The sequence below is a fragment of the Lathamus discolor genome, chromosome 4 (genome assembly GCF_037157495.1).
Source record: "Lathamus discolor isolate bLatDis1 chromosome 4, bLatDis1.hap1, whole genome shotgun sequence".
Classification (NCBI taxonomy): Eukaryota; Metazoa; Chordata; class Aves; order Psittaciformes; family Psittacidae; genus Lathamus; species Lathamus discolor.
The window spans coordinates 82616444-82687985 of NC_088887.1; the positions used below are offsets into that span (position 1 = coordinate 82616444).

Below are 71542 nucleotides of genomic sequence, written 5' to 3' on the forward strand. Positions count from 1 at the left end.
CAGAGGCTGTATTTTCAAAACAGTGTGTTGGAAGAACGACAAATGGCTATTTACCATTTTAACCCTAATAAACACTAAAACAAGATTTCCTTCTATTTTCCTTTGCTACTAGAAGACATATTCCCACTCAAATGCATGGTATTTCATGTGGATTTTATCCATTCATCATGGATTTTACAGCTGTACTCAAGGTGAAAGGACTTCGGTACTAAACCAGTACCCAAACTGAAAAATTCCACCCTCCTACCTGAACGAGTTCAGGACATACCATCCATCAACGAGTCATAGATGTCTTAAGCAAATGTAACTTGGATAGAGAAGATTTGTGTAACCACAAACCCACATGCAAGCAGAATCAAAATGGCCGTGGAAAGCTAACAGATCAGAAGACAGCTGCCTCAGGCTCAAAGGACACTGGCGTGGGAGAGACCCAGATAGGCTGACCCCAGAAGGGGAAGTTTCAATGCAGTCACCATCTTCCTCCTCCCATACTACTCCCCAGTAACCCACCCAGATGGGTTTTCTTTATGTAATTAATAAAAACAAGCCTATTAATTTAAAAATACTTTTCACGTGCCTTTGTGTGTGTGTGCTTAAATATGTATTTTTGTATTCTCAAATATCTGTCTTAATCTCCTTTGCCTTCTTTATTCAAGCCACCTAGAAGGAACAAGAACATGTTTAGCTCAGTAATTGCTCTTGAAGGATACATACAGTAGCAAGTTAAAGAGTTCGATTTGTTGTCTGAGAGTGGAAGTCATTACTTACACTGGGTGGACTTGGGAGAGACCCTGTCTGTCTGGCACATGAATGAGATAACTCTTTAAGTCTGCCAGCCAAGTGGAGCTTAATTGAAGACACTGGAGAATTTAAAATGAGGAGAAAATGAAAACAAAATAAAATACATATTGGAACTCCTGGGCCAAGATTAAACAATGTACAGAATATTCCACGTGGATGTAAGAGAAAGAAGGAATCACAGCCAAAACCTATCTAGACAGACTTGAACAATATCCCCTCACAATGGAACTGAAGAATGTGACTCTCCAGAAAGAAGAGGCTTTGGGAGTCCAAGGCACTAATCCTTAGGAGAAGCTTTTATGGAGTGCAGCTTTGGATACAAACACCTAAACTGTTTCTCTGCATTTTATCATGTGTAATAGGACATCACAGTCAACTTGAACAAATAAATCCCACTTCTTACCACAGAATGAGCTGGAAGCTTTGTCAGTATCACTGTGGCTGAGTTAGGTATATAACCTTGTTATCATGTACTTCTGTGTTCTTACAAGAATTAATATAGGTCTGGGAAGAATTCCTTCTGTTTTCTTGCTTGTATTAACTACTAAAAAGATTTGTGCTAACTTCTTACTGTTGCAAAGCCACAGCTCTCCCAGTAACTCAAACATTCCCTAGTGCACTCCCTGGCACCATGGTCAGCCTGCACCGCACAGCCCAGATGAGTGCAATTAAACCCAAACTCTCCTATTGCTCTCTGCAACAGTGTGGCCTTATCCAAGCTGCTCACTGGGAAGCAGCAGTGCCCTTCAAAAACCCCCAGATCATCCCCAGGAGAACCTTGGGAAAGCATTACTCAACATGAGCCAAAACCATAGGCATAAAGATTTCCCATGCTATTCACCAATACAGATGAGGCATGAACATATTTTGCTTGTATTTGAAATAAATTTAACGGAAATTTTTCAGGTTAGTGAGACCACCATAAACGCATAAAAATAGTTACCATCCTGCAGAGCTACGGTAAGCAGTTCAAAAAGAGTAGTCTATAACTGGGTTACAGATGTCTGTGAAACATGCATATTTTACTTGCTGTTTCAATCACCTAAAAATAAATAATGTTTGATATATGTCATTGTGACATAAAAAAAACCCAACAATGACTTTTCACAAAGTGTAACAGGAGTATTTTCTAGCTTAAGAAAACGTGGTTGGTTTATGTCTGAAATAATTTTATGAATCCAACAGAGAAAAAACACATAATTTGGACTTACCTAAACCTGCATTTTCCTTCTACTAGATGTACTCATTGATATTAGGCATGGCAGTAAGTACTGGTTAATAAGCAATACAAGTAGGACAGCAGGCCAGAATCATTAGCAACAAAAAACCACTGCCAAGCAGAAAATGTATTTGAACAAGTGTACCTCTTCTATAATCTCTGAATTTCACAATTATATGATTCCATGGTTTTATCTTGATGGTAGGAATATAAATAGGATTTTTTTTTTAATTGATTTTCCCTTACTTTCTTCACCCAATGGGATGAAAGAGACAAAAGAGACTGGTCTAAACCTTTAGCTTTTTACCTTAGGTATCTGGTTTTGCATGGGATGCACTCTGGAAGTTCTTATCTCTCTGCAGAGAAGAGTCTAGTCAGCTAGCCAATTAGACAGCCAAAGTTAGGTAAAACAAATGGCCTGTTTCTGTTACTTCAAGTTGATTTGGAAAATCCCTTTAGGCATGAGATGTGCCAAGTGCCTTTAAAAATCCAGCTCCAGATCTCTGCAAAATCCCAACCACCTGTGTTATGTGCTCAGTTTGCAAGTACTTTCCTGTGCTTTCCAAACTCCCTTGGCTCATGTCAGCAGAAAATATTTGCCACCAACCCAAACCATTCCAACTGCAGATGCTGCTGAGAAGCTGGCTCACCCCGGCAGGAGGAGGTCAGGAGTCAGCACAATACTGCAGGCACTGACAAAAGCAGAAACAAAGGAAGACACATATGTATGAAGCCAAAAGTTACCCAAAAGGCCTGTGATGGAAGGAACCTGCCGCTCAAACCTCCTATACGCATGGGATTGAAAGCCACAGCTCTGATGCTGAAGAAGTTCATGGTGGGTGTCTGCCTAAAGAAAGCATTCACCCAAACAGAGAGACAAGATGAAAATAAGCATTTCTGAAAGTGGGAGTAAGTATTTCTACTCCCCACTAAGTGAGAAAGAACTGGGGATGTTAGTTTTCTCACTGCAATGGGCCTTCAGCACCTAAGCTCAGACAAGCAACATAACTGTCCAACAAATACGGTTACTACTCTGGAGATAGGCAGCTTCCCACATTTCCTTAGAAAGGAAGTAATTGACAAGTACTTGTCAAATAACTACATATTCATCATGGAAAGATAGAAGCTCTGTTCCCTATCTTATTTTGGACAGAGATGAGGACCAACCACTGAGTGCTTCACAGATTAAAATATATATATATGATTAATGTCTTCAGTCTCTGCATTATCAAATAATCTCCTGTTCTCTCACAAACCTTTGGATGATTCTGAAAACCCTCCAAACCTCTGTTATAACACTTATCCCAGAGCCTGAGGACTACTCGTCCATCAAAGGAGTATTTGCTGAACACAACATTCAGTGACATGAATAGGAAAATAGCATTCATGATTTGCTATGAAGGAACCATTGAAACCCTGACTGCAAAAAACCCCAAAGTGTTTTCCTATGAAAACACAGAGATTTCAAATAATTGAAAAAGAGAATGTCTTATAAAAGAAAATTGTAAAGCAACATCTGAAATACTGAATACAACATAAAGTGGGTGGACCGATTTTCATGGTATGTCACACCTCTGTTAAGGGTATGAAATAAAGGGAGAAAGAGGGAAGAGTAAAAACTGTCAGACTACTGTTCACTGAAAGTCTGATCCAAAACCCAACAGAATAATTGTATTTTAATGAGTTTTGATTCAGTTCTGACAATTTATTTTGTGTGTGAACATGAGTTTTGGAAGCAAACAGTATCACTTATAATGTCATGAGGAAAAATGTCTATAAATGGTCAAACTGGATTTTTCTAAAAGTCTTCTGAGGCATGATAAACAATAGAATGGGCTTCAAAATTAATAAATGGGCTTAAAGTTCTTCTTTTCCCGTTGGAATGTTAGTGATACAACCTTTAAAAAAACCCTCCACAAAATGGAAAATAAGTATAAATTGCTAGGAAAAGCTGACATAGCAGAGACACTCAAAAGATGCAGAGATTTTTGTTTGGAAAAACAAGGGAACTTAGGAGTATTGAAGAAAAGCAGGATTACAATGCTAATGACTAAGTGAAAAGATAGTGTCAGGAGTCTTTTCAGTTTCTGAATTGTCTTGTGTCAGTTAATTTTATTATCTCTCCTTCTCTAGGCTTCCTAGTGCTGTCACCATGTTAGGCTCAATCCACCTCCTATTCAAGAAAGAGATCACTGCACTGTGACCAAGCTGGTTACAAAAAGAAAACTGACATCAGTTTTGGCAAGCTGTTAACATAGATGCAAGTCTCTACAGAGGCTCATCTCTGCTTTCCGCTTCCAGACTCTCCCCTCTCTGAATCCCCAGCTCCCAGTGGAAGTGAAAGGGACAGTGACAGGGCAGGTCATTTTTCTTCTTAGTTGCTTTCCTTGACATCCACTTACAAACATAAAAGCATATTTATTCACTATTTGTTTTGCTATCATAACTAAAGCCTTCCATCAGGCACAAGAACCTTACTTCAAAATACACCAGAAGATTACCTCTGTCTCAGAAAACTCTCAGGGGCAGGTCTAATTTACTTCTGTAGAGTGAGGGCAAGGAGGGAATATATAGATATTTCTATCTATAGTGATAGAAATGTCATTCACTGGAGGGCCAAAACTAATAACACTGCACAGAAATAAAAATCTACATCTCCCCAAACAGAAAACACGAGAATGCAACTCATACAACCATAATTCAAACAGAAAATTCTCAGATTTGGAAGGGGGACTGTGAGGGGGAAACTTACTTCCTTGTCTGAGAGATACAACTAGAACAGTGGCTTCTCCTAGGCAAGTCATTTAAAAAAAAACCCAAAACTTCTAGTGCACAGAAGGATGATACAAACATCTGAAATCACAGAAGCCATGAACTCAAACACAGGCTGTTCTCTTGGTGGACATAACAGTGCTCCTACAGCGGAGCAAAGGTTAAGGAATCATGGCTACAGAGTCACATTCAGAAAGAGTCTCAGGCAACAAACCATGGGACAACCTAGACAGAATTTAAAATCTGTGATAAAAGGCCCATTTATTCAGGAGTCCAAAATTCAAAGCCTAGACCTAATGGCTGAAGCACCAGTTTCAAAATACGTGTGAAGTTCTGCTACTGGAAAAATGCCAGATCTGAAAGAGAGCCAGTGGGATTCATGAACTACATGAGAAAGTGTAAGTGCTGTGTGGCTTTCAATTTCAATTTCCATGCTTGAGAACTCCTTACAAAGCAGTGTGCAAAGACAGCAAGTAGCATAAGGGAGTTGGTGTCACAGAAAATAGCATGCTCAGTATCAACAGTAGCATTACATATTATTAAGGTCCAGGGATGTATTCTGGCCATATCTCAGCTACACACTGGCAGCACCAGGCCACTGCATGCGGCAGCCTCATACATTTTATGCTGCTATTATTACTTTGAGCTCAATACAGGGAAACCCAGACTGCTGCATGGGCAGGCTGCAGTTGGATGCAAAATAAAATCATAGAATCACAGAACCATTTATGTTGGAAAAGACCATCAACGATCATCAAGTCCAACTGCGAACGCTGCCAAGTCCACCATTAAACCATGTTCTTAACTGCCACATTTACGCGTCTTAAATACCTCCAGGGATGGGGACTCAACCACTTCCTTGGGCAGCCTGTTCCAGTGCTTGACAACCATTTCAGTGAAGAAATTTTATCTGATATCCAATCTAAACATCCCCTAGTGCAACTTGAGGCCATTTCCTCTTGTCTTACCACTTGTTACAGACACCCACCTCACTACAACCTCCTTTCAGTTAGTTGTAAAGAGCAGTACCATCTCCCCTTGGCCGCCTTTTCTCCAGGCTAAATAACACCAGTTCCATCAGCTGCTCCTCATCCACCACAGCTTCACCAGTGCCAAGTAAAGGGGGATGATCACTTCCCTGGTTCTGCTGGCCAGACTATTTCTGATACAGGCCAGGATGCTCTTGGCCTTATCAACTGCCTGGGCACAAGCTGGCTCATGTTCAGCAGCAGTCAATCAGGTCCTTTCCGCTAAGCAGGTTTTCAGCCACTCTTCCCCAAGCCTGTAGTGTTCAAAGGGGTGGTTGTGGACCAAATGCAGGACTGAGCACTTTGCCTTGTTGAACCTCATACCACTGGCCATAGCCCATCAATCCTTTAGCTGATCAACACTCTCACCCAACCTGGTGTCATCGGCAAAGTTATTGAGACATTATCCACTTGTCCAGAGACTGACAAAGATCTTAAACAGAATTGGGTCCTACACTGAGCCCTGAACACCACTTGTGACTGACCACCAGCTGGATTTAGCTCCATTCACAACTCTTTGCACTCAGCCATCCAGCCAGTTTTTTACTCAGTAAACAGTACACCCGTCTAAGCCATAAGCAGCCAGTTTCTCCAGGAGAACGCTGTGGGAAACGGTGTCGAAAGCTTTACTAAAGTCTAGGTAGACTACATCCACAGCCTTTCCCCCATCCATTAAGTGGGTCACCTTGTCATACAAGCAGATCAGGTTAGTCGAGCAGGACCTGCCCTTGCTACCGTGCCATGCCCTGCTCGCCCACCATGTTCCTGGTGCTCCCTAAGGTCTGCTATTACACCTGGAGGGGACTGGCCATCATGGCTCCTCTCCCCCAGGTCTCATCAGCCATGTTAAAGTGCTCTGCTAGACTGCTCCCTAATCTGCATGATCAGGAGATGAAATTTCCTACATACACTGAGGTGATGCTGGTAAGAGAGCTCCAAGTCCTATGTACAACAATACTAAGAGGCCAAGGCTCATGTCATATCCTTCCCACCCCTCCACATGTTTGGGTTTTTTTTTTTTTTTGAAAAGAAGTTTCTGGACCAGACATGTCACGTAAGGGAAACTTGCCACTGCAACTCTTCCTTCTCTCCTTATCCATCTTCTTATTCTTCTTTAACATCTGGTCATCCCCTCTCTTGGCTTGAGAAGAATCATCAGCATTTTCAGGTTTTTCCTGGGACAGATATTTGTGAGTGGGTAAGTAACGATGCCACTGTCATGCTGAGCAGGAATGTATGCACTCTAATGGCCTATGAAAATTCCTGCAGTTATTTTTTCTATGCATCCATATGTTCACATTCTTTATTGAACACAAGGGACCGTGGAGTATCTGCTTTCCTTAAAGACTTGTTTGGGGATTAAAAAAAACAAACAAACAAACAAAAAATTTTCTTTTCCAACAGATTTGTGTTCCATGCACTTCAGTGTCATGAATAATCAATAAATGCAACAAATCTAAATAGATAATAAAAGTTGTAAGTATTGCTGTGAGAATGATGCCAGCAGCTGCGATACAAGGTTGGTTATATATAGAATCATAGAATCATAGAATAGTTCAGAGATTACACGTTAGCTCAGCATATAGCATTTTAAGATCCCAGATACAACAGCAGCAACAACAAAAGCCCCACAACATGACTGCACTACTTATTCAATATGGTCAATATGCTGCATTTGCAATAAAGATTACCTTACACTGAGTATACAAATTTATAGACAGAAGAGGTAGATGAGGTGTGTTGGAATATCTCTCCCATCTCCCTGCCAACACAGCATCATTTCTTGATGGGTATTTTTAGTTCTTTGCCCAGTCTGGATTAAAATGGAACTCAGTAGTTTGACTTCTTTCGGGAACTCTTCCTGATAGATCTCAGTGTTATCTGATATTAGATATCTATTTTTTCATCTTTCCACTGTACCAAATTACCCTTAGCTCCTTTTTTGATTTTTTCCAGAAAACTTCAGGCATTAGATATCCTAAGGTTGTGACCTAGCAAGACATCAGCTTGATTATATTCTTCACACTTCTTTTCCTAGTCATGAGCAAGAGATATTTGTATACCCTATGTTACATATATGGCATAATTAACTTGCACAACCATCTGATAACTAGGTTTTTCTGAATATTTGTATTCAACCAATAGCCATATGACTAAGTGTAACTTTCCAAATAGGCAATAGTCAGTCATGTCAAATTTGCCTTTAAAAAAATTTGTTCTCACCAGAAGTGGAGTTCTACCCACAAATGCAAATGTCCATGAGTCAAGTGTGCAAAATTCATCTTAAAGTGGTAACTTTTTTTGTACATAAAAATGTTAGGTCTCTAAGCATCATTTGCCAATGTGCTTGGATATTTTAAGAGCAGAACCTTGGCTTTCCGAGGGAACATTTCACATGTTTTTCACCCTGCAGTGTGATAAGGTAACATACTTCAAAAACACACATGACATATATTCATAGAAGAGCTATCCAAAGTGGCTTCAAAAAGTTTCAGACAAGTTTCAGACATACTGCAAGTAACATTGCTTACACTCTCTAAGACAGTGAATTCCCTTAAAAGATCTTAACTTAAACTCTTTTCATGGCTGCTTGGTATGGTCCAAACCTGTCATTGGAATTCATTTGCAGATGACCTCTATAGCTTATTTGAGGTTTCGCTACCTGCTGTTCTCTGCACCTATACTAAACACATGCTAATAAAACTCCCCAGCAGAACATCCTGCAGTTTGTATAGACAAGGGCTGACACAAGAACTTCCTTCAGAACAGGTGTAGTAGTTGGTTTCCTCATCTGTGACACATTTGCTCACCATCAACAGCTTTTCACTCTGTAATGACGCATTATTTCAACTGTTCACTCCAGTTAAAGAAAAATGGAACATCAGCAATGAACGGATGCTTTAAGCCTTGAGCACTGCTCTCTAAAATAGATATATTGAGGCACTAAAAGGTTCCAAACATGATAGCCAGCCTACATGAATGGCATCAGTTGCTACTTAAATACTGACTGGATTATTTATCCAGAGAAAGTTATTGGTTTTCTTTTTTCTGAATATCACCTTCTAAAAAACACCTGAGTGCAGCATACTACTTGCTCCTAAGAAAAAAAAAAAACCAAACTAGTCTCAGTTATACCCAATGAATTTCAGGCTTTTGTCTGTAGTTTCTAAGGTCTCAGCAGAAATGTTTCAAGTAATACACATGACATCTGCATCACAGACCTGAGCCCCAAGCTAAACACTAATTTTTCTGCCTTAAGATCATCGTGAAAACAAGTTAATGGGCCTTTCCTGACTGAAGTGCTATAGAAATAGTATAATCATGTCTGTATTCTTCAGACTAAGCATCTCCTGGCCCCATATAACTCATTGTAATTGTAACCTATTTGTAAGGGGAAATTTTAGCATTTGATTATTTTTTTCAAATTATTTCCCCGTTACAATGATAATGAAAAAAATCCTCTAATTACAAAGGTCAGTACATATGTTGAAAAATATGACGATATGAAATATAAGCTGTGAAAAACTTGAAAACTGAAGTTTTGCACCTTCAGTGGAACAGTCAGTCAGCCAAACTTGGGATTGCTGTCTCAGCTCACCAACCCATACAGATTGTCATATCCAAATGACTCTGGAAACACAGCCAACTCTAAACATTTCAAAGTACTTGGGTATATCCAGCTGTGCACACACAATCTTAAAAGCATGTTAATTTTAAAATATTTAAATTAGAAATAACACATAGATACATAGAATCATAGAATGGTTTGGGTTGGAAGGGAACATAAAGATCATGTAGTTCCAACACCCCTGCCACTGGCAGAGACACCTTCCACTTGACCACGTTGCTCAATGCCCCATCCAGCCTGGCCTTGAACACTGCCAAGGATGGGGCAGCTACAATTAACATATTTCTATTCAGGTTTACACCACTATTTTTGATGAGCACTGCATGTATTTCACATCCAAGTGACATAAATAAGACAAAATAATTTTACAGCAGTTTCCCAATTTAATCAATCTATATTAGGTTCCAATATAGATATAAAGACAAGATTTGTTACTTTGATTGCTATCTCTGAAACACAATTAAAGCCTCATCTATTGAAAAGCACTTTAAGATACACATACAATCCAGGATCTAATGGGCATGCAGTTAAATAAATTAGTCTTTCAGAATAGTAGAATAAGTCCAAATATTAAGTAATGTATTTAACATAAAAACAACCTTTCAGAAAAAAAAAATAAAACAATGTGCAGTTTGGAAAACGATGATTTTCAAACTCAGAAAGAACATTTAATTTACAATGTAACAGTATTGTATGTACTATGGCATATCATGGTACCTGTATCCCATGGTAGATAGGTAAGTAGATATGGAAAGGCATTTCAAAAAATAGGTATGGTCTTATAACATGACTGTTAATATATGGTAACCTTGGAAGCAGAAGTGGTCATTTAATGAAGCTTATTGTAGGCTATGCATGTAACTTATCTTTTAACTTTTGTAAACAGCACCTAGTTGCTATGGCTTGAGGCTCTGTATAAATCATTAAACAAATATATTCAACAACTTATATGAAGCCAAGAAGCAGGAAATCTCCATTTCCATATTTAAATATGCCTGCATGTACATCATTATTTTATTAACTTGCCAATGTATGCACCCCATCTGCATATTGTATTGAAGACAGTTGGCTTTTTTGTAACCCATACTTACAGATTTTTTTATGGAGATGTAGAAAAATAAGTTGTAGTGATGGTTTGCAACCTTTCTTTAAGTACCCAAGTCAAGAGAGGTCCATAGTCAGATTAATAAAATTGTTACTCATAAAGAAATGAGCTATGGCTGCAAATTACAATCAAAAAAAATTGGGACTTACAGAAGCGATCACAGTGATCTCTTCCAAGACCATATCAGGACTATTCCAGAAACTGAAAAAGCCAGTCCTACAAAGGCTCAAACACAGGCTTTAAACTAATGTGAGTAATCACATTAGCATCAGTTGAACTTCTCTTCTGCTTAAACACATGTGTAAGCCTTTGTAGGATTAGCACCTAAATTCATATGGTTAGACTTTTATAGAATACAGAAAGTGCAAAGCGCATAACTCCAAGAAAAAACGTACTTTCATTGTCGATTTTACTTTCCCGAGTAGTTCAGAGTTCTAATAAAAGGCACACAGGATAATAGCTTAAAATTATTCTTATCCCTTATTCTCAGTAGCATCAGTCAATGAGAAGAAAAGGCTATAGCCTATCCATATTTAATTATAAAGAAGGTTTCTCTCTGATTAATTGAATCATTATACATGCACAGATACATTTAATGGTATTAAATATTAGTTACCTTCCAGTATATTAAGAAGTAAAAATCAGAGTGGATTAAATGGGAAGAATTATTCTTAGTGTACATCTTGCCGTGCATACAACCCCACACTTGTTTCCCAGGAAACGAAAAGGAAGCACAGACATTCAACACAGAAAGAAAATGTGCATCAGCTGCAGAACAACTGGCAAAAAATTTTGGCCTCTCTTTAATTTATTTATGTTTTTAGCTACTCTGCCGTTTATTCTAGTCTTTACAAAAGAACAATTTCAGAACTACTCATATTCTGATACTGGCAGTTGGTGTTTCTATTAAAAATACAATAAAAACACTACTTCAGGCATTAGGAGATCTGGAAAAACATGACCAACCAACATATCTGCACGTATGTTCATAATAAGGAAAGATTTATCAAAACAGTTTTATTTGAGAATCGCTGTATTTTAAGCAGCAAGTAACTGCATTAGTAAATGCTGTGCCTCAGTTCACAGCTTTTTATATCCATATACACACAATTTACATCCCAATTACTCATTTCTATCCAATAACTTCATTAAAAGAGAGTATAATTGGGAAAATTAAAAAAAAAAAAAAAGAAAAAAAAGGAAAAAAAAAAGGAAATCATATGTCACTCAAAGAAATGACAAGGCTGACAGACTAGTTTGGAGAGGAGGTTTTAAGCTGCCATGCTGTGCTTTTCACAGCTGCATACACTTCATGTCATTAATAACCAGTAAATAAGATCTGCAGGTGGGCATATAGGGCACCCTGAGCCAAGAAGCTGTAGCTAGGGCTTCTGTCTCTAAGATGGGTGGCCAGGCTCATTTGCACAAGGCTGCTTATGTTTCCACACAGAAGTGTAACCCTACTTAGCATAGCTTCAGGGAAGCTGCTACAATACAGAGAATGCTAATTACTGTAACCAACTGGCAATGATGCATCCAAAATTAAATGGTCTGTGACTGAGCAGATGAACAATTTTTATAGCCCTAAGTTCAGGGAACATGGATATCCTGTCAAATTAACAGACAGTCTATTTGGTCTAATATGTAAACTGAAGTCTTAAAAGACATTTAGATGTGCTATTAAGTTATCAGTGTGAATACAGATCTCCTTCCTGTTTAAAGGTCCCCAGTTTGAAACTAAAATACCTGTAGCCTATTACAGGAGGAGGAAAAAGACCCCACACAACATACAAACAAACAAACAAACAAACAAAAAAAAATATAACAACAAAACAGCATCTTCAGGTGAAGCTGCAACATGGCCTCTGCTCCTACTCTAGGTTCCTGTTCAACTTTTTCTACGCAGGCAAAATGGCCAGTGAAGTCAGCAGCAGATCTGAGCACAGAGACCTACACGCACAGACACTGCAGGCTGCCTCCTCGGTCTTCAGTGAAATTTGGGGTTTGTTGAGGAGAACATAGTAAGAAAAAAATTTTTACTTGACTTTCTACGAGGACTTTTAACAAGTAAATCAAAGCCAAGGCCAGACATATATTGATTTTCCTGGTACGAATTACCCATATATTTCAGCACGGATGATAACAGAAGTCCAGCTTTCCTACAACTGCTCTCAACAAATATACATATTCATAAACTGACTTTAGTTACCAAAACTCTCTTTCTGATTAACAGAAAATACCTGAGAAGATTAAAAAAAAAAAAAAAAAGGTAAATAAATTGTGTAGAAAAAAGTTCCAAATGACAAATTTCATTGCTAGAGTGCAATTTTTTTCAAAGGATGTTTTGTAGCAAGTGAGACTCGCACAGAAAGCTATTGGAGCAATATATCTGGCAGAATGGTTCATTTATAGATTTATCAGCAAGCAAGACTCTTGCTGTTTTCAGGGAAAACAGAGCTATAAGCAATCTGGCTAAGTGTCCCCCCAGATGATAAACAGCTGGATCTAAAACCCACTGCACTTACAATATGGTTGCAGAAATGTGACTAAAATCAAGGTCCTTAGTTGCTGGTCAGAGTTCCCTTTTTTGCTGACCACATTGAATTGAAACGCAAATGTTTCTTCGTCCCAGCTTTCCCATACAAAATATGGGATTGACCCCAGCAGTTTTTAAAGCACATCTGCAATGTCTGTTCTACTCACACTGGAGTCCCTTTATAGGCATTGGAGAAAAACTAGGCACTTCTAGAAACAATTCATCAAACTTATTTAGGATGTTCATCTGAAGATATGATGCATCATATCCTAGAAAGCTCTGCTTGTCTGCAGTGACTTCCAGATGTGTTTGGTGAGATTTGCTCGTATATAGATACTACATCTTTTGGTTGGGTGAGGGGGAATCAGCAAAAAAATTCTCACTGTTTTTTCAGACACCCAAGATGAAAGCTGCATACCCTGCACGCCCCTCAAAGGGATCTTTATGGGTTTCTTGAAGAGTCCATGCACACTGGGAGAAGCCCTTTTCATGGCCACAAGGACTCATGCAGGGCCTCCTTCTCCCACATGAATGTAGAGGGGTGGGGAGAGCTGCAGAGACAAGCTCACCGAGGAGCAAAGCTGGCAGAACAGCTGCAGCCACCGTTCAAGCCAGAATTGATGGACATTGATAACATCATCAGAATATCCCTGCAGTTTTCACACTGGCCCCTCTCTCCACTTATTGACTGTTTGCTCCAATTGTTTCTGTCTGTGCTTTCCCGTTTCTCCTTTTCCCTTCCTAACATAACCCCCTCTGGATAGATTAAAAAAACAATAACACAAAGCTTATAAAACTCCAGCAGTTCCTGGATATATGTTACATCCTTCCCTCCCTCCCTCTCTTGTCGATTTAAGATCTATGTACAGCAGTCTATTTCTTAACTGTTTTTTTTTTTTTTCTGAAACTAGCCTGAGAGGCTAAGTCTACATTCATCCAAGCTGCGGTGTCCCAGGAGCACTCCGAAGTCTCTGAAGTCATGTCTGACAAGCTAGCATCAGCTATTAAAAATCAGGTGGGGTGTTTCTGTTTTAATTCAGCAACACAAAACAAGAAAAATTATTTAAATACTGATTACAATAACCCTTGCTAAACGTTATTGTAATGAAAAGACAGAGAAACCAGGACTACAGATTTCAGAGGAGAATCAAGAACAAAAGACCTGGGACTAATTTGGATCTGCAACATCTTATATATCTTGCTGGTGAATGCCTGGTCTTGCAAGGAGCTGTACATAATACCGTGGTTACCACTGTACTCCAGAGGTCTCTGATTTTGAGCCAAGGGTAAACATATGCATTAATAAAATGCAAAACAATGCTTTATTACATTTTTAACAAGAAATCCATTAGAAAGCCTTTCAAAGATCAGCTGATCTTATTAAATCAACTCAGTCCAATTAATGCAAAATTTAGAGAGATAAAGTACCGCATAAACTCACGGGAAAGGCATTTTTCTCTTACATTATTATGAAGTTAAGACAATTTCATTACAATACACAGCTTTGCATATTCTGAACTAAAAGAACTCTGCGTGTTCAGGGAGAGATTGAATTTATTTTTTAAAAAAGAAAGATGCATTTCCATAAACTAGTAGCTCATATTCAGCTATCGGATCCATTCTCAGACATGCTGAAGTTGTTGAGCAGTGAGTTAGTGGCACAATACTTCAGTAGAAAAACTCCAATTGGGCCATTTTGCAGGTGTCTGCAGCAAAAAGCCAGGAAGAGATGGGGCACTGTTATAGACATCTCTCTCTATTGCTTTGCAGCTTTTGCTTTTCTTCTTTTCTGCCAAGAGAGATCGTCCAGGATTACCAAGCTCAGTGCAAAACTTAACACGCTGCTCACATTCACACTAGCATCTGTCAAATCACTGGATAAACAGACAGCTGGTTCCTACTGCCACACCATTGCAAAGAAATGCTCAGAGGGTGATATATTTACCATTCTCCTTAGCATCCCTCCCATTTGAAGATGTCAGCTGCAACTGGACTCAGAATCCACTTCTAATTACACAACATACAGCAGACAGACATCTTTTTAAGGATATAACTGGAGTAACTTAACACATCCCTCATTATGCACACATGCTAGCACTTCTCTGATGGAAATGACTGTCCCTGTAGCAGACAATATCCTTCTTGATTTGCCACAGTACAAAACAAACAAATTATGTCCAGCACCTTGACAGCCCATGGACAATGAAAGCAAAAAATGAGTTTCACTTTGTAGCAAACAGATAAGAACAGGAGTAGCAAACAGCTCAGAGGCAGTAAGATCTTGAACCACCACAGCTATTTGTAAAACAAATGGGTTATTTGGGTGCCCTCTGCACAGGTTGCCTCTGACATGATCCTTAAAGGATGACTTTTCTGAAAGGGCAGAGAAGCACTGTGTATGACTGAGATTTAAAGGAAGGGGTCTGAGAACTTGCTGTAGTGTGATTTCACTTTTACAGGAAAAATAGTGCTGTGGATACGCCAAATGTATGTGATCGTGTTACATTTCAGCAGAATATATGCTAAATGAGTAGTATACAGTGATTGGGGAATAGGACTCTGAAAATTAAAACTTTTTGTTCAATCTTAGATATATGGATAATCATAAAAACAATCCATTCTCCGTATTATACGCATCCAAAGTCAGCAAAATAAGGAATGCTGACAAGGGTTTGCATGACTCCATAGTGATGCTGAGGAGCACACCAGGATGCCCTGTCGCCCATGACTTGAAACTGTATTTCAGAGTCTCTCAGAAAAGCTGGGACAGAATACACATGGTTTTAGAATGTCAACAGTGGAAAAACAGGTTTGATTTCAGATGTTAAAGATGAGGCACGGGATTTTTCAGAGACGTAAAAGATAACGGCTTCTAAATGATGCCAGTATGATTTTAGGGAACAGTGACTTATCTTAACATGCTTTTTTACCAGAGAATTGGACAAAGAACTCAAACGTACTGCAGAAGCTGTAGCAAGTCTGATATTCAAATCTTCCTGGCCCGAAGAAATTCATCATTTTCAGTGTAAAACACATCATTCAAAGTAAAACACAAAGTACAGGGTGGGGAAGGATTCATCCCTCTCACTGAATGCTTCAGGTCACTCTTCAGCTGCGTGCTCATACCCCTGATATGTCTGTATCTCTGTTTCTTAAAATGTAACAGCATGCATAAACCCCCCAAAAAAGAGATGTAATGTTCAAGATGGAGATTATTACCGGGAACTGGACCAGGAATGTTAATAAACATTGCTTGTGTTATTTCAGTACTGCTTCAGATACGAGGAACATGCTATCAGGACTGTGTCCTAAACCAGATGCTTTAGACCAAAGAGCTCAGGTCTTTCCCTACAGCATCTCTCGCTACAAATCCTTAGAGTTTCTGTTTACAAATCCAACTCCTGAGAAAGCAAGTACTGGGTTTACTCCCAGGCATGAGAGATGCAGTAGCAGGCCCTGCAAGAGCACTCCCCAGTACCCTGACTGTCCTGAGATGAGTCATCACCTCATGTATGACCTTCATGACAGGGACTACAGCAGGGCTGGGGACATTCAACATATGTACCTACAAACACACCCCTTCACACGGCTTGTCTGATGCTTGGGAGAGGCCAAAGAACAGCCAGAGCACTATACAGCCATCAGGAAGGCACATTATCTGTGATAGACTACCAGGAATCAAGACACGGCTGCAGAAGGTCAGATGGGTAAGACCAGGGCCCTCTTTTCCCCCCTCAAAAAATCCACCCCTACTCCAAATTACTCCTTCTGCCTGGGATGACAGTGGCTTGCAGCTTCCAGCCTAACAGGTTTTATAGGTGATAGATGCCAATCAGCGAGCCCTGCGTTGTGAGCTGTGGGAGCTCAGGACCTTTCAGGGGGAGGTGATAAACCTGCCAAAAGGTGGCACAATGTGCAATGGCTGCACTGTTGTCTGGCTGCTCCAATTAAATTTTCATAGAACTCTTAAAAATAATTTCAGTGTAAACCACAATGTATGTGAGGGAGCCTAAATTAATAAAAACTATCTTTCAAGAATGAAGAATAAATGTAATCTGAGATCAATATTTATGAAGCTGTGATTAATTGACTGATGACCAAATGATTACAAACTTCTGTCTGAGGCAGCTACTCAAACGTATTAGCTTTGACAAAAAAAATTAAAAAAAAATACAAACTGGGTCAATGAAAAAATGCATTCCTAATCAATTTTTAATAGCACTTAAGATTTTATGATTTTTTAAACTTTCCTTTTAATAATTAATAAGAAAAATGAATCTAATTTAAACAAGGTGGTATAAGGTGTTCTGTATCTGTTTGATGGTGTTCTTAATGATGAAATTCAATTAGGGCTGACTTTTCATTATAAATCTCTGCTTTTAAGGTATGCCCTGATTGGCTGGTAAACATTTGAGGCTGGGAGAATAACGGAGGTGAACTGCAATGCTCAGCACAATTTACTCATTAAGATTTTACACTGTTCATCCCAGCCTCCCCTCAGTTCCAACAAGAAAAAAAAAGGAAGGAAAAAATATTCCAAGATATCTGTAATCTCTGTGACTTTTTCACACTTTTCCGGTGTGTAGCAGCACTTTGGCTTGTTCGTTGCTACATCTCAGGGGACAGATCCTCAGCTGGTGGCAAGCACCATGATGTGTACTGAAAGGGTGTCATAATTACAGCTTAAATCAAGGCCTGTTGCACCCATGTGTATATTTTGTCAGTAACATGCTCCATGGTTCAAACTCTGGTGTAAGGAAGAACATTAGAGGTTAAACAGCAGCCAAAACTTGCAGAATAATGGCCCAGACTGAAAGATGTTGTCTGCAAGGCTACATAGTATTACCATTCTCCTGAAGTCAGTTAGATTTTGGAAGATGGAAGGTTTAGAGAGAGATCTACTCTTAAAAACTAGCTAAAATGGACCACCCCCTTTCTGTTACATTGCCTGTTTCACAAAGGTTCTCTATATACTAGCCAATAAGCACAGAATACAAAGCACAGCCTGTTTATCCATACCTCTTGATGGTTAGGACACCACCGGGTACATCTGTGACTCATTGCAACCAGTCTTTCCTCAGTCTCTTGCAAAGCTCATGGCCAGATGCTGAGGCTGAGACAATAACAATATAGGTGGGTTAGAATAGGCCTGTACAGCATAATACTTCTGGAGCTTCTTCCTGCCCGCAGATGTTGTTCTTGGATAATTCCATTTGTTTGGATAAAATATTCATCTAGAAAAGGGTTTGGCAGGAAATCAACCTCTTGCATGTCCCTCAAAAAGAAAAAGGGGTGTAGCCTAACATCCTGGGTACATGCAAGCTGCACTGACTTCAGATGTAACCCAGCATTTCTACTTACTTGTTTGGCTCCTTGCTGACATATAGCAAGAAAAATTGAAAGGCAAGATCTTGAAGGGCAAGATCAACAAAATTTTTAAAAGGCCATAAAAAATTGGGGTTTTTCTCACTGAACTTTGGACACTTAAAAGTAAGATGTCTAGGTCTGAGGTAGTCACTTTGAATTCCTTTGTGGCTCATGGAGCCTGAGAGCAGGTATATTCTACTTTAGAAGGAGATAAAGTTATAGCAGTTTAACTCAAATGGGAAACTTTGTCTCTAAAAGCGATTTGTCATTGTTTACTATTTTGTGTGAAGACTAATTGCACCAAGCTTACACAAGACTGTCAATCTCAAACAATTAATAGCCAAGGCTATGCTCTTCTCTGCCCCCAGTTCACCTGTCCTTCAGCCAGAAATTTACCTTCTGCCCTACAGCATTCATTTTATCTCGTTTCTGGTGGTACAACATTTTTTCCACAGCCAAAAGCCAAATCACTGTTTTAAAGAGAGAGATGAAATTCACTTTTGTTTTAAAATGAAAGCCACATGGGAAGTCCCAAAGAGCAAGTAGCAAGAGTAGCCTACAAGATGTTCAGGCAATATAGACAGGGGGTACCTGAGAGCTGTGTATTTTCACTGAATGGCCTCTGAAGGGCATCAAGAAGAAGGGATTAGGCAGTCAGTGAATCCTTGAGCCGGCAGCTCACAACAGGAGCCAGCAAGGTCATCACTCTGCAGGGCTCATCAACAGTAAAATCCTGAGCAGGGGAGACCTCCTTTTCACCTTTCCTGAAAGCAGCATGTTTTAAGACCATGGCTTTGAAGTTAGTCACCCAGAATCCCACACTTCTTTACTCTCAGTTTTAAGCAACTTTCACTCTGTATTCTCTCTGTATTAAATCATGTAAAATCACCTGGGAAATCCTTCTTAAAGTAAAGATCCAGCCTTGTTTCTCAAAGAGGAAAGTCTTCAAGGCAAACCAGAACAGACTCCACTGCTGCAGAAGTGGATGCTGAGAGTGGATAGTCTGGCCTGGCACCACCTAGCAGCTTCCACTCATTTCTACCTCAGCAGACTAAGAAAAGGAAAAACAAAACAAAACAGTGATTTATATCTATTTGTGCAGGTGTAAACAATGACTTTCAAGTCAGGTTTTAATGGCACAAACCCACACATCCAAGCACACCCAAACTGTTAGAAACAATTCAACTGCATTAGTTATTTATCTCTCATCAGCTGGGCTAATCAGCCAAAACATGGATTTCACTGTTCACACCCTCACCTGCTCCTTGCTTTTCCTGCACAAGGTGCTGCTGTGAAATGCACACAGATCCAAAATAAAGGCAACTTATGCGCTTTAAGCCAAAAATACAGTAATTTTATTCAGCTCTATGAATCAATGTAAATCTCATGTTGAAAAACTTAATTCGCTCAGTTTAGTACTACTACCAGCTTATGTCTTACAACAGTTCCTGTCAAGATTTCACCAAAGAACTGCTTATTTTTATGATCAATATTTTATATTTTTACTATTAATCATGTCAAGGTTTCTAGGATTTCAAGAACAGGTAGTGAAGTGGCTGAAGCATTTCGCAAATAAACCCCTAATCCTAGGATTTCATTGATGGTTAGGTTCTTGACTTCTAACCCATCATTTTAACCACCCTTTCTCTGTACATTTACTAACAGCAGTGGCCAGACACCATCTCCTGCCTGCTGCTTGATCCTTACGTCTCAATGCCTCTGCAGAGGCATGCCAGGCATTCCAGGAAGATTTTTATCTGTTTCATCCTGGCTCCAGCCTTTCTGCAAAAGCAGCCTCCATCCTACAGAGACTACTGTATTAGATAGCTTGGACCTTTTAAAAATCTGTTACCTTCTGCAGTCACATTTTATTTCTCAGCTCGCTGCAGCAGACTGTTAGCCCTCCAGACCCCTTCTCCTCACTCTCTGCAGTCTCAGTCTCTCTCGCTTCCCCTTCTCAGCACTATGGTATTAAACATTCTCCATGCCTGAAGAGTTTGCAACATCATCCCATACATTTCAACTAAAGCTCAGGCACTACTAGATTACGAATAATTTTTGAAGTATTTGTTCACTGACTTAGGCATCCAACTTCAACAGAAATCTGCTAAACAAATAAGTTTAACCTTCTTACACAGAAAACATATTCCTTTTAGCAGGTTATTCAGGAAAATAAGCTCCTTCGTAAGTTATTTTTGGTTGAGAGAAAATATATTCATCCCAACAGAGCTTGTTCTCTAACAGGTCACTTTCCAGTTACATACACTTTTTTGAAGCAGTGGAAGTCATGCCTTTGAAAGGGTTCCGGCTTTATCTCAGATTCATTTAAAAGAGTTTCACATGTCAACTGTTAGATGCATTTTCTTGCTTTTGATTTCTCTTTCATGCATTTACCCTTTATGCTTTTTGTATTGTCTATTCACATTTTCTCAATAAAAATCAATATAAAGCTAAGAAAGATAAATAACAGGGATTCACTGCATTCCTGTGCAGTTCGCTGGCTGCACGATAAACTCGCTCAATGAATTTCAGGCTCCAGCGGTTCTCTTTAAAGCTCAAAACCCAATAATCTTATAGCGCTCATGTGAAAATTCTCTAAGCACCCTCCTACCTAAGAAGCAGGTCGATCGTGCCAGAGCTAAAAGCATCTGCTGGCAGTGGATGCCCACTCACTCCAGCTTGTCATAATTAACGGTATGTCCATTATGTTGCTAATTGGTTCTTTTTTTAATTTGACATTAAATCATTTTTTCTAAAGCTTACTAAAAAGTGTCATGTTTTAACATGTGACTACTCCATCTTTATCAAGTGCACCTTATTAAAACCTGTCCTCTCCCACCTAAGGATATGTTACCATTGAAGCCACCAGGCCTTGTCTCCACTGGAATGTCACCATGGATTAGTTTGCTCGCTTTATTTGCAGAGACTTATCTATATCAAATTTAAATGCACCCCTGCAACTCTGCTGTGTCGGCCTAAGACACTTTCCTTGTTAATCATTGCATCCACAACTTTACGCTTGTTTGAATTAGCTGCTCAGCATTCTGAGCATTTATCATGCAGAGCAATGTTAAATCACTCAGGTCTGTAATTTTCAGCATGCTGTGGCACGTTTACAAGAAACTACAGGAATCCTGAGACTCGGGTCAAGTGAGCAGATTCCTGGGAGCCTCCCGTCCCATCAGTACCGCTTCCCAGCTGCTCTCTGGCAGCCCCATAAAGCGCAGCACCGAGGCTCCACAATTTGGAGAGTTGCTGGTGCAAGTCAGGCACCAGGCACACGCTTTCATCTGTGGATTTGACCTCTCAGTTTCCATGCACCAGGACAAGATCTCCCATCAGGCATCACTAGGCAAGTGCCCCCACACATGGCACTCAAAGGGCTTGGGGGCTTATCACAGTCCTTTTTCCCTTGTCACCCTCAAAGCTACAGCCATATGGGCTGTTAACATCCCACCTGATCCAACAGGCAATACCTTGGGCCAGAAGTGAGGCACCTGCACAGCAGGAGGACAGCATGGGAGCCAAGGGGCAATGCCAGACACCAGGCCACTGCTGAGTACCTGCTGCAGCAGCCTGATGGACTCGAGGCAGTGGGCAAGGGGGGCAGGAGTTTTCTCTGGAACACGCTTCCATTTGTTATATTCTGGAGTACAACGCAAAAAGGGACATGGGGAAGAGCACAGAGGAAGGCTCAGAAGAACTAACAGGACTAAACCGGCTGCTTTATTTAATTCAGCACAGCGAAGCCTGAAAAAGGGATAGGTTTATAAGAGGAAATGAGAGCCCTTGCACTCACGTCAGCCCCCTCCTGCAAGGGCACCGTGTTTCCCCTCAGGAAGGCCGTGCGGAAGGCAAAACTTCCGCGAGACCCCCAGGCCTCCCGGCCTTACCCATGGCCAGGCCTTTGGCAGCGGCCGCCGGCAGAGCCGTGAAGGTGCCGCGGCTCCCGCCCGCCCTCCAGGGGAGCGCCGCAAAAGCGCGCACCGCCTACCCCGTGCCGGGAGGCGGCTTGGCCTCGCCGGCTTGCCGTAGCGGGGCTAGCGGAGGGCCGCTGCTGCCGCCGCCGCCGCTGCTGCCGCTGCCTGCGGTACTTCCGTGCTGGCGGGGCCGGGCCGCCGCGATGGCACAGCACGGGCCGAGTGTCACGCTGTCCCTCACGCTGCCCATCACCTGCCACATCTGCCTGGGGAAGGTAACGGCGGCGCCGCTGCCCTTCCCCCTCCGCCCCAGCCTCCGGGCTTCCCGGTGGTGCGTAAGGGGGGGGGGAGGGTGTACGGCCGGCGGCTGCTCGGGGCACCTTTCCGTGGGGTGCGCAGCCCTGACCCCACTGGGCTTATCTGCAGCTCCGTGTTGGGAAGAGTTGGGGTGTGGAGTCCCAGGGTCCCAGCCTCGGGAGGGAGGGAATCTGGCTTCCCGGGGGGGCCGTTCCTGGCTGCGGGCGAGGTTTATTGCCAGCGCTGGGATAGTTGGAAGCGCGTCCCCCCTCTCCTAGCGGCTGTTAGAAGGGGCTGGGGGCCCCGAAGTCCTGTCCACCCTGAAATGTGGGTTCGTGGCTCCAGGGTGGAGGTTTTGGGCTTGTTTTTTTTCGGTTCCGGTATCAGCAGGATAATCTCTTCACATACTAGGTGGGTCTGTATTTAAGCGTGGGGCCGTGTGGCAGAGGACAAGTGGAACAAAGAGAAGATGTGTGACCAAGGGGATTTAAAAAGTATTGAACAAAACTGCAAGACTCTGGAGAAACAAGTTTCCATTTCCTCTTTCTGACCCTTTCTCGGCCCCTTTCTCTTCTCCCTTGGGAAGTGGAGGGCTCTTATTAGTCTGTTAGTCTCTAAAAGCCCCAGAGCTAATTTCATAGCTGTCACTAATTGCTACTCAAATTCTTTGCTCATTCCCCAGTACATGGGGGTTTTTTTTTTTGTTCTTTTTTTTTTTTTTTTCCTTGCTCTCCAGAACAAAATAAACTTTTAAAACCACCACAATGATTACAAGGGAAGAAATAGCCTTTTACGTTTATACTCTGGCATTTACTGTCCAGTTAGTTTCTACCTCATGTGGCCTTTACTCCCACACCTTTTCTACTTTAGATAACAAAAGAATGGACACATTTGCTATAGAAGGTATGTGTAGTGCTGGTAGTGAAAGTAATTGGACATCTTTTTGTCAACTATCTTAACTCTGAGAAAGAGTTACCATATTTACTCATTTTGTGGCTTTTCTGTGGGAGCTGAGCAAGACTTCCTGGATGTGGTCCTGTTATCTCTCCTATTTATCTGTTTAATGAAAAAGGGAGTAGAACACAAATTTACTGTATCAAGAGTGGATACTCTTGAAAAAGAGGAGAGCAAAATCTTACTGACAATGCATTTGCTATTTGAATCTGATCCTAGTAACTTTCTAATCTAAACACTTGGCAGATTCGTTAGGTATTCACTCATATTTGGCTATAAAGCCACTGGGTTATTTCAAGCCACTGTTTCACACTTCCACTTATCTTCTGGAGTTGGCCAGGAATAGATGTTCCTGAATTTGTACTGGAAGAGATTTCCATGCTCTACTCGCTTGACATCTTGTACTAAGGTAATATATTATGTAAGTGAATCTGCCAGTGATATCTATGATAAAGTATTTGAATACTTTCCTTTTTAGATGGATTATGTTGTTTAAATTTTGCCAAATTTGACAGCTCTGGCTGTCTGGGTTTTTTTAATATGTATCTTTGTCTCGAGGTTGGAACTTCTCTGAAAAACTTTATCAGAGAAAGCTCTTCTCAAGAGTAAGGTTAGAGGAAAAATATTATTTTTTTATTTAAAGAGTTAAGGGAAAAATCCTGCTGGTTTTGCCCTGTCATGTAGGGGCAGCAGAAAGCGTTGTGAAGGGTTGACAGGTTCTAATATTTGTGTGGTTTGTAGCAGAGGCTTCAAATTGAGTAGGAGGCCCACCCTAGGGTCAGAATCATAAAATATTTAGGGTTGGAAAGGTTGGGCAGGGACGTCTCACACTAGACCATGTTGCCCAAGACTACAACCAACCTGGCCTTGAAACCCACCAGGGTTGGAGCATTTACCACTTCTTTGGGCAGCCTGTTCCAGTGCCTCACCACCCTCACAGTAAAGAACTTCTTCATTATATCTAACCTGAACTTTCCCTGTTTAAGTTTAAAACCCATTCTCCCTTGTCCTATTGCTACAGTCCCTGATGAAGAGTCAAAAGGTACTTCTTGCTATCTTTGCAAAAATTTGCAAAGGACTGACTGCAAAATAGGAAGTATTCACTGTTCTTAATGGTAAGGGAATAAAAAGAGAGATTGAAGAGAAACTGATTCAATAATGACAACCACTCGTTTTTAATGAAGCAGAAATCTTGGGGGGAGGGGGGGAGGGAGGAGTATTAGCCCATTTTGTTAGTGTGAGCAGTGTTGTGAAGTATATTGCCAAGATGTGCAAATAACCATTTATAATCAGAGTTAATCGCCTGGATAAATTTCATGTTTCTTACCTGAATATTCTTTTAACACAGTCTATGTTTATAATATCTGTATTCGTAATTAGCAATCAGATCACCACCTGCATCAGGCTTGTTAGGTTCACTTGTCCTAGGGTGGCTGAAGGTCTCTTCTGTAGGTTTTGGTATTGACAGTTTGCTTGGGCTTCAGCACACAATTTTGTGTGAATGCAGATGCCAGCTTGAACATGCGCCTGCTTCTCCATTAATGCTGCTGGAAGATCCAGAAGTGCCTTCAAAGCAGCATAGATGTGTATAGGATTTGATTTTGATCTGTGTAGGAATTGAGTGGTGGAGGGGGGGAATTAGGAAATAGCTCAGAACCAGCTAGCTGATCAAGCCTTCTCAAGTAAGCTGTAGTCTTTCTAGACGTTATGGTTGATAAAGGAGCTCAAACTGTGCTGTAATTCAAGTGAAATGCTTTTTAGGAATGAGTATGTCCCGATCCTCCACCCCCGGGGCTTGTCACAGTCGGTGGCTCAGGGACTGAGTGAAGGGCAGCAGTACCCCCAGACATTGTGTGACCTTTCAGTAGGAGTTTCTGCTGTTGTGCGATTTGCTTTGTGTGGGTCCCGAGAAAACAAAAGTATAAACCTCAGCCCTGAAATGAAACTTGTAAAGGTGTGTAAATCAGAAGCACTATACCCTGGAGAGTAATAAATGTGACTTACTGTTTTGCTAGAGCTACGGAGTAATCATTCACTTTCAAGAAGTGTGCTTCCGTGTCAGTTTTGGGGTAACTGAGGGTCTCTTGCTCCCCAGGGGGCAGACCTGCACTCCTGAAATGTCTTTTCCTGTTTGGATTATTTTACATTATTCTGCTCTGTGTCTTGTCATCACCATCCATATAACTCTGGGGCTGCCTCTGAGTCAGAAAGAAGTTTAGCTAGAGAAAAAGTTGGGTTTTTTTTTCCCTCTAGCTACTGGTGGGAAAGCTAGAGAATGCTCTTTTCTGGCAAAGAAAAGCAGTAAATAGCAAGATTTTATATATGTAATTGAAATTGTAATACTTAATGCTTAAGTAAGTAATACTTAAACTTTCCCAAAGCATCGGTGTGCTAATGCTTGCAAAAAAAAAAAAAAAAAAGCCTCCTTAATTAGAGGTGAAATTGTGCAGAGGCTTGGAGAAATTGTTTAGTCTCTCTCTATTCACACCTTTGGTAACTTGAGTTTCTGTTTGTGTATAGGTAAATCCTTTGGCTCCCAGGACTGTTGTATGAGAGGTTTTAAAAACACTGTGAATCTTCTTATGAGACAGAGGCATAAATAGTAAATTGGAGAACAGGCTGGTAGATCTGGGCCTTCATTCAGATACACGTGTATTTCAGTGGTAAAATGATTGGGTTTTAACTTGTGCAGCCTGGGTATGATTACTACAGGACGCATCTAATCTGTTTTCCCGAGCGGTTATTGGCTGTCCTTGCCAGTTGCTTGCTTCTTCCTGCTAATATTTTATTTTTCCTTTTTAGTTTGACTGCATTACTAATAGAATGAAAGGGGAAGATCTTGGATATGATGAGGACTTCATTTAAAGTTGAAAGGATTCTCTTCAACTTGGGCTTTAAGTGTAACACAGTAGAATCTGAAGTACTAAAAACTGATATTTCTGTGTCTCAAAACACATTTCTTAGGCACGTTTCTTAGGGGTGGAGGAAAACCAAATAATTATTTCTAAGACCCTGAACATAGATACTAATGTTAAGTCTTAAGAGATTTGAGAGTGCGTATTACAGTAAGCTGTAACAGAAGCTGCAGCAAAGCCTAGATAGAGAGGAAAGTCGTTTTATCTCTGTATCATATTTAGTCCCTGTATGCATACTTACTTTCAAACAGGGCTTATAGTTAAATGACAAGAGAGAATAATGCATTGTCATTAATATTTTCTAAAAGTTTGTTTACCCTTCTGGTTTGGAAGGGAAGGGGAGGGAAAGCTTCTTGAAAGGATCTGTGTCTGATTGGAATATTTAATCCTTCAGTTAGCTGCCCTGTTCTCGGGTAATGACTTATTTAGTAGCAATGCATATCTAGCAGGAGGCTTGAATTAGTGATTGCTGGTTCATGTTTCTGCTCTGTGGTTTTGGCCCTTACCCTCTTTAAAGCTGATTTCCATGAAGCTGATTATGTGCAGGCTAATCTGTAACACTATCTGTTTCAGTGACACCTCTTCCAAGGCAAAGCGCTGGTTGTTGCCAGGAGCAATCCCTCTTTGCCTCACTTTTGGAAATTGGTTAATGGACGTCTTTTGGTCTCCTTCAACCTGGGAGGCAAATACATTTCACTAAAGTGGCTGCATTTCCTGGAGGTTGTGGAGGGAAGCATGGGTGCCTGCCATACTGTGTATTAATCAGCTCTTGGAATCATGACCTTAGTTTTGCAGAAACTGTTATACCTTTGGTACCTTCAATAGTAGGGAGGTTTGGTGTTGTGAGTCAGGAAGTCACACCTAGCTAGCCCTGTGAAACAAGTGTCTTTTTCCTACAAGACCAGACTTTCACTGAATGATGGAGTAGGTATATTTTCATATTCTGTTACCTGAAAGAGTTTTGAAGTATTCATAGTGTCTTTCTGTTTGTTTTCATTTTTTCCCCCTTAATACTAAAAGGTACGTCACCCCGTCATCTGTGTCAACAGCCATGTATTCTGTTCTATTTGTATTGAAGTGTGGCTGAAGAACAATAATCAGTGCCCAGCTTGCAGGATTCCCATCACACCTGAAAATCCTTGCAAGGAAATTATAGGTAAGGATGACTCTAGGCTTTGAAATAACTTTCTGGTATTTACTGCCGGAGGAAATTCTTTTGAGTCCAAAGATATCTGGGCATTTTTTTCTTCTGTGTGTTTTTTACCAGCATCTACTGGCTTGAAATCTTTCCAGAAGCATACATAATAGCTACAAGGTAAAAATTCCAAAGATGACGTGTATATTAATGGCTAGATTATTCAAAGGCAGCAAGTGCACCATGGCTTTGATGATTGCTTTTTAAATCTTGGTTGGACAGTAAAAAAAAACTCCACGCCTCATGCTGTAGTACTCTACATATGCTTTGCAACCTGTCTACCTAAGAGGGTAATGTTTAGCTGAGAAATAGCATATTAAAATCCAGAATCTTGAGTATATGGTCTTCCCCCCCCCCTTTTTTTTTTTTTTTTTGATTCAGCATTTCTTCCCTTGTGCTTTATTTTTAAGAAGATGTCTTTTAACACAGAAATAAGACAAAGCTGCAACACCTGAGTGAGGATCCCAACTTCCCCAGAGCTAGGAAATACTGTGATATTTATTTGGCACAAAATGTCAGCTCTTTTATTTGGTTCTGAGAGAAAAATATATATGAACAGCCTCACTTCAGAAACTCACTCTGTCTTCTACTAATTAAATATATGCTTGATTTCCCCAACCCACTCCTCCCTCTTAGCTCTGTTTTAATAGATGGTCTTTAATAAGACAAGATTTTGTCAAGCAAAATACAAAGTTAAAAAATTCAAAAGTTGTCTGCTGTGAGGCAGGATTTTGACTTCCAAACATCACTGGTAGATACTCCCATTTAACCTGTTCTGAAAATGAAATGACTTTTAATCTTCTGTGGTCACAGGTTATAGAATCACAGAATAGTTAGGGTTGGAAAGGACCTCAAGATCATCTAGTTCCAACCTCCCTGCCATGGGCAGGGACACCTCACAGTAAACCATCCCACACAAGGCTCTGTCCAACCTGGCCTTGAACACCGCCAGAGATGGAGCATTCACAACTTCCTTGGGCTACCCATTCTGGTGTCTCACCGCCCTTACAGTAGAGAACTTCCTTATATTCAATCTAAACTTACCCTGTTTAAGTTTGAACCTATTACCCCTTGTCCTGTTACTACAGTCCCTAATGAAGAGTCCCTCCCCAGCACCCTTATAGGCCCCCTTCAGATACTGGAAGGCTGCTATGAGGGCTCCATGCAGCCTTCTCTTCTCCAGGCTGAACAGCCCCAACTTCCTCAGCCTGTCTTCATACGGGAGGTGCTACAGCCCCCTGATCATCCTCGTGGCCCTCCTCTGGACTTGTTCCAACAGTTCCATGTCCTTTTTATGTTGAGGACACCAGAACTGCACACAATACTCCAGGTGACGTCTCACAAGAGCAGAGTAGAGGGGCAGGATCACCTCCTTCGACCTGCTGGTCGCACTCATTTTGATGCAGCCCTAGATACGATTGGCCTTCTGGGCTGCGAGCACACACTGCCAACTCATATTCAGTTTCTCATTGACCAACACCCCCAAGTCCTTCTCTGCAGGGCCGCTCTGAATCTCTTCTCTGCTCAACCTGTAGCTGTGCCTGGGATTGCTCTGACCAAGGTGTAGGACCTTGCACTTGTCATGGTTAAACTTCAAAATGTTGGCATCTGCTCACTTCACAAGCATGTCAAGGTCCCTCTGGATGGCATTCCTTCCCTCCAGCATATCAACCGAACCACACAGCTCATTGTCATTGGCAAACTTGCTGAGGGCACACTCAATCCCACTGTCCATGTCACCAACAAAGATGTTGAACAAGACCGGTCCCAACACCGATCCCTGAGGGGCACCACTCCTTACTGGTCTGTAACTGGACATTGAGCCACTGACCACAATGAATGGTCCAATATTACCTGTATTTGTAGTTGATAATATGAAAAGTGCTATAAAGTGAGTGCCTAGTATTGAATTGACTGGAAAATAAACAATACTAGTGTTTCTTTTCATGCTGTGCTGCTTTAGGAGGAACAAGTGAAAGTGATCCTGTCTTTAGCCCGACAGTCAGAAAACACCTACGTAAAACAAGACTTGAATTGCTCCACAAAGAATATGAGGTAAGGACATGGGGAGTGTTGTGACTTTCTAGATGAATTGCAGCTGTTACATTACTGCATACCACTGGTCCTTTTGCATTGAGTCCTGGTACTTTTAATTTGAGTAAAAGTTTATACTGGAGTTACACGAAATTTGGCTGTGTTAAAACCCTGGCTTCTGGCTAAGGTTATGAGGGAGCATTTGTTGGTGTTTGAAGTGGTCTTGCTAAAGACAAGATGTTATTCTTTATATGCTATAAGTAACCAGGCACAGGCAATGATACAGTTTTGTGGGAATTCCACCCCCAGGTGATACGGGACAGTTTTCTTTATGCAGATTGGGCACTGGGGCTTTTTGTTTTGTTTTCAATACAAATGCAGACACTTCCTGAAGTAATTCCATGTTGCTCAGGGATACTAAATTCCTTCTTAAAGAATATTGCCTACTGTAATCTTCTAGCATAGGTTAATTTTTATCATTGTTGCTTTTTTGTTTCCTGACAGTAAGTGCTTGGAAGTTTATCTGCACTTTCCTGCTGGAAAAAATATTCTCATAGGAGCAAGGTGAAAAGGTGTTAATAAGGAATATGTTTAGTTTGTTTTCTCATCTGTTGTTTCCTTAGTAGCAGCAATGTGAAGACGTCTCATATTTTGTAAGGAAACCTGTCTCAGGGAGGAGAATGGGAGAAAGGAAACAGACACTGTATATATCCTTAACACTGGGGAAGTAAGGGCTGTCTTTTGTGACAAGATTGCGTATAGCTTAACTTCTTTCATCCTCCATGAAAGGAGGAGTCAGGAAAAGGAGTTTTCCTGCCTTTCTGTTGAATCAACTCAGATAGGCATAGGATAACATAAATCTCTTCAAAAACCCTAAATTTAAAATTATTGTTCTCCTGCTGGTGGGAGTGGTGGTGGGGAAGCCTGGTTATTAGTGCAAATGTGCCTGGGATGTATGTAAATGCTATATATGGCCTCCTTGCACAACTCACACATTTAAATTGGTGAACAGTGTAGGAGACATGTTTTCAGGATAAATTCTTTCTTTTATCCCTTTAACAAGAGGCTTTTGAAGGTTTGTGCTTCTCTGTGGCTTCAGAACAATATGGCTAAGAGCTTTGTTCTTTGCATTTTGAGAGTCTTTCCTGAGATGCATAGCTGGAGCAGACTCTTCCAGACATTGTTCTGGCCATTTTGAATTTTGAAGCTTTCAGCTTCCGAACATGTGATATTTCAGAATTATATGAGAAACATTCTCAAATAACAGCAAATGAGTCAGCAGAACACGACCTTAAGAACACTCTTAATACAGGAAATCCTCCCACAGAGTGCCCTAATAATAGATTCATGTTGCTGAATGCTTTGAAGTTTTTGGTCTGCCTGCTGGTTTGTTCAGGGTCCTTTATGTAGTCAGGGGATTCCCTTCACTAAAACCTTCACTATGCTTGAGTGTGCAGGTTGATTAAAATCCTGCCTAGAGCACAATACATAAACATACTTAGATATATGTATAAGTGAAGGCATACATCTGGGCTTGCCAGAACCCATGTTTCTGAAGTGCTGTGGGAACTTGCCAGTATTATTTAATTAATCTCATGCATTATTTTAATTCCTGTGAATTTCTGACATCTTTAGGATGAAATAGAATCCTTGCAAAAAGAAGTGGAAGATCTGAGAGGTAAAAATCTCAGTTTACAGACACAGTTGAAATCTCTTCTGGATCCTACGGCATCAGCTTTGTCTTTCCAAAATGAGGAAACCAGCAAGTCAGCAAATGAAGCAAGGACCAGTGGCCCAGAAACCCCAGAGGAATGGAGCAAAAAGCTGAAAGCTGCCAATTATATGTATGAAAAAGTGATGGATAACATGGAAAAGCTAAAGGAGGTGATAAATACATTTCTTCAGCTACCTTGTAGTATAACTGGTTTATATTAGTTAAATGGGTGTGCGATCTAGCATGACCTTTGGGTACTTCATAGATCCAGAAGAAAGAGTTGAAAATTGAATTCCAGTGACTGTTGGTGTATCATAGTATTTCCATAAAGCCTTCACAAGTGTCAGATGTTATTGCTTGTTCTAGTGAGTCTTGTATGTGACTCTTCTTCAACTCCTCTGTCACTCTGTGGCTGGATAATTGGATTATAGTAGCACTTGTCACCAGTATTGATGACCAGATTTTTCAGGCTTACAATAATCTATATAATATATCTATCCTACAACTTTCAGTGGCCAAACACAGTACAGTTGACTGAGGTAGATTTTGCACTATTGCCCTCCCTGCTAGCCAATATTTTTGGTGCAATTTGCTGAGACAGAGTAACTTGACCCTTTGACCGAAAATAGACAAGCTTCAGCATTTTATGACCAGAAGATCCTTTGCTGGAAACCTGCGGCTTTTTTATACATCTTGGATTTAATACAGGAGAAAACCTGATACTGCAGGATTAATGGGGGAGATAGTTATGTAAAAATACATCTAAACAAAAATATCTTGCAAAATCTACCTACAGTCACAAGAAGGATCACCTCAAACATTGAAGAAGAGTGACATTTCAAGACTAATTTGAAAAGCAAGGTGGAAAGAACTGGACTTGCATTTATTCAGAATGCTGCCTTTATTTCTTCTATTAACAATCCTGAGTTGCCTCCTGCAAAACTGAAGCATTGTGTGTTGGAGGACTCTGTTTGTTTGTTTGAAAAGCAAGAGCTGTTCAGTCACAACAGCAAGACCTCTTTCCCCTATACACTCAACCTGGAACCAGAAACCTTATCCCCTAAAGTGCCTGACCCAGGAGCTTCAACCACCCATATCTTCCCAGTGAAACAGGGTCTAAAACCAGACTGAGTCAAGAAATAGCAGTCACTTTTATCATTTAATGTCTCAGAGCAGAGACTCCCAAAGTAGGCATTATTACTGAGTGGAGTTGTAACAAGTATGGAAGTGGTGATAGGAGCCCAGAAGTAGAGATACTAGACAAGGTACACTCATAAATAATACAGTTACATGAACTCGTTGATCTAGATGTTGTGCTGCAAGTGGGGATCCCTCCCAGGTTACAAGTTTGGAGGGTACAGCACCCTCAGGAAGAAGGGCACCAAAGAGGTTCAGTCCTGCCTTGCCATGTGCCAGGTGGAGGATGCCCTACGCACCAACTCTATGCAAGTCATGCAGTTTTCTATTAGACTGTGAGGCTGGGGAAACTGTGTTTCTGGAAAGAGAGAAAGGTCTTGTCCATGCTCTCAAATGGTTTCATGCTCCTTTGGTACTGAGGTATCCTGGATTCTTGCTCGTTGCTTTCAAGACAGTTTTTTTTTGCTTTTATTTTTTAAATACCACATGGTTGACGTGTCACCCGTGCACCCAAGTCCTGGGCTCACCCTTCCCATTCCTTCTTTGTCAGAACTTTCTATTTACTCTTTCTGCCCCTAGGAATATTGTGGTGTTGAAGGTGGTGGTGTTTCGGTTTTAGTTTGGTTTTACTGCTCCATTCTCTTTACCCTCCCTACTTTCTTTGCCTCACCTGGAGAGGTTGATGGGATTGTCTGTATAAACGTTTAAGGTTTTCTGTCTCTCTTCTTCCACTGTTTGATCCTTCTGAAAAAGTACATTTCACTCCTGAGCTCAGTTGCATGATTCCTTCTTCGTAGCTAGATCTAGAATTCATTATGCAGTGGAAGCGGCATCTAGTTGAGGCTGTGAATTACAAGTGCTGGACTGGTGATTCTGTTTTCCGCGTATAGAGATTGAGCCGACTATGAATTGCAGAGTATTTTCTACTTGTTAGGGTAGTGACATTGATTGTTCTGAAACACAGAGGCAAGAAAACTTGTTTTTATATGAAGTGTCTTGTTAAGGGTGTCTGCTGAACTGAGAAGAAGGAATTGACCTCAATTCAAGGAGTAAGAAGGGTTGTGTATCAGGATTCTTAATCACAACATCCTGGAAGAAAGTGAAGAAGGACTGCAAATAGCTTGTCATAATGGATTTATATCCACAGGATAACTATGCTTTAAAAACAAGTCAAAAAACACAAAGTAATCTTACTCTAATTTGGAGTGGGGGAAGCTGTTCAACATTAGTTTTGCTGATACCTGCACATTGTAATGTTAATGTACTTAACGTATTTAGTCACGTGGAAAAAACAACATGGAATTGCCATTAGTACATTTCCTTAATGACTTTCTGTGCTAACTAACATAGCTGTGTTTATTTCCCTAGATAGGACACTTGTGATGTATTTTGGGAATATAAATAAAAAATGCCTGTTCACTATTCAGTTTTGCAAGCCATTTCCCATGATGGTTTTTAAGTGGTGTCCCTGTCTGAAGGCTGTTTCCTGCCTTCACATTTCCAGTTCTGCCCCTTTAAAAAGGAGAAACAGCTTGTCCTATAAATATTAGAAGTAATTTCTGTTTTACTCTATACTTATTTTCTTTCCTTTTCTTTTCCTTAGGCAAATAAGAAACTGAGCATGGAAAACAATAGCCTTTTAAGAGAGAATTTGCGACTAAAAGCTGAAGTTGATAATAGATCACCCCAAAAGTATGTGAATATTTTAAAAGCTACTGAATTTTATTTATAGACTGTTTAACTGTTGTAGAGCTTTAACCTAAATCTGTGGTGGTGTACATGGTGTTACATATGTGGATTTTGGAATTTTTACCGTCATAGATTTGGGTGACAAATGTAACTTACAGAATAGCACCAAGTGGGTGACAAATGCAATTTACAGAGTAGCAGCAAGTCTACAGTGAAGGAGTATGACATGACTAGAAGTGTTATTCCTTGCGTTATCTGGGCAATATTGAAGGACTGGATTCATTAGTTGAATTCTGTAGTTAACTTATTTTTGGTTTTGGGTTATTTCTAAGTGTAGTATAAGATCAAAGTAGGTCTGTTACTAACTGCAGATGTTCTGGTTGTTTGATTTTGGTTTGTTCTTCCTTTTGCCGCCTTCAGGGTTTGTTATGTGAACTTAAGCTCCCTGTTCAAGGGAATTCCCTGGTAGCTTTGTGTCTGGGCAGGATATGTAGAATCAAGCTTCTGCAGCATGAGACCATCATTCTCAGAATGGACACCTGTGTTTAATACTCTTAAACAGTTAAAACATCTGTGACAGCAACCTCAAAAAGCAAATACTTTGCTGTACTTTGGAAGCAAAGCAACATGTTCATGCTTTTAAGTTGTGTTTCTTTCTTTGGTTTTCTAACTTTTTTTTCTCTCATTAGTTTAGAACTTAGAAAGCTAAGAGCAGCATTGACCAAAGGTTTATATGGTCCTTTTGAGGAAGAGGGTTGGGGGCACCTGTGTAATGTCAGAAAAGAGCTCTCTGGATTTTGTTCTAGTTCACAACTGAATTGCTGGAAGATGAAATTCATCCTTATAGAGAGCTTGCTTGCCATACTGCTTGTCATTTGAGACCACAGGGAAGAAGATGCATGATCCTTCTGCTGTGCTGTTGAAGGCATAAAAGTACATTCTGCCCTGAAGTACTCTAATAAGGGAGATAGAGCCCTGTTTAAGGTCTTGGCAATGGAGAGAGCGTTAATGGCATGAAATGTCTTTTTCCGTAAGATTCAAGAGTGAGTTGGCAACAATGGCAAACTTGAAAAGTAAATAGATGTAACTTAATACGTCCTAGAAAAGAAGAAGAGACAGGTAATCTAACTTGATTTTTACTTTACTGATGTCAGGTAAACTCCCTGGTGGAGAGAATTTTGTTTCTTCTAGATTTACTATCCTGTTGTTCAGAAAAATTAGATATCAGAGGGGAGGGGATGTGAAGAACTATAGTCTTTGTTGCAAGCTGATTATTTTGCCATCTTTTGCCAGTGTGGCCTAAAACACTAGCCAGACACTTCATTCTTTAGAAGCACAGATACAGGAAATGTTAGAAATTGGACAGTTTTGATGCACATGCCAAACTTAAAAACAGTTCTTCTGAATTCCAGTCACATCCATCAAGTGGTAGGAAGTCTCTGCCATCTTAGTGTTATTAGCAGATTTTATAAATTAACTTTCATCCTTGTAGTCATTAGTCCGGCCGGTATCTAGACCAGACGTAATATTGAGACATTTTTTAAATGTTCTTCCAGTTCTGATGGCAGACTTTTATAATACCTAAAAGGTCATTCAATTAGGCTTCATACGCTGAACAGGGGTTGCAGTAAATATTTTCTTACCTTGCTTATGAAATCAACATTGAAGGCATAAACATCAGAATGTGACAGTGTCACTATAATTAAGCTTTTCTGTGCAGGTACACTGATTTGCCAGTACAGTTGTTTCAGTGTACTTTATTCAGAATTGCTCAGAGGGTAATTTTGGGGAAGAGCTTCTGTATTGCTCTCTAGTGCAGTTTTAAATAGCTGTTGAATTGGATCTTTGTAATTTAGTGTCATTGCCATTGTTTCATTTGTCATATGTTTCTCAGCTTCAGATTTTCAGGTGTAGATTCATGCTTAACTGGTTGGATAACTAAAACTTGTATCAGATTATTTTAGAGAGGTTTTGTCAGTATTCAATTCTCTTACCCCAAATATAGTTCATTTTGTGCATAATGATACTGAAACTAAGTATCACAACCTAAATTATTTTAGTAGGCTTTGCTTTACAGCAAAGGAAATGCTGATGGCAGGTGAATGATCCCTTTGTAACACAGACTCTACTTCTGACTTCATAGGAAAAAATTTAATTGCCCTTCTTCAGTGGTCAATAAAAAATTTTCCTTTTATCATAGTCTTGAGTTATTTTTCTTTGTTCATATCTATTAAAACCTGCTGAAAAATGTCATGTATGTCAATAGAATTGACATTGCAGCCATGTCGGGGATTTTTACACAGTTTTTTAATTGATGATGCTGATTGATTAGATTTTTTTTTTTTTTCTCTCTGAAACATTTTCAAGAGTAGATCTTCACGAGAATACCATACCATTGTATAGTTGGGACATAGGTCTGAAAAGTAAATAGGGGAAAGTTTCTTGCTCTAATTCTTACCAGTGACCTGCATTAGTCTCCCATTTCTCCAGAAAATAGACTGATTGTTTGGAGGTTATTGGTTGGTCTTTGTTTGCCTTTTCTCCGGAGAAATTTTTAGTGACTTCCGTTTTCCTGGTGCAGAACAGGAAAACTTCTAAAACTTAAGTTTTAGGGATGATATAGCCCTGTTACTTCCAGCTCTGCTTAAAATAGAAAACTCTTAGGTCTATTGGCAAGGCACAATGGATCTAAAAGCATGGATCTAAAAGCATTTTTGGCAAAGGGATGTTTGCTTTTTACCTGAAGGAAAATAACTAGCACGTCCATCTACTCCAGGGTATAGTGTATTTTATGAATGGTTAGATTCAAATTAGCTTGAACCAGACTTCTAGGCTTCCTAGGAGTCATTTCCCTAAATATTTAATTTCTTCTGCCAGTTAAAATCCCAGTATGAAAAGCTATCTGTAACATGCAGAAAATAGTTGTGTTATCTCTTTTCTCTGGTTTTATGCGTGGTTTTGTTGTTGTTTTCTTGGGGTGGGTTTTTTTTTTTCCTTCTTCAGGTATACCGTTTATCTTTGTGACTTCAGGTGCCTGCACACTGAAATCTAAGGCTGCTGACTTTTCAGGTCATTCTGTACAATATTCACTTTTTATCTAACTAGAATATTTCCACTCATGCCAGACTATTTGATTCAACCTGCATTTCAGTGGGTCTGAAAATAAACTTCTGGTAACCACTGTCCTGGGTGCAGGTGATAAGAATGCTGCTGTCTTCCTTGGTAGAAACCTGGGCTACTTTCTCACCTCCTCACAAGCTTGCTGTCCCAGAGGACTGACCATTTTCAAAGACCAGCTGCAGTGTGACCTTAAAAGTGAATAGGAGAAAATGCTGTATAGTAGCCTTCAAAACAGCTTTAGGTTCTTGAGTCATAACATTAAATCCTGAGGAAGCACCCATTCCAGACACGAAGAGCTGAATCTGAAGTGGGTGGGTAAGAACATTCAGGTCACACTCCTTGGTTTTATGGGTTTTCTGGTGGTTTGATTTGTTTTGGTGGGTTTTTTTCTTAGTAATTCTGAAGTAATCCTTTCTGCCCTATACTATTCGCCAATCTTGTATATATATAATCTGGCTTTCTTACGTGCAAGACCAGTGCAGCTTCACTGAAAGATATTAAAAAGCTTTGAGAAGCTTTGCATATTTGTTTGAATTCACCCAGTTCTCTAAGTGAAAGGAAATGCTCGTACAAAGAATGTACCTGACTTGGCTATTCTGTTCAAATCCTGCTGCTCTGCAGTTATCCAAAAACACTAAAACTTAGTTTTACTCATGTGATTTGAAGGAAGTGGATTTCTCTGAAGACCATGCATCTTCAGATTAGTTTGTACTCTCTGAACTGTGTGATAAAAGGGATTTACTCGCCAGCATTTGCTTATATTGAAAATAATCTGTTCTTTTACAAGCTTAAAAAAATAGCTATAGCAAGTGTTTCTATTACTTTCTTCAAGAAGAAACCATTGTACACTTCTGTCAAGCAACTTAATTTGCCAATTTAGGATGGAAAGCAGTAGTAGGCTACACCCAGAACCACTTTTTCAGTGGAACCAAATTCCATTGCAGAGTGATAGCTGGAGGCCAGCAGTCATGTGAAGGTCCTTAGGCTATCTAAAATGTCACTAGGTGTTTGTGTTGAAGGACCAAATCCCACCTGAAGTGTCTTTCTATTCGCTTATGAGTGACCACTTTCTGTGGAAAAGCTTTCCATTTTCTATGGAAAAGATGTACTTGAAACAAGTGCAGCGAGATACAAACTCATTGTTTAAGTGATACAACTAGAGAACAAGACCCCTAACACTCAAAAGACATTATTCAGGCACGAGGATATGAAAAGTGCTTTTTACCACCTGTATACTGAATACCTTAACTTCTCCTTAAGAATGTATCAGTTTGTTACCATGTGTGAAGTGGTACATATCTTTTGGGGAAAAATAGTTTATCTAGAGTGTGAGGTCAAACCTTAACTTATTTAGAATCATAGAATCATAGAATAGTTAGGGTTGGAAAGGACCTCAAGAGCATCTAGTTCCAACCCCCCTGCCATGGGCAGGGTCACCTCACACTAAACCATCCCACCCAAGGCTTCATCCAACCTGGCCTTGAACACTGCCAGGGATGGAGCACTCACAACCTCCCTGGGCAACCCATTCGAGCGCCTCACCACCCTAACAGGAAAGAACTTCCTCCTTATATCCAATCTAAGATTTTCATGTAAATGTACTGCATTCTATTATTACTGCCATCAGAGCTTAATTTTTTTGGCTATGACACAGCTCCCTGTACACCTGAGGGGAAAAGAAGAGGAAATCTCTTAGAACAATGGTTTGGTTTGGGGAGATGGGAAGATTCTGGCTTCTTTAACCAAAATATATATGTCTCTTAAGCTTTCTGCTGATCTCCCAGGTCAGCCACTAAAACACCTATGTCATCCTCTGGTCTGGAGTAATTGGTTTAAATATGTGCATTGTAATATAACTGTCTTAAGTATCCATGTCCTTGAAAATTTGGGAAATAAATGCATGCAAGTCTCAATGCAGAAACAGGAAGTCACTACTGTTCTGGTGCTTAACTACAGAGGTTACTGTTTGTAGGCAGTATGTCATATGCTCCATTTCTGAAAACCAAAATTCCCAAGCATATCCCTCTGCAACAATTAACATATTAGTGATGCTGTTTGGCTTTGAACAACATACTGTATTTTTATGACCTGAAGACACTTGTAATAAAAGTTGCACTTGAGAGTACAGTGCTTCTTTCTCATAAGCAAATCTCAGTCTGTCACTAGTGCTATTTGCATTAAATAAACATATTACACCATTCTTCCATTAAAAAGGAATTGCCAGGTATGCATATAAATGTAAACATGTTTAATTTTTATGTCAAAGTGTCTGTTAGAGCAGACTCCAGAAAATCTTGCTTATTTTACGTAAGCGTTTTTCTCCATCTCTCACTTGGTTATTAAGCTAAATTGTATTTTTGTATCATCTTTATATCCTTTATTAAGCGTTGTAGGGTTTGTTCATGTAAGGTTGTGTGAACAAGTCTGTTAGAGAAATACTTACGGATTACCCTAGGAAGCAGGAACAGTTTTGCTTGTGCCCTGCTACGCTACAGAGGCTCCTTTAGTATCTTAAACCAAAACCTGAGTTCCTTTTGCTGAAGGAGGGAATAAGCCAAAATGTGTTGTATATGAGGATGCTTATTCCATTGTAACTCACTTTCCCTGAAAATATAATTGCATTTGCAAGCTGTCTGTGATTCTGCTTTTGTCTATGTTCATGGGGGAGAGGGAGAAGTCCTGTGCGCTTCGTCTCCCATTTCCCTCTTGCATGCAACCAGAAATGGAGAAACTGCTATAATCAATGGAGAAAGCATGGAGTGAGCAAATGAAAAGTGGTTTGTATTTGTTTTTATGAAGACAAAACTATTTGGGTGGAGGTAGTGCAGAGGTGGGGGGATCCTTGCCTTGACAGAGTTCCAATTCAGCCAGCTTCTTTTAGGGGAAAAAGAATCTTACCAAGTGAACACTTCTAAATACAAAACTTGTACCTTGATATTCCATGTCTCCAAAGCAGTGAGTGGCACACATCAAACTGTGTGAAGCTTATGCTGGTCTGATTTAAAAAGTGGTCTAATAGCAGTGCTGTGAAAGAACTGACTTAGACTGTTGTGTGAATCTTACCCGCCACTGAACCATCTACACCAAAATCTCCAAAGTCCTTTCAATATGCAGAAGCAGTTGAATGGTGAAATATGTCATATGTGCCCAGTTTGTTTGGGGCTTGTGATACCCTCTACTCCTTTCCTTGACTGCCTCCTTAATTGTATTGTAATTGTCAGCATAGAGCAGTTTCCTACTGCTTTGGGCTCAGAAGCAAACGAAGTACAGAAACAAAATATAGTTTGATTCCTTGCTGGAAATGCCTGCATAGATTCATGGGTATTTTGTCAGCATAGTCATAGGCCACAGATACACCACCTTCAGACTTCACTGCAGCACAGGTTTAAGGGTTGCAGTGAGAGCATTTTGCAAAGAGATGAGGGGAACGGGATGGGGCAAATGCAATGGGAGTTCCCTGTGATTCTGTAGGGGAGGGGTAGATAGACAAAGAAACTGAGTGGAAATACCAGGCAGTGTTTTTGCTGGAAGAGTAAATGTAAACTTATGTTGTAACGTGGAGGTTAGTGTAAGCCCACATAAAGAATTGTCACTTCTTTTCTTTGTGATATAAAACTTTACGTGTCAGAGTTGTAGGGTGGCTGCAGGTCCTTCCCTCTTTCCTAATAATACCAGAACTTTAATTGTTTTTTCTCTCAGTAAATTGAAAGCCTCGGATGGAGCAGGAAATTCCCTGGTGCCCACCTGTCAGTGACAGGATAGAATTAGTCAGGGCATATAGCTGAAACCTTCACCTGCCCTCTGGGGAAGGTCACTCTTGAAAGCTGGTGAAGGATGGGGGGAAGGCAAGTCCGCATCTTGGCAGTTGAAAATGTGCTGAAGCTGGAAGCATCACAAACTCACAAGTTTCACAAACCACAAGTGGCAGGTTTTTTTGTATTGGAGTCAAGAAATTAGATTGTTGCAGTTGTAAAGCTCAAAAAACAAGTACCTCTGGAGCAGGTGGAAGTACCGTCCACATGATGGCCAAGGAAAAGCTGTATCTCTAACAGGAATATAATTGAAATGGTCTACATAAGTATTTAAACCACCTCAAAGGACTGTTGCAGTTTCTGAATTTCATATTGGCATTTTATATTTGACAAGGTGACATTGTGTAAGAAATGTATTGTAAAACATGGCTGTACTGTAGGAAAATGATTGAATGTAAATATTTCAAGATGTGGACCACTGTTCAAATGTTATCATAAATCTTTGCCATTGTTTTAGGGAATAATTCTTCATGCATATTTGAATTGAATTGATAGAACTAGCCCCTTGAAGGGTAATGTGCTTGTTATTGCCTTTCTACCACTAATAGTTTAATTTTGGCTTTTTGGGTATTCAGCTCCACCTGTACATTATATATGATGATTTTATTATTTTTTTTCTTCATAACTAGCAGAGAAAAGTTTTTACTTTTGTTTTTGAATTAACACAGTGTTTAATAGCTTTGTTCTTTCTTGAAATGAGCTCACAAAGCACCATGAGGATGTCTTTTTCTATCTTAATATTTTCTTTCTTTTTTATTTCTTGCAGGTATGGTAGGTTTACAGTAGCTGCACTTCAGTCCAAAGTTGAACAAAGTGAACGTGAAATGAACCGTCTAAAAAAGGCACTGGAAAGAAGTGATAAATACATAGAAGAAATTGAGTGTCAGCTTTTACAGCTGCAAAATGCAGCCAAAGGAACACAGACAGTGAGCACTGTTAGTGAGCGAGCGCTTTCCGCAGATGCTAAAGGAGCTGAGAGCAGTGAAGATGCAACATGTTTGAAAGCCCAAGTTGAGGAAAAAAAAGCTTTGACTACCAGTCAAAGTCCTGACAGTCTTGAACAGCTGACAAGTGGTGAAACTAGTTTAAGCTCTTCTAGTCAAGAGGGTTCAAATGGCTCAGATACCCAGTGTGCCTCAAAGAAAGAACTGTTTCCAAGATGTCATGGGGTTCTCCTGGATGAAAATAGTACAAATATGGATGCCTGCTTAGAAGAGCAGTGGAATAAAATTGAGGAATGTACCACATATAAGGATGAAGAACTTTATGATCTTCCACCACCATGCACTCCTTTTCTGTCTCTCAGTCGCCTTCAGTTGAACACTCCTGATGGGAAAGAAAATGTGAGGAAACCATCAGTGTTCCTGAGAAAACTGAAATTTGAAGAGTTTTGTGATACTTCAGATGATTGCAGCAAAGATGCTCCTGAACACAGCACAAGCAGCTGTAATAACGAAAAGAAGCTAAACTGTTTTACTACTGGAAAATCAGGTTTTTGGGGGACCTGCCCCACAAATTTTGCTGAGAACTTAGATTTTGATGAATCAGAGCAAAATTCAGTAGCTGGTCAGTCAGATGAGACATCATCAAAGTCCAGCGATAAAACAAGCTCTTGCTTACCTAAGAGGTTGCATACCCTCTGCTCTTCTGAAATGAATCGCACAAGAACCTCTAGCGAGGCATCTATGGATGCTGCCTACCTCGATAAAATTTCTGAGTTGGACTCAATGATGTCCGAGTCAGACAACAGCAAGAGTCCATGCTATAATTTCAAGTCCTCTGATCTTGATAATTCTTCAAAGTCAACAGAGTGCTCTAAGCTTCTGAATGGATCTGAGAAGAAACTGGAAGAGGTGAGTGAGGAACAGAGTATGAAGTGTCCAGAGGCAAGCGATCCAGCAGTTGACAGAAGTGGCTGGAAACCTGCTGTATTTTCCATGCTCTCCCCATCTGAGCTGGATATGAATGACCACTTTCCACTGTTTACAGGCCAAAACACAGTGGCTAGTGATATCAAACCTCCAAATTGTTCATTTCAAAGAGACTTTTCTCAGAGTTCACTATTCAGTAACTCACAAAGGTTGTTTGAGGAACAAAAGTTTGGTTCCTGCTTTTTAAAGATGCCATCTGACCTGCACAATCAGCTTAATCCTCCTTGGGTGTCTTCCTTTATAGCTGAAAGGAAAAATAAAAATGCCAGTCAGTCAACCAAGAGGAAAATTCAAAGCAGCCTTTCCAGTGCTAGTCCATCAAAAACCACCAAAAACTGATTCTGCTCAGAAAGTGAACTTGACTCAAAGTCATCAACCTGCAAATGTTTAATATTTACAGGTGAACTTAATGACTTCCATGCAATCCAATCTATGTGAAATCTGAACAGTCCCTTCCCTGTTACAAGCTTTTTCCTAGGCAAGAACCAGTTCAGATTCTTTCCTTTGGCTGGGCATTTTATTGGCTTGGGGGTGGGGTTTTGGATTTTAAGTTTTCACGTTACATCATCTTCCAGTTGTGGACACATCTAATGGTTCCCTCGAGCAGGACAGTTGCAAGTGATCTTGTCAAATCATTTCTGTAAGATTTTATTTTAAAGGTTACGTTTCCCATTCCTAAAGATTGTCTTGTGCGTGTAAGGCAGCTACTGGCTATATATCCTATGGATTCATGGAATTGCTATAAAACAATGTCACTTTTGCCATAAAACTCATCTCCCAGAGGAAATGTTGCTGCTTGGACTGTTTCATAGCACTGTGCTATACTGAAACTCTTTGTTTTATGTGGGTGTAAGGCAGCAGCCTCTTTCTTTTCAGGGTTACAGCACTGTAGTTAAAAAACATCTCTTCATGAACACTGCAAACACAGCTTGTATCTTTTGAAGTTAAGCACAATTTTTAATTTAGTTCCCAAAAAGCATTGTTATTCTAAATGTGCTCGGTATGCCTGTATAGACCATAAAAATGGGTTTGTATGCTAATGACTTGTTTACCTAATGTGCACTGAACATTTTACATTAATACTGTACCATTTTACATTAATACTGCATGCTTTTCTATGTGAATTGAATAAAACATGTTATAAGCACTGTAATCCTTGATGTCGCCTCAAATATTGAATTAGGAGAAAAAGAATGGGGAAACTTTTTACCTTTTTTTTCTTTTTTTTTTCTTTTTTTTTTTTTTTTTTGTAATTTGGAAACTAGATATGTAAGTTTTGTAAAACACAAATGTAAGCTTATTCACAAGAAAAAAATCAAATCTCCCTTCCTCCTCCTTGTTAGACATATTACCATTCCAGTGTCAGCATCGATACAGTTGATGGAAATGGCTTTCGGCCTCTTTGGAGGTGACTCTTCCATAAAGTATTGCATAGGTCAACATAATGTGATGGCCTACTACAGGCAGGAGACCTAATTAAGCAGCAGAGCAAAATTGGTTTCTTTGCATTATTGTGTTTAAGTTTTTTTAAGGGCATATTTAATTGCAAGATGTGGGTTTTTCTTTCTATATAGGCCTCTGATGGCATTTCTTAGAAACAGACATCCTTGCTTCATCAATACCTATGATATGAAAAATCCATATGCTGCTTTGTGTCCCTTGGAAAAGAGTAATAGCCACTTGGGAAACCTCAGCAGACTGGCTTATCTTTTGTAAAGTGAAGTCCTGTAAGCGGTTTGAAGAACAACTACATTTCACCTTGTGCTGTGTGCATACATTTGTGTGATCAGTGTGTTCGCTCTAAGCTGGGACTTGTTTGAGAAAGCTTTACCAAAAATTACCATTCAGGCCATACATGCAAGAGCCTTTTCGTGGTGATGGGAAGGGTGGCATTGTGCCTTCATGTACTGCCCTCAGTATACCACCTGAATTTTAATCTCTGCAAAAAAATGTAGTTGTTCTCTGTTCATGTATTTTTCAGAAATCAGGGAGATAGCAGAACCATCTGGGCATGGGCTGCTACTGGTTTTGATTAACTTAATTTACTTCATTAGTTTTACTAATAAGTCAAAAGTCACAAGTCAAAAAATGATGCCTTGTTTGAACTCTGGGAGAAGAGGCAAAAGGTTCTCAAAATATATCTCTAATACTTTCTTAAAACACCCTTGTATTGCAAAGCAGTCACACATACACAGTAAATAAGCATTAAGGTTGCTTTGTTTCATTGTGAGGTTGGGGGTGCATTTATGGGCTTCATTTTATACTCCAGTATACTTCTGATGCGCAAGTCATTTTCAGTGATGGAAGCATGAATACAACTGGTACCTGAAATCAGACTAGAATAAAGGAGAACAGTGGGGGTTATTTCCATACTATATTCCAGTCCTTTGGAATGGGTGTGCTTCTCAATATGGGTGTTTTGACCTTACGTGTCATGTGACTTGAATGGATAGAAGAACCGAGCTTAAGGTTAAAAGAAACTGAAGATCAAAGTCATAAATTTCCTTATTCTCAAGTGGGACAGAGAGCAAGGTGTTTCAGGCCAAGTACAGGCTTTTCACTTAGAAGAGCTGCAGGAGCACAAATGTGACTTCCCTGTGGCAAGAACATTATCATAGTTACCATAATTAGTTGATTTCCAAGCTTTCTCGTACCCTCAGATCCCAGCTGCAGATTCCGTGAGCAGATTGTGATCACATCCAATGCTGTAAGTAGGAGCGTTTGATGTTTCACAAGTCGTAAAGCTGAAGCAGATTGGAATTCTGGTATCTTGGTCTTGTTTTGTTTGGCTGGGCTTTGGTTTTGGTAGTTATTTTGGGGTTTGCTCTGGGTTTTTTTAATTGAGTGCCTTTAAAACAACTACCACAGTCTAAATTCCACATTTTATTGGATTAATGTACATTGTATTCCTTTTGGCTTAGAGTTTGATGGAGTGATTGGTGCAATATCAAAAAATTCAAGCTGTTTGTAACGAGTAGGGTTTCTTCAGTTATAAGTTCATTGGCTATAGGTGGGGCTTCGGTTCTCCAGGCTGCATTCTGTCAATGCTGTGCATGCTTAATCTATTACTGCGCTTACCAAGCCCTCTGAATAAAAGCACCTGGGAGAGAGTTCACTGCTGTTAATTTTTTATGATAGTTACCTGGTTCTGAAGTAATGTAGAACAGGAATGCACAAGATCTAAAACTTAAGTGTTACAATTTTGATTAAGACAATAGATGTTTCGAAGTGATGTACAGATCTATGATGTCTAATGATATTTAATGGCTCATAAAATTTTTACTTCATCTAATAGCACTGTACAAAGTACAAGGCAACCTTCAGGTTTTAGCACAGGAGGATGCTCTTCAGGAGTGTAGGTGACACAAGAGAGGGAGACTGCTACTGGCCGCTGTTTGTTGCAGGTGGAATCTGTTGGCTTATACCCAAGAACAAGAAGGCCAGGGTGAGGTTTTCGCTTTGTTATTGTCGCTTTAACCTACACACACTTGGGAAGGTGACCTGTTCCTCTGTGGTGCCCTGAAGGCCCAGTGAGAGCCCGGTTCTGATCACTATTGCTTCCTCAGGTGAAAAGCTGTTGGAACGGCTCTAGCCACCAACACCAGGTGCTGACTTGGGCTATGTTTTGTTTTGAATGTGCTTTATTGTCTCTTTCTAAAGTATCTTCAAAAAGGGGACAAGGGGAACAATACATACCTTATATATGCAATATAAGATGTGCTAACTTGCGTCTCACTTCCTTCCCCCTTCTTCACACCTGTTTCCCCCACCAAATGTCATTCAAATGTGGTTTAAACCAGCCACGTGTGATCCGAATTCTTGCACAGCATCGAAGTCCTACCTTTGACTCCCAGCACCAATAGGCTTGAAAAAACAGTCTTTACACACCTCTTCTGTACTGTGGTTATGCTAAATGTCTCACAAACTGTGAAGCTGACACTTCTTCCTTGCAGCTTTTGGCATATGACCATCCCATGGAAACAGACCGAGGCTTCTCCCTTCTCCACTCCCAGGTTTGGATGTGAGGAAAAGCAGCTCCAAGGTAACTTGCTGTGGGGATTTACGGTTATTCCAAGGATCACACACAGTCAGAGATGACACGCAATCCCCTTTGGCTGCTTATCCCAATCTGGCCCTTCCTGCGCCTTGGTCCCTTACAACAGTCCTCTGCCGCAGGCCTGGCCTAAAGGGGTGGCCTGTCTGTCTTGCCTTCATGGCCCGACACTGAGCTATTGCCTCCATGTCTCTTATCTCTAACTGGAAAAGCTATCTTCATTAGCTGAAGAACTCAGGGAAAAGCACAGCTGACATAGGGAAGAGCTTGCCTGTGCTTCGACAGTCATGAATGCAGGTGGGGATGAAACTTGGGTGAAAAACAAAGTTTAGCATTCTTGATGTTTTTTCAGCTTTTCTCAGTAAAAAGTGTTGATTTCTCTCTAAAGCTCTGACAGGCTGCGTGGGTGCTGTCTTCTCTCTTTCAAGGAAGACAAGTGGACAATGCCAAAATCCATCAGTCAGCTACTGCTTGGACCTGATGTCACCAGGTCATTGGGTGCTAGTTTCAAGCAGGTGAAATGTGCCAGAGAAGCATGGGGACTGGGCAGGGATGAAAGAGGTCCCTGTCCCTCTCTCAGGCCATCCTCTCCTTGAAACCTGGGGACTGGCCGGGTGATCCAGACCTCACTGGAAATAGTATGAGGGATGGGGCGGGGGGGGGGGGTGAGGGGGTAGGGCTGTGGTGTTTGGGTTTTTATAGGGAACGAAAGTGTTCTCTCTGGCTCCCAGCCAGGGGGGCAGCACGGAGTCTTTACCCCCTGCTCGGAGTGTGGCGGAGGGGATTCACCTGTCACCGTCCCCTCCCGCCTGGGGCTCCTCGGCACCAGCCTCCACCCGCTCGGCTGGGATAAGTTAATTAACGGGCACGGGCACGGGGACCCGAGCCAGGGTAGGGAAGAACCGGCGGTCGGAGGCAGAGGTTACGGTCCCCAGTGGCAGAAGGCTCGGTCCAGCCGCCGGCTCTGCCCCCACCTCCGGCGCCCCCTCCTCACGCAGACCCTCGGGCGGGTTTCTTCCCCCTCCCCCCCCCCCCCCCTTTGCTGTTAACAAAACCTGGTGATTAAGACGCGAAACTAACAAAGAGTTTTTCTTCCACCTTAACCTTGCACACAATCCTTTAACAAATTAATTAATCCTAATGAATTAACACTTCATTTATTTAAACGCGCTACAGTTCATGAATTAAATTTTCATGCAGTGATTAAAGGCTGTTGAAATATGCATGATTTCGTTAAAATTTTATAATAAATCAGGGCAATGTGTTACATGACAAGGCAACTACTTCCCAGCCCCTCGGAAGGTGCTTTGATTCGCGGGGCGGGGGAGGGGGCTTCGCTCCCGGTTTCGGCAGCCGAGCGGATCCCGGCGCGCTGTGGGACTCGGCTGCCGGCCCCCCATGTCCCGGAGGGGATTAAAGCGCCGTGTTTCAGCCACTGCCCCCCGAAATGCGGTGTCCCGGGAGCGGGAGAGACCGCGGGCGCGAGTGGAATCCACAGTGGGTTTGCCCACGGAGCCGGTGTGGAAAGCGAACACGGTCCGGGAGGGGTTTTGCCGGCGGGGCTTTTCGCTGTGCGGCTTAATCCCTCCGCATCGCTGAAAGGAAAGAGCGAGGAGCCTGACTAGCAAGAGACCTGCAGTATTTTCCCTCGGACGCCTGCCTCCGCCGGTCTCCGCACTTTCCCGAAACGGGACGTTGTGAACTACCATGGGACCTCCATCACCATCAAGCGTTTCAATTTTTAATATGACAACATTCTACACTTTGGCTGCGAAAGCAATTATTGCGGCTTGTACATCAGTAATTAGCAAGTCTTTGCTGATGTAAGGAAAGTCCTCATTAGGACATGGCAATACTTTTTTGTGCATTCACCCGAAGGTTGGGGGTTGTGTTGTGGGTGTTGGGTTTTGGTTTTTTTTCCTTCTGAAGGTTGATTTTATCATCTAAAGGGAAAATAACTTCTATACTAAATGGGATATTGACTTCCTGTGAACTTCACCAAATAGCACATGTACTGTAGGTTTTCTCTCAGCGCTCCCTCTGACACTGTGGTAGGGCAAATACCGCGACTAAAAAATGTAAAGCTAAGGTCTGATGAAATCAAAGTACCCAGAAGGTTTAGAGCGAGTGGTTCTACAGGATCCACATTAACTTTATATTTAAACTCGGGCTATATAGCAAACTATGATAAGACGTTAATTCTTTATATCTCAAGCTTTAGTATATTCATCTTTGGGGAATCCTAAAAGAGAAATCAAATACAATGGGTTACAGTAATTAATTTATAAACCGTTTCACTGTGGGAATAAGAGGTTATTTTATTACTTTCTTGAGATAGGCAGTTCAGTCAATTAAGGAAATCTGCCTATTTCTTTCTTGCATTTCGAGCTTGAAAAAACTACGGGAGACAAGTAAATGCGTTTTTTGTATATATATGCTTCCCCCGCCTTACTGAGTATCTTTGGCCATAAAAGTAGGGCTGCAGCGTGGTCGTATCGCCAGTGAACTCACTCCTCAAAGCTTGCGAGTTTACTGCCATCAGTATTCATGAGGCTGGCAGTACCCACGAGGAATAGAAATAACAGCGAACATTAAGATAAAATCTATTACCAGGCCCGTGCGGTGCTGAGCCTGGCTCAAGCCGTCTTCCCGGGGAGCCGGCTGTGTGTGAGGGGGGAAAAGAGGCTGCGAGAGGCTGGCGACAAGGGGAGCTGGTCCGCAGTGAGCCCCGGGCTGCCCCCTGTGTGGCCGGGGGAGCTGAGGGGGCCGCGGGGCCGAGACCTGCGTCAGGGCAACATCGAGGAGGGGATGTAACTTTAAGCGTTGCTCTAAAGCTAGCGCTACCCCTCTTACTATAGATAGATTAGACAGATAGATAGATAGATTAGATAGATGATAGATAGATAGATAGATTAGATAGATGATAGATAGATAGATAGATAGATAGATAGATAGATAGATAGATAGATAGATAGATGTGTCCCAAGGACTGCAAGGGAAAGTTCTTTCTCTCGGGCTTGATAAGCATAAGACCAAAATTCTTTCATCTTCCCCTCTTCTCTCTGCACCTCTGGAAGATCAGACAGAAGGAAAAGTTGGATGATCGCGCCCCGGTGGATTTTAATGAAGGGGCAAGGAGCACCTGGCAGTGGGTGTCTCTCCAGCAGGCGGGACTACTTCACCCCTTATTTGAGAAACAGAGGAGTATGCAGTAGGACGCATATCGCAAGCTGCCGAGACCTCCAGAAGACGCTGGGGAGGTGGAACAGAAGGCCTGTAAAACCTCTGGAGATCCTCACCTCCTCAGCTGGCACTGGGTGCGGAGGTGGGAGGGTGGCTGAATTTTCTGCCTTTCTGCCCTAAAAAAAAACCAATAAGAAGGACTTGAGCAGAAGGTGTCGTTCACAGGTACTGGAGGGGTTCTATGTTCCTCAGGCCAAGGGGAAGGTCTCGCCCGCCAGCTCCCGCCCGAGCCGCCGGTCCCCACTACATCTTGGCGCTGCGGGAGCAGCCGGGGCCGGGCTGCCTGCCTTCATTGCCCTGCCCTAGCCCTGCCTGCCCAGCGGGTAGGGACCTCAGCCTCAGAGGCACAGCAAACCCGGGGCATGCGGGGAGGAAGGCAGGTCACAGCCCAGCCTGGAAATCCATTCCGCCCTGGTCGCTGCTTGCAAAATTCTCCCTGGCTCCCAGCGTTTTCCGTAGGGAAATCTGACGCACTTGGCCTGACAGCGTCCTGGAGAGCGACTACCCGGGCATCCCATGCCTTCCTCCGCTGGGCGAGGAAGTGAGCCTGGCCTTCTGCTTGCCTCCCTGCCGAGAGCAAGCAGGAGCTCCCCGGCAGGGCCATTGCCTGGCTTTCCGCCGCTGGTAGGAAAGGAAGGATGCCCGGGCCTTCCTCCGAGAGCTGGGCACTTCACAGCAGCTAACTTGGTGAAAAGAGGTGCTGTCTCCCACTTCCCTCCTCCTCCTCTCCATCCCTTCCCCAGGAGGCTTTCTGGGAGCTTAGAAACAGCTAGAAGTCATACGGCTTTAAAAAAAAACAAACAAATAAACAAACAAACAAAAAACACAACAAAAATAAAACCCCAAACATATATATATATATATAAAAAAGAAGAAGAAATCCACATAAAGTATGATTTAGCTATTCTTCTGCAATGATTTCGATAAATAAGGAGATAACAACCCCTCTTCAGACCAGTGTCTTTCAGTCTCAAGTTCACCCTCCTCCCTCCTGAGATGAAGTTGCATTCCGCCACCCCAGGGGACGCGGTAATGGATGGAGACCTGGCTCCTTTTCGCACAAGTAATTGGCAACCGCTCCCTCCTTCCTCCCGGCTGGATGGGGAGCTGGGGAAGGGCTTATGAAGACAAATGTGGACTTTACCTGAGGTTGTGGTGTGTGCTTGTGTGCTCTGTGTGTGTGTGCCTGCGTGCCCTTTCGGCTGTGTTTATGCGCATAAATAAGAGACGTTCAGGAGAAACAAGAGCAATTCCGATGCACTCTGAGGCTGTCACATCCCTGATCCAACCACGCCGCTGCTGCCCTCCTGCCTGCAGCCCTGCTGAAGCAAACAAGGCAGCATCTGGTCGGTCACCGAGGGACAGTTTCAGCGTGCCCCAGGGGACAGGATTCACTAGGGGATGTTCCCTGGGGATTCACACTAATCCCACAGGCACAGCAATAGCAGATTCAGTCTTTTGACAGTTTTGCCTCCAAATTCATAAGTAGCTAAAAAAAAAATAAATAAATAAAACAACAACAGAAACCCCTGCTCTAAAACGGAGCAGTAACCTCGAATCCCTCCTAAAAAGAACCGTGTGTCATTAATCCCAGTGTCACTGTCACTCCGTAACTGTTCCATTCAAATGCAAGAGTGTTCAAAGAATAAACCACAGAAAAGAGAAAGAAAGAGAGAGAGAAAGAGAGAGAGAGAAAGAGACAAAAAAGAGAGAAAGAAAGAGACAAAAAGAGAGAAAGAGAGAAAGAAAGAAGAGAAAGAAAGAGAGAAAGAAAGAAAGAAAGAAAGAAAGAAAGAAAGAAAGAAAGAAAGAAAGAAAGAAAGAAAGAAAGAAAGAAAGAAAGAAAGAAAGAAAGAAAGAGAAAGAAAGAAAGAAAGAAAGAAAGAAAGAAAGAAAGAAAGAGTGAGCAATTCCATATTACTTTTTAAAAATCTTTTAGCTCATATAATACAGAATCAACTCGGTTCTTGCATAAAAAGTACCTGAGTAGCAAGAGAAAGGGGGGAAAAAGAAATGACAGAAAAAGAGAAAGGAAAATAAAGAGAGGGAAAAGGGAAGAGAGGAAGGAGGACTGGGTCAGAGAGACAGCGAAAGAAAGAAAGAGGGGGGGAGGGAGAAAGGGAGAAAGGAAGAGTGTGGGGGAAGGAGAGGGGAGAGAGGAGGGAAGAGAGAGAGAAAGAGAGAAGGAAAGAAAGAAAGACGGGAAGAAAGAGTGAAAGAGAAAACATGTTCTGCTTGTGAGTGTTTTCCCCTTCAGATCACGCGAATGAAACTTGAGGATTCAAGTTTTTTCAAGGATTTCAAGCCAGGAGATGCCCAATTCCACCTCCGCAACACTTCCCCGTGTGGGAAGCCCACGCTCGTCGTGGGCGAAGCGGCTGTCACCGACGGTGTCTTTGTAACAAAACTACACTCGGCAGTGGTAGGGGAATGAAACTATACGGAAATCGATAGCCTCGGAGTGCTTCAAACAAGCGCTTGCCGCCGCGGTTCTTCCCCGAGAGCCGAAGCGCAGCTCTCCTCCGTGCAGCGGCGGGGTGCGGCACTTCCTGCCGTGCGGGCCCTCGGCTGCGGCACGGACCACACACCTTTGTGCGCGGGTGCCGAGGGCCGGGCCGGCTCCCACCGCCGCTCCGGGGGCAGGGAAGGGGCGCCGGCCCGCACCCAGCCGGCCCCGCCCCGGGGGCGCCCGCCGCCTCCGCGCCCCGCCGCCCATCCCCGCCCCGTCGGGGCGCCCTCGGGCCGCGCTGGCGGCCGCGCAGCGCGCACGTGTGGCAGCCACAGGTGCCGCAGCCGGCCGGTGCTCGGCGTCGCTGGCTATAAGAGCGGCCCCGCCGCCGCCGCCCCGGCGAGTCAGGCGAGGGCTGCGGGAGATGCAACAAGGCGCGGGGAGGCAGGGACCGGGGGAGGCGGCGGCGGCGGCGGCGGGAGGAAAAGGAGGAGGAGAAGGAGGAGGAAAGAGAGGGGGAGGAGGAGGAAGGGGGGGAGACAGCTGATGCCTGTCAAAGCCGGAGCCGCCACGCTCTCGCGAGAGCCCGCCCGGCGGTAGCCACGGGATGCGGGGCTCAGGTGCGGGCAGAGCGCAGCGCAGCGCGCCCGGCGCCGGGCAGCGGCAGGCAGAGGAGTGAGACGGCGGAGGCCGGAGGGAGCCTCGCCTCCCGCTCACCCGCCCAGCCCAGCCCCGGCCACCGCGGCGGCGGCGGGGGCAGGGTCCGCTGCGGCACCGCGCCACCGGCTCCGCAACCGCCACCCGCCGCCGTCCGCGGCTTCCCCCGGCGGGAGGAGGAGGAGCGCGCCCGGAGAGCACTTTTCCCCCGACTTCAGGAGTGTTTGTGGATTTACATGCCAAGCCTTCAAGATGATGTCCATGAACAGCAAGCAGCCGCATTTTGCCATGCATCCTACCCTACCTGAGCACAAATACCCCTCTCTACACTCCAGCTCGGAAGCAATAAGAAGAGCATGTCTACCAACTCCACCGGTAAGGGACAGGCAGCTACAGCTCTCTTTATTTCTTTATTTTCTTTCTTTCTTTCTTTCTTTCCCTCTCTCTCTCTCTTACACACAGACACACACTCTTTCTTTCTCTCTCTCTCTTTTCTGTACACTGCATGTATGTGTATGTGCATTAATAAAAAAACCGCTGCGAGGCACATTTTGACAAGCGGCGCTTAATGTTTTTTTCATGTCTTCCTCTGCAATCATCTGAGCGCCTGTGATCTTTTTTGAAAGCGGTGTTCACACGAGCCTCCGACTTCATCCACTTTCTGTATTAATTTTTATGACTCGGCCTCTGAAAAGGAATGCGCTTTATGTGCTCTTGTGTTTGACACAATTCCCCAGCTGAGAGTTACAGATCCATTTCTTCTCCTCCTTTCTCTTCTTCTTTCGTTGTTTTTTTTTTTTTTATTATTTGATTTTATTTGAATTTGTTCCCTTCACGCCCTCGTCCCCTCTTTTTTTGGATCTCTCCCCCCGCCTTTTTGCCTTTTCTGCTCTTCGCTTCTTCTTTTCCTGTTTTGCTCCCCTCTTCTCTCTCTTCCCTATTATTCTACCCCATCCCCTATTTCCCCTCCCTTCCCCGTGCTGCCTCCGGCTATACCCCGCTTCTGTCATTCACTTGGCTCTTCCCCCTGCCCCGTACCCCTTCACACGGGCACGCTGTTGCCGGCTCCCCTCCTCCTTCCCCCCAACTTTCTCTCTCCTCACGGGATCCCCTCTCTCGACTTTCCCTGCGCCTTCCTCACGGCGCCCCCGCAAACCCACACTCTCGCTTCCTTCTTCATCCTTCTTTTCTCTTTGACCACTTCCCAACTCCCCCCCGCCCTACTTTCCCCGCACCCCTCTCTGTTTTGTGTCCCTTGCAGCTGCAGAGCAATATCTTCGCCAGCCTCGATGAGACCCTGCTGGCGCGGGCCGAGGCACTGGCCGCCGTCGACATTGCCGTCTCGCAGGGCAAGAGCCACCCTTTCAAGCCGGACGCCACTTACCACACGATGAACAGCGTGCCCTGCACCTCCACCTCCACCGTGCCTCTGGCACACCACCACCACCATCACCACCACCACCACCAGGCGCTGGAGCCCGGCGACCTCCTCGACCACATCACCTCCCCCTCCCTGGCGCTTATGCCCGGCGGAGGCGGCGGCGGAGGCGGTGGCGGCGGCGGCCACGACGGGGCGGGCGGCGGCGGTGGAGGGGCCGGCGGCGGCGGGGCCGGCGGCGGCGGCGGGGGAGGCGGCGGCCTCATCTCCACTTCGGCCCACCCGCACTCGCACATGCATGGCCTGGGCCACCTCTCGCACCCGGCCGCCATGAACATGCCGTCGGGGCTGCCGCACCCGGGGCTGGTGGCCGCGCACCACGGGGCCGCGGGGCAGGTGGCCTCGGCTGCTGCGGTGGTAGGGGCGGCCGGCTTGGCCTCCATCTGCGACTCGGACACGGACCCGCGGGAGCTGGAGGCCTTCGCCGAACGCTTCAAGCAGCGGCGCATCAAGCTGGGGGTGACCCAGGCCGACGTGGGCTCGGCGCTGGCCAACCTGAAGATCCCGGGGGTGGGCTCCCTCAGCCAGAGCACCATCTGCCGCTTCGAGTCCCTCACCCTCTCCCACAACAACATGATCGCCCTCAAACCCATCCTGCAGGCCTGGCTGGAGGAGGCCGAGGGCGCCCAGCGGGAAAAAATGAACAAGCCCGAGCTCTTCAACGGAGGGGAGAAGAAGCGCAAGAGGACTTCCATCGCCGCTCCGGAGAAGCGCTCCCTCGAGGCTTACTTCGCCGTTCAGCCCCGGCCCTCCTCCGAGAAGATCGCCGCCATCGCCGAGAAATTGGACCTCAAAAAGAACGTGGTGCGGGTTTGGTTTTGCAACCAGAGACAGAAGCAGAAACGGATGAAATTTTCCGCCACCTACTAGGGGCGGGCGGGAGGAGCGGCCCCAGGGGGGTCCGGGCCGGGTCTGGGTCCGGGGGCCGCACACCCACCGCCGCCCTCGCCCGAGATGCCGTGGGAAGCTCCTGGGGACCAAGGGACGATGTAGAAATTAAACTCGAACTACTCGCTGAGGAGGGAAAGGGGGGCCTGCGGGGAGGGAGGGGGGAGGAAGGGAGTGCGCTATCAATTATTAAAACAAAAAGACATCGGGACACCAACGAGAAGAAGGAGGAGAGAGGAGGAGGTAAAAACGCTCTAGAAACCCGTGGGGGTCACTTCAGCGGCCCCATCCCCCTCTCTGCCCCCCCCACCCCCCCAACAGAAAGCGGGAGAAAGAGCAACTTAAAGCGTAAACACACACAGACACACACCAATAAATACCGTGACAGCAACAACCACAAAACGAGCAACCTAAGTCACAACTTTCCGAAGGAAAACAAAACCGACCACCAAACCCGGAAGCCGAAACTGTCGGTGATGATGCTACGTTTGGTTTGGGTCTCTTTTCATTGCTTTCTGGTTTTCTTTCTTTTCCTCTGGCTTGGTGATGAATGAGGATGGCGGTGGTTGGGGGGGGGGGGTCGGGGGCGGTCTTTGGGTTTGGTATGTTTTGTTTCTGGGGGGTTTCCCCTTTTTCTTTTCTTTTGTATCTTTTTCTTTTTCCCCCCTCTCTTTCTTTTCCTCTTTTTCTCCCCCTGCTTTTCCCCCGAACGCGTTTTTTCGCGAGGCTTTGGAGACGGGTCTTGTCTGTGCCTGGGAGCTGTGCGAACGGGGCCGGGGCAGCCGCAGCTCCCGATGCTTGGGAGCGAGTCCCTTCCCTCTCTGCTCTTGCCTCCCTAACCCTAGCTAGGTCAAGGGAAAAAGAACACCACCACCCTCCCACCCCTCCAAAAAAAGTTACTCCGCTTCCCCTTTGTTTCCCTTCCCTCGCCTTCATAGTTTGCGGTTCCATCCGTGTCTGAAGACAGGTCCCTGTCTCCGCAGAGATGTGTCTGGAGGCAGCTGCCAAACCTGCCCGAGCAGGGGTGCTCTCCGAAAAGATGATGTTCAGATTCATTAAGGCTCGTGGTTAACTATGTCCTCTCCCCTCCCTTCCCCTCCCCTCCTTTCCTCCCCATGGCCCCCGGCATTCCTATCAAATTCTGCTGGATTTAGGTTAGCAAGGGACTGCGATGGGGAAAAGGTCCCGCCTTGGTTTCCTCCGGGAGCCAGGGGTTGTTGCCCGCGGCAGGCAACAGAAATCACCAGTGCAGGGTTTGAAATGCCATTTGTTTCTGAAGGGTCTGCATGCTGGGAACAAATACACACACACACACAAAAAAAAAAAAAAAAAAAAAAAAAGAAGAAATCCCATTTGGGCTAAAAAGTCGTTTATTCTAAATAACAAACATTAGGTAGAGGATGGGTTTTGGGGGTTGGGGAGGGTTCAATTTGCACTATCACAGTCTCCCGGATTGGAAGCGAGGATGTTGTTCCGTAATAACGATGCTGGTACTACTAATAATCATCAAGGTGCATTAGATGTCTTGCAGATTGAAGGAAAAAAAAAAAAAAGAAATTAAAATTAAATTATCAGAGCTCGTTAGGTAAAACCGCCAGCTTCGTGCAGAACGGTTGCTGGCTCCAGCCGACACCGAGAGACTGTTAAGGCTGTTAGCTAACAAGGAATGTCTGAAAACAAAATAACAGTTCCTTTTAAATCAAAACAAACAATAGACTGAAATTATGCATGACCGCAAAAAAAAAAAAAAAAAAAAAAAAAAAAAAGAAGAAAGAAAAGGGGGAAAAAGAGGGCATAGAAAGATCCGTGATAAAGTCTCGATACTATTTATTTATTTATCTATTTATTTTATTATTATTATTATTGATATTATTATTTTGTGTATCATTGTTTGCAGCGCAAACATTCTATGCATTTTGAAACTGAGCACTAAATAGACTAGCTTCTGGTAGAATCTTTTGTGGATGGTGTAATTTCACAGTTTAACTGCCTGTTTTCACCGAAAACACAAACGTTCTTGTCACGTTCTTGTATTTAGATTTAAAAGAGGGAAGGAAAAAAAAAAAAAAAAAGAAAAAGGAAAAAAGACGATTGTAAATATTTTCTTTAATGCACAAGGAAAAACAAAGGTTACAAACTGCAACCACGTGTGGATCTTGAACTGTCTCACCGAATAATCTACCTGTCCATGTATGTTTGCTGAGCTTTCTCCTTGGTTGTGTCTTTATTACTTTTATTTCTACCAGAAATATTTCCGTAAGCCAAAATACAACAGGGAGATGCGTCCCAGCATACTTACAAATAAAACAAACGTGAAAACAGAATAGTTATTATCATTGGGTGCATTTAAAAAAAGAGAAAAATAAGTATTCCGAGACACGGCTGGTAAATTCAAGGGATGGCCGTTAGACGATAAGACTAATTCTACCAAAAAAAAAAAAAATAAAAATAAAATAGTAAGAGATGTATTTTTCTGCTAAATCCAGAAATCATTACTTTGAGATAGCTCTTATGTGAAAATCGGTGCTCTGAATAAAATTAACTATATATTAGCTGCGTGTGTTTCTTGAAGTTTATTCTATAACTGCAGAATATAAATCAAAGTAAAATTTTAAGAGGACTTCTGAAGTATTTCTTTTCAGTTTGCTGGAAAGGATTATGCACCTACAAAATATGTATAAAGAAGAAAAGCTGGGGTGGTTTCAGGTTTATATGTTGTTCTGACTGGCCTAATTGCACTTGATTATGTAACGAGATACTGTATTTTTATTTTGGGTTAATAAATATGAAAATCCTAAACTGATCTCTCCTTATGGTGTAAAGGCAATCGTTCAATAGGAACGTATAGGATGCCACCTACTGCTTCAAGTGATCAAAGAACCTCTTCCTATTTTCTGATGACCTGTGACTAGATCAGATGCCAAATGTAAAAAGTTACTTAATAGCTGGGATTATTTCTTCTGTAGACATATTTTAGCCAAATCTTTTTAATTTCGCCGGTAACTCTGTGAATCAAGACACGTGATGTTCAGAAAAGAATAATACGTTCAAAAAGCTGTGATTTTAAGCAACTGTTGGTGTTAGAAAAGAAGCACTAAAGGTATTTTTAAAAGAAACCATAGGTCTCGTCCACCGGAAATCGACTTGTTTCTGTTGTTATTAACTTGAAATGTCATCAGAATTTTTAATAAATGCATTTGTAAAAATATTATTTTATAGAAAAGTATTACCGGATATCATTTTTGGAGAGTCAGGAATGAACAAATAAAAATAGTTACAAACGCTGGGTTTCCTTTCATCTGCCCCAAACGGTTAGAATGTTACAAGCAACACCACGTTTGTATTATACGGTAATGACCGATGTATGTATTGAAAAGTTAAGAAGCTTGTTTTGTAATAAATACAATCCTTATCGAGTACGAAGAAAACAAAATTAATATGTTAATAAAGCAGATGGTGAAAATAAAAGCTTTGCAGAGTTTCCTATTTTCATGGTAGGAAACTGTGCAAAACCAGAATGTTCTGCTTTCCATTGGATGAATCAGAATAGTTCATAAACCCACCAAATGCTCATGAGGCTTTTTAAACAAATGCCTCGCTAAAAACATCTAAAGGAAGAAAGCAAGGGAGAAAGGGAGAGAAAGAAAGGAAAAGACAGGCAAGAAAAGAAGGAAGGAAAGAAAGGAAAGAGAGAAATGAAAGAAAGAAAGAAAAGGAATCAGGTAAGAAGGAAAAGAAAGGGAGGAAATTGAGAAAAAGAGAAAGAAAGAAAGAAGGGGAGAAAGGGAGAAAGTGAGAAGGAAGGGAGGAAGGAAGGGAGGAGGGAAGGAAGGAAGGAAGGAAGGAAGGAAGGAGGAAAGGAAGGAAAGGGAAAGAGAGAAAGAAAAAAAGATGTTTGTATTTGTGTTTATAAGCTCTAACTTAAGGTCTAGTAAAACTTTTGCATTCGAGGAAAAAAAATAAATAAAGAAATACGGTAAGGACGAAGGTGCAGCACACAGATTCGCATGTATTCCCCAACCGTGTGTAGCCTCCTCTATATAGACTTGAAATTTGTGAAAAAAAAATATAGATACCCACACTCCCAGTATGTGTGCAACGGGCCGGGGCCGTTGCCGCTGGGTCCTGAACCGCAGGGCAAGGCCCCGCCGAGGCCCCCTCAGTACCGCCATCCCTCGAACGGCCTTTTCCTACACACCTGAGGCATCTCGCCGCTTTCCCGACGTGATTTTCCAGTTCTCAGCCCGTCAGACGCGGGCTGGCTCCAGGAATTTCTGCTTAACACTTGCTCTCCTATTGCTTTCAACTTAGATTAGGCCATCGTAAGTGAATAACAGACACCCACTGCCACGGCCGTATTGATTTTTACTCTCCTGTGATATTAAGACTAATTCGGTCCTGGTTCAACAAGTAAAAAGGCTTCCCAGAAGGAGAATGAAGTATCCTACAGCACAGGTTTTATGGTTTATGTGCCTCCCTCCCCGCCTCCCCTTGTCCCCCCTTCCCTCTGAAGAGAAATAGATTTGTCGACAGATAATTATTTTAACTCTGATGGACTCGAGCACATAAAGCTTGATTCCGCCGCTGCCGCTCTGTGTTATTCTGGAATTTCCCAAACGATTTTAAATCCCTCCAGTTATTTATGTCTCGTTTTTCAGACGGGGTTATTTTTTAGTTTAAGAAAGCTCTGTTATATTTACCTGCTGATTCGAGGGGGGGGGGAGGGGGCAAGGAAGGGGGGGAACGGAGGGGAGAAAGCCTAATTGATTTTAAATTTCCAATTCGCTTGGGAACCCGTTTTCACCTGCCAGACGGGCGTCTGATTATGGGTAATTATGTTATTTAAGAGTTGATAACAGGTTGATAAGAGCTTGGAGGCCGCCGCTGCCTGGGACCGGGACCCTTCATGGGCCCCGGGAGCGAAGGAGACACACGCGGGGTCGAGCCGCGGCGTGGCGGGGCCGGGCTGCAGCAGCCGCCACCATCCCCATCCCGTGCACCGCTGCAAACACAATTACGGAGCTGCCGTTAATAATTCATGGGCTGAGATTTGGAAAATTAATAAAATGAAGTATAACAAGAGGCTAATTAAAAACTTTGGTAATTGTTGTCAAGGCAGCTTGATGGGAGGCGTGCTGCACAGACAGACACCCCCCCCTTCCCCCTTCCCCTTCCCGCTTTCCCTCCTTCCCCTTCAGCTTTTGGAAAGGTATTTGTTTTTTCCTCTTTTGTAACCCCTTGACATCTGAAGGAGGCTCAATTTAGGAGAAAAGCAGTGGGTGGATATATAGGTCAGCTGAATAGATAGGTCCCAGAAATGGGACCTACCAGACCTGAAGGCAAGTCTCTTCTCATCATGGCAAGATAGAGCGGTGTGCAGTGAGTGGCGGCACGGACGGACGGATGGATGGATGGATGAATGAAATCCATCGATCAAAAGTTAATTTAAAATAAGATGTCACATAGAAATCTTTGAAGAACAGGCCATAGCAAAAAGCGGCGACCTCACCAGGGGGGCCCAGCCCCGCTGCCGGGTCGACTAGGGGCAGGCAGCGGCAGGCAGGAAGAGGCAGCGCTCCGTGGGCAGAAGCGCACCTTTTCTGCTTTGGCTCTGGCGCAGCCGGTAACAGCGGTAGCCGGTGCTGGGGTTGCCTCCACAGGGAGAGGGGCGGCAGCAGGGCGCCCACCGCGAGGCCTCTGGCCTCCCACTGCTAATTTAAAGTGCACACTCTAAAGCGGACTCAGCGCGGTGTTTCCGCTGGCAGACGGGGCCCTGGAGCCCTCTTGTGCTGCAGTGGTGTGGATGGCCGTGTGGTGGCCGTGTCACCAGCCAAACCCAGCCTAAAGGTGATGTCCAAGGGGCAGCTGGGCAGGCAAAACCTACTCCCCAAACTGGTCTCGGGACTTGCGAGGGGTCACAGACCCTGTGGGAAAGTAGGAGCCTTCGTCTGAACTGCATCTTAACTCCTTCAGCCTGCTTACCTAAGTATGCTAGAGCGTCTCTAACTCTGGGGAGAAGAGTTATCAAACACCTCTTACAGAAAAATAAAATATATATACATATGTATGGGGAAGAGAGGAGGGGGAATGACTTAAAAAAGTTGATGTCATAAGACATTAATCACTCTAAACACTGAAGTATTTGGCAGGCTTTATATAAAAATTAAATAAATAAAATAAACGCACACACGTTGTGTGTGTTGGTACGTTGAAGATCGATTGTTTGATTTTCAATAGCGAGCCCTAAAAGCCTCAAAATAGCCTCCCTCGGTGTGGACACCAGACGACCACTCCCCGCTTGCAGAGGATGAAGCATCCGGCTAGGTCCCAGCGTGAAGGCAAAACCAGCCCCAAGCCCGGTTAGGCAGCAGGAGCCCTCCCATACTCCGCGCTGCGGGCGCTCCCGGGGGGCGGAGAGGGAGAAGGAGTGCGGGCATCCTTCGCTCAGGTAAAGGGAAGCTACTTAAATGTGCAAGCCCGAGCTAAAATGTGTAAAAACTGTGGTTGTACAAGCTGTGGGTCTGGGTTTGTTTTTGGGTTGTTGTTTCTTTTTTTATTTTTTCTCTTTTTCTTCCTTTTTTTTTTTTTACCCTCCCATTTTTTCTTTTCTCTCTCTTTCTTTTTCTTCTTTTGTTTTCGCTTGTTTAAGTTTATTAAAAAAGGTATTCTTTGACAAGAGGACGCCATGTCAACATGAATGAACCTTTTCACAGACTACCTGACAAGGCGCCTATATACATAACTTCGCCCTCCATGATGGTCATTATGTGAACCGAATTACTACCAAAAGTTTGTTCCGTGACTAATTACAGCTCACTAAACCTCTGCCTCTCTTCACTTCAGCATAATGTATACAAACTTTTGTACACGCGGATCAGAATAAAACAAAGTGTTGACAGCATCCAGCAGTGGAAATTCACTTACACAAGACTTTTTTTCACTGAAGTGTTGACAATAAACATTTAATGAAGGCAGAGACTTGGATGTCTCCAGACAGTGTCAGAATACTTTAAACAGACCATTAGCATGGCTTCTTCTACTTCAAACAGAGCACACTATACCATAACATTATAAAAATACGAAGTATGAAACAAATAATCTGTTTATACAGATATTTTAAGCTGTTTTCACCAGCTCTGACATCCCCTGTATTTAGTAACAGAAACTTACTCATTTCAGATTACTCGCGCTTAAAAAATGTTAAATACAGTTAATGCAATATTAATCGCCCTTTGGTGATATAAAATGCAATATTTTCAGGCAGCTATCGAGCTTTTCTAGAGGAAGAGCTGATGAAAACAGTCACAGCTGAATAGTGGAGAGAAAAAAGCTCTGTATTTATTGCTTTTGTTTGGCTTTTGGCTACAGAGACAGGAACATTCTAATGGGGTAAGGACATTTATTTTATCTGCAATCTATTGCTGCTAGAGCAGGAGTGGCAGATGGGGTTTGGTGTTATATTCACAGAGTAATTTAGAGCAAATCCTAATAACTAATAATGATTTATGTTAATTTCAATCACTTATGTGACTTTATTAAAGCACTGCTGTAAGAGGAATGGAAAGCGGGGGGTGGAGGGGAGACTGGCGAGAGGCAAGCTGTGTCTGTCTGAAACCAAACCGTATGCTTGAAGGGTTGCTGTGGCGGGGGTTCCAGCGCGATTTCTGACCTGAGGAAGCAGGCACCAGCTACCCTGGTGCACGGCTTGCTTTTGGAGACGGGGCATCTCCGGTGCTCATGCCTCAAAAGCAAAGCTCTGTGTAGAAAGCCCGTCCGCCTACGAGGCGAACAAAACCAGAGAGCAAGAGAAGAGAGAGGGTTGCGAGAGACACCCGTGTTATGCAAAATGTATTGATTGTGTGCGAGGAATCTGCGATGCTGATGTGCTGAGCTCCCGAAAGAACAGAGGAGGCTGCTGGCGGTATAGCTAGAAAGACCCCAAATGCACAGGACGTGAAACTTTTGTTCTGGGCTGCTTCAGCGTGGTGGAGGTCGGCAGTGCTCTGCTCACCTCGCATCGACTTTACTCCTCACTGCAATTCACAGAATCTTAGAATGGTTTGGGTTGGAAAGGACCTTAAAGATCATCTAGTTCCAACCCCTCTGCCACGGGCAGGGACACCTTCTGCTTTTCCCCACGGGATTTTATATTCTTACTAGTGAAAAAGAAAATTAAATCTAAAACTCCAGCTATTGCAGTGAGGTTTTCGTATTTTCCTCTGTCACCTTCAGATTCATTACCAGCTGACGGTACCGGAGTGCACACACACCAACATATCGCCATGTGGGCGCTGAAACGGGAGATGTTTGCAAAGCCGGGAAATCTCAAGCCAGCCAGTGCTGCTCTGCATAGGCTAGGTTTGATGTAGGAGCGAGGTGTACTTACAGGATTTTGAAAGGGAGGCTGCTCTTCGCTTCTGGCAATTTACTTTCCCAGCTACCCTTATGCGTTTTTCTGCCTTAAGGCATACAGTCTGAAAGTAAAACATCAAAGCTGCTTATTAACACTATTTTCCTGAAATCAGAAGATAAAGCTACCTGAAACGTTTAATCTGGTGTTAGCATTTATTTCCCAACAAAACAACCAGAACAAAGTTCAAAAGAGCTAGGGCAGTTATCTACAGGAGTCTAAAAGGCAAAGTGCAGGAAGTGATTTATGTTTCTGTCAGAACTCTTGAAATGGATTAAATAAACCCTAGGTTTTTCTGCATTCTCAGCCACTATGTTTCCTGCTGTAATTCCCCCTTCCAAACTACACGGCTGGGAATAACCATCCCCCTCCCTCCCCATCCCTTCCTCTGCCAGGTGCGAGTTTCCTAACTTTTGGGTTATTTGTGGAAATCCGTCTTTTCAGCTCTACAATCTGGCACCGTGTTTAAAATTAGACTAGTTTCCACACAGGACAATCTTTGTGTTCTCTGTAGTGAAGATTTTATAGAGAGCAACATCTTGTTTTCCTAGATGAAAGCAAAAAAAAAGACACAAAACGAAACAAAACAAGGAGGAGGGAGAGAACCTCCGATTTCATGTGGGATGCTGCCGCCTCTTCGCTTGAAAGAGGCGCAGGACTTCCAAACCCGCTGCTGTGTGAGCGTTTGCTTTTTGAACTCTCACTGCGGTGGAGACAGGCGAGCTGCGCTCAGGCGGAGGGGCCGCGGGCGGCGGGGAGAGGAGGGCCCCCCCCCGCCTCCCACAGCCGCGCTTCAGCACCGCGGAGAGCTCCGGCGGGGCGGTGCGGGGAGGCGGCCTGCCTGCCTGCCTGTCTGTCTCTCTGGCGGGCTGGCTGGCTGCACAGAAGCCTGTAATATGTTAATGGCCGCGGGGTATGCCCGAGGTACCATCTCAAGCTGCTTCGCACACCATATGTCAGGCCGTTAGCCACATGGATCTATTAATCAAAGGGGGAGAGAGAGGGAAGAGAAGGGGGGGGGGGGGGGGAGGGATATGTGAGCTTTTAATACTCCACACTATTTTTCTGTATACTTCCTCCTTTCATTTTCCTCAGACATAAAGACCCAGAGTACCTCGAACACACAGCCGTAATTCTCTTTTGATCCGCACTCTTATACCCTCGTGTAATGTAACCAGTTCGGGTCAGCCGATAGCGAGATTTGAGGGAGAGGGGTGCGTGTATTTCACGTTTCCTCCGCAAAGGATTTGGTTTTCGAGTGCTGCTCAACTCCTGTGACAAAGGGGACGTCTGTCCGCCCCTTCAGCCTCCTCCTTGCGGAGGGTGCCTCTAAGGGGAAGGGTTTTTCTAGGGAGCCAAGGATCACCTACCCTACAGGCAGCCAGACCGCCCTTCCTTCTTTTACATGTGCCCCGTTACCTACTGTAGCCCGTCATTTCTTCACGGGGGTTTGTCCCATGGTGACGAAACCCGTGAGCTCCACAAAATCGCCGGGAGCAGGGGAAAATGCGGTCTGCGCAGGAAAGCGGTGTAAAAGCCCTCTTGTAGGTGAATTTTTCATGCAGCCCTCGAACCTCGGACCAGCAGGCCCGCCTCAGCCTCCGCGGTTCAGGCAGATAAAGACGTCCTGATGTACCTAAAGCCAAGGTTTAGCGCCGAAATACGCAGGCTCCCGGGTCCGGCTTATGCTCTTTGCTTGGGACATGAGGTGTTTTGGGGGGACTTTCTCTTCAGGGGTAGAATGAACATGCTCACAAGGGATTCTTCTGGACCCTGCTGGCCAGCCCGTCGGTGACACGGCGGGGCACAGGCCGGGCAATCACCACTCCCAGCAGTTCCGAGACTGCTGCTGTTTTGCCTTTGCTTTTCTTTCATGATGAATGGGGGTGGGGTGGAGAGAATTACAGAGGCTGACCTTTCGCTCAGGCACGTGCCACAGCAAGTTTTGAAATTCTAGATTTTTATAGGTTGCTATAACAGCTCAGGAAAGTTATTGAGCAGTGGAGGACGGGGACAGGACCACCTTGGTATGCCAGGATCCTGAGCAGGGTTCCCTCGTGGGGACAGGGAGGATGGAGATAGCAGAGCCCCTTCCCCTGATATCCAGGCCGAGTTGCACGCACTGGAAATGATTGGAAAACACCCGAAGAAAGGGAAAAGACGGGGGCTAGACCCGGGACGTGGAACACAAGGATAAATTCTGCTTTTCACAGGTTTACATTAAAAAGGTCAAGATCCTCCAGCTGGTTGGAATTTCCTCTGTTGGTACCCTGCATCACAAAGGGGCAAGTCAGAGGAAAGGAGCGCTGGAGACGATTTCTACCATTGCAGACACAAGATAGTAGTAACCTGATTGATTTTGCTCTATGGTACATTGCATAGCTTATGTTGAAGTCAGTCTTTAAGACAGACCTAGTTTCTGACCCCTTTTTGCCTTTCAGTGGCTAGAAAAATCACTAGTGCGTCTGTGCTTAGATCCAGAGCTTCCAGAACCTTTGCTTTAATACAGATTGCATTTAACCTGGGAAAAAAAAAAAAAAAAAAAGAAAGAAAGCCTTTCTGGGCAATACTTCACACCAAGACAGAGGTAAATGCACTGGCTGAGTGTCAGTTGATTCTGCATTTCCACCAGCCAAGGAAAGGCTCTTATTACCTTTAAATTTTGGTGCACACACCACCCATCATTTTCTTCCTCTATTTAAAAGGTAACCCATATATCTGTCGTTCTAGGTTTCCAAAGACTCGTAACTTAATTCCTTCAGGCTATTCATCAGCACAGTAATTAAACTAGCAAATGGATGTAAATAAAGTGAAATTGGTTTCATGACAGATGAGCCGAAGAGGCCTCTGACATGAAACAAGCCAGGACAATAATTATTTCTGCATCGGGCTATATGAGGAACTCCATCTGGATTTATTAGGTGCTGCAAGTTATTTGCTGGGAGCAGGCAAGACAGGAGGACTCACTTTAATTTGACAGGATTTTTTTTTCTTCTTCTTTTTTGCATCCTAAGTAGGTTACAGAAATATATATCTAGAATTAACTTTGGTAATACTCTGAAAAGCCTCTACCCAACACAAAAACTCTGCAGTAAAAATAGGTAGTAGAAGAAAGGCTCATTAAACATTTTCTTCCCAAATGCTAAACAGGAGGGAAAATCTACATTAAAAACCCTGTTCTCGAGCTATCCCCTATTAAAAAATAATCCAGATCACTGTGGAAGCCAGCGTCTGCTTCTCTTTTCTACAAATATGCATATGATACAGTGGAGGCAATAGGAAGAAGCAAATTTGGAGACCTCGGGAATTCTGAAGAGCTTCTCTGAAAAAAAAAAAACAAAACAAAACAAAACAAAAAAAACCCCAAAAAACCCCCCAAAAACAGAAAAGAAAAGAAATCTAGGAAATCTCAGCTACATAGTGTCTGGTAAGAGCCCCCCGCTCTCACTTGTCTGCCAAGGAAAAGAGTATACCTGCGGAGAAGAGGGGAGCAGAGAACAGGGCTGTGAGAAGGAAGGTATGGATTCTGCAAGGCTGAACTGTAATTGGAGCCATCAGGTCCAGCTTGGAGTGGAAGTAATATACAGAATAAATAAAAAAAGGGCTCTCACAGCAGGTGCAGATTAGTCCCTTTTCCCCTGAAAAGATTAGAAACTGACTGCTTTATGCTTAAACGTACTCTCAATTATTTAAGCGCCCCTTCGTGATTAGCAAGTTAAAGTAACGCTCCAAAAGCGCTGAAGAAATGAAGCAAGAATAACATCACTTTCCCACAGCTTACGTCGGCTTTCCAGCACATACCCAGCTCCCGCCGGCCACCAGAGCCCAGGCCGGGGAACTCTCTTGTGTGCGTGCACCTGGACGGTGGGCAGGGGGAGAAGGAGAGAGAGAGGGGAGAAAGAGGAAGGGGGCAAGGGCAGCGTGAAAAAAATCTCGCTGTCGAGACTATGCAGGCTGCAGTCCAACCTGGCTTCACACGCGATTGTGGTTTGTGGGCACATTTTCCCGAGGATGATGGACACTCAACGTCTCTTCAACTTGGAAAAAAACCCCCAAAACAAACAAAACACACTACCCCCAAAAAGCCAACCCCTCCCCCCCCCAAAAGAAAAAAAAACCGAAAAAAAAACCCAACCCAGAAACCTTACCCAACCAACAAAAAATATAAACCCAAATCTTATGTCACCCCCAAATCCCTAACAAAAACCCCAAACCACCCTCTTGGAACGGGCTGAAAATGAATTGATGATGCCTGTGTGGTTTTGTGAAGGTTCACTTCTTTCTGCTATCTCTTCCTTACTATGTAAGGGACTGCAAAGCCAGCGAGAGATCCTAAAGGGACTGAAATCCCCTTATGTCTGAGGCTTTCCCTTTTAACACACACCAGACTAATTATTTAAAAGTTCTTGTAAAATTAGAAGATATAGCCCAGTCCTTTAATTAGAATACACTGTGAATAGGGATAGCATATGGAGGGGAATGTCAAGAAGAGGGTGCCAGGGCCAGATCCTAGGAAATCTGTATTCATTTCTGCCTCCTATTTGTTCAGTAATCTCTACCATCATAACTAAATCTTGGAGCACTGATGTAGTTCGAGTTGTTGTTGACTCAACGTCAAAATTCAATCACTGGGGGTTTTGCATCAGCCGGGCTACTTATTTGTCTAATAAATCCGTCATTTTGTAAGAAAAATATTTGAGCAGCCGTACTTGACCTCTTGGTATCCACAAGCCACATTTATTTCTACCAGTTTACAAATGCAAAATGGAGATGATCATCTTAATGCCTCGAGGTGCTGTGTTGATTTCTGATTGGATTTTAGATGGAAATGTCTATTTTAAATACCCTGTGATTAAATTGTACATATAATAGAATTCATGACTCTCAAATCAAATCCTGATTTGCAAACCCAGGTTTTCTTTTAAAAGAAAGATTATTTAAGCATAAATTGTTTTCTTAAATGACTTGTTAACCCCCTGCTGTAAGATTTTATTATAGCCGGGCATCTTTCTCATAGGAAAACTTATTTTGACCCTGGACCATCCGATTCTGATTGAAAGGTGCCAGAAGCGGGTGGGATGGAAGTACGTCCGTGTGCCGGGGCATTTATTGCCTCTGTTTTAGGGCATAATTCTTTCTCAAAGGGGCCCACGCTGCACAAGTTTAATTGGAATGGGGGAAATCATTTCCACGAGGTTGTTGGGTTGTTGCTGTTTTATTTTTTTGGGGGGTGGGTGGGGAGGGGATGGGAAGGAATAAGGTCAGTGTCAGGACAGGTCTGGGAGCCTTCCGTCGGGCGGGCGGGTGCAGCGGCTTTAGTCGCCGACATTGACCCTAGGGAACTGCGGCTCTCCCCAGCCCAGCCGGGGCTGCCCATCCGCGTCCTCTCCCTGCTGCTCCCCTCCTCGAGCAGCGTTGTTTCCACCGGGCTTGACGCCGGGGGTGGGGGAGATGTCCGCATCCTCCCCGGCCAGCAGGGAGCTCCGGTGTCAGCTGCTTTCTGGGGACTTGTTTCCTTCAGTACCTCCCCAGCACCTTCCTTCCCTCTCCTCTTCGCTTTTTTGACTTCTATCCCCAGAGTTTTCCCCTTGCCGGGATCTTCCTGTCTCCATGGAAATACGAAAGGCCGCTGCCAGCCAGGGTGGCGGTCATTATTCCCTCATTAAAGTTCCCCCAGCACCCACACACACCGGGACCAGTCGGCCGAGCTGGAGCCTGCCGGCTCCGAGGAAGCTTGCCCGGCAGCATCCCCTGGCAGCCATCCCCTGTGACCTCCCTGAGGACGTGCTCGACGCAATGGGGGGGTGGTGGTGGGGAGGAAAGCAAAATATCTCAGCATATTGAAAATATTAATGTTGGCTTGTAGGAATTAATGTAATGGGCTATAGTTATTAACAACTTATAAAGGCTTAAATCAATATAAATTAATTTAATTATGATTTCTAATTGCATTATGCATGATCAGTTTGAAACACTACATTAAAGATAATTAGAGCAGGGTGCTAGTGACTAATCACTTCCCTAATAGCTTAATGAAAAGGAATACCGTGTATTACCTGTGGGGTGAACCCATGAAATCATGTGAATGCTTATTCTCCAATTAAAAAAAAATGTACATTTTCATAGACATTTTAATCACTTTATTGCACACGAAATGGATTTGGACTTTTTATGTGTCCTTGTTTAAATTTTAGTGGCGTTGATGGAAGTGCTGAGGTATTGTGAGTCCATCTATTGACGACCAGAAGGAAGACTAACTTTTATGTAAAAGTATCATGCTGTCCTTAGAAGCTAGTGCCAAGAGGTCACAGTAGATGGAGGTCCTAGCTTAGCATAATGGGCTTAACATTTCCATGACATCATCAAGGAATCTGAAAAGGAGTCTAAGGATAATCAGAGTGGTCATTCAGAGGCAGAGTAAATATTTTATGAGGATATATAGAAGACAGGAAAGAAGGTGGTCAGAAAGGTGAATCTCCACTTCTTCATGCTCTGTGAAGAAGATTTTTCACTTAGTACCAATTTTGATTGAAAACTTTTGTATTGTTAATATGAAAAAAGGCAGAGGATGACCCTTGGAGGGGTGAATCCCAATTTGGTTTTAGCAGCAATCTAAATATATTTGTATTCCTTGTAACCTTTAAGGATTACAGATTATTCCTCTCTTTATATATTTATATATATATATTTATATATTTGTATACATTTATATACATTTATATATATATTTATAGATATAAACACATCTTTTCTTGATTTTTCATTCACCCTACACATTGTCACTTACTCAGGAATGTCCTGCTTTAATAACAAAAGCTCATTTATGGTTAAAATTAAAAGCAACCAACATAAATGAGTGCCTTGTAAATGGATGGTGTGAGGCAGATTAATTGAAAAGGCTTTGCCTGTGATTAGCTTTATTTTCATATCTTTGCCTAATAACTGAAGCAGTGCTTGCAGCATACATCTTGGTTAGACTCATTATATAATTCACAGTTCTCAGAGAAGTAGTGTGTAATTAGGGAAACTGAGATTTAAGGAGAACAGTAAAGAACAGCAGCACGTAATACCCACATTTGTCACAGCAAGACCTGTTTGAAGAATTTTCCTTCTTTTAAGGCCTGATTGAGACCTGGAAGCTTTGGTACTCCTGAGGATAACACTGTCTGAATAAAAAGGGAGAATGAAGGATAGAGCTTAAATGTCACGTAAGGAGCATAGCCCTTTAA

General features: G+C 42.9%; 2 protein-coding genes and 1 long non-coding RNA gene across 4 annotated transcripts; 2 read left to right on the plus strand and 1 right to left on the minus strand.

The window, feature by feature from the left end:
* Positions 1–18878: 18878 nt before the first annotated feature.
* Positions 18879–19481, minus strand: LOC136012746 (uncharacterized). Its single transcript, XR_010611933.1, has 3 exons — positions 19346–19481; positions 19048–19220; positions 18879–18926 (listed from the first exon to the last, which is right to left on the minus strand). It is a non-coding gene; the product is annotated as an uncharacterized LOC136012746 (long non-coding RNA).
* A 2983-nt stretch (positions 19482–22464) lies between these two features.
* OBI1 (ORC ubiquitin ligase 1) lies at positions 22465–44327 on the plus strand. Of its 2 annotated transcripts, none has more exons than XM_065678087.1 (6): positions 22465–22651; positions 27563–27698; positions 29701–29792; positions 31407–31655; positions 34226–34314; positions 42010–44327. In XM_065678087.1, the coding sequence occupies exons 1-6, from the start codon at positions 22580–22582 to the stop codon at positions 43511–43513; spliced, it is 2142 nt and encodes a 713-aa protein (XP_065534159.1). In that variant the 5' UTR covers positions 22465–22579; the 3' UTR covers positions 43514–44327. The 2 variants fall into 2 exon arrangements, with proteins under 2 accessions (XP_065534159.1, XP_065534160.1); XM_065678088.1 differs by lacking the exon at positions 22465–22651 and adding an exon at positions 23869–24036.
* A 9142-nt stretch (positions 44328–53469) lies between these two features.
* Positions 53470–55968, plus strand: POU4F1 (POU class 4 homeobox 1). Its single transcript, XM_065675805.1, has 2 exons — positions 53470–53952; positions 54839–55968. Exons 1-2 carry the CDS (start codon positions 53830–53832, stop codon positions 55883–55885), a joined length of 1170 nt encoding a protein of 389 aa, XP_065531877.1. The 5' UTR covers positions 53470–53829; the 3' UTR covers positions 55886–55968.
* The last annotated feature ends 15574 nt before the right edge of the window (positions 55969–71542 follow it).

Excerpts from the sequence above, each read along its gene's own strand:
- OBI1 (XM_065678087.1), top strand. The coding sequence starts at position 22,580 with ATGGCACAGCACGGGCCGAGTGTCACGCTGTCCCTCACGCTGCCCATC. Across the intron at positions 22,652-27,562 it reads GCCACATCTGCCTGGGGAAG|GTACGTCACCCCGTCATCTG; the intron begins GTAACGGCGGCG and ends TAATACTAAAAG. Across the intron at positions 27,699-29,700 it reads TCCTTGCAAGGAAATTATAG|GAGGAACAAGTGAAAGTGAT; the intron begins GTAAGGATGACT and ends GTGCTGCTTTAG.
- POU4F1 (XM_065675805.1), top strand. The coding sequence starts at position 53,830 with ATGATGTCCATGAACAGCAAGCAGCCGCATTTTGCCATGCATCCTACC. Across the intron at positions 53,953-54,838 it reads CATGTCTACCAACTCCACCG|CTGCAGAGCAATATCTTCGC; the intron begins GTAAGGGACAGG and ends TGTCCCTTGCAG.